Here is a 72,089-nt window from a genome sequence, read left to right as displayed (position 1 = left end):
AGAGTAAACAACATGAAGAAATGTGAAGGGGCCCATCTGTCAAAGTGTCCAATAATAAAGTTGTGGAAGCCTTTTCTGCAGCCAGTGGAAATACAGTTGTCCCTTCACATTTGCAGATTTGACTTTTGCAGATTTGATTATTTGCGTTTTTGATTAATATGTTCTTTCAAGGAATCTCTAAGTCCTCCAGTGCAATTCTTCTGGACGTTGACCACAGAGTTGTGCTGGAGGACCTAGACATTCCTAGCGAAAACCTCCAGCATGATTCTATGATCAACTTCTGGCAGATGTTCACCACAGAGTTACACTGGAGGTCCTGGAGATTCCTAGAGAGGTGTTTTCTTGGGTGGTTTTTTTATTTGTGGTTTTCCCATATTCACATGGATCCTTCACCCCTAACCCCTGCAAATGTGGAGGGACCAGTGTACAACTTTTATAAGGCCAATGTCGAGGGAAAAGGAACACCATGCAAACTGAATTTGTGAGGTAGCGGTTTGGGACTGCAACTCTGGAGATCAGGGTTCGGATCCTCACTTGAGCATAACTTTGGCCAAGTCACACTCTCTCAACCTGAGTTGATGGCCATGGCCAACCCCCTCTGAAGAAATCTGGCCATGAAAACCCCATGATAGGGTTGCCTTAGGGTCACCAAGAAAATCAGATAGGGAAGAATGGGGAGAAGGGGCCTGGGAAAGTTGACATGGTGGTGTTGTTGTGGTTCATGCTGCTGCTGCTGCTCATGGGGTCAGGTTCCTTCTCTCCAGAGCTGGGTGTTTCCAAGGCTTTGCCAGCCTGCCCTTGGGGGAATACCTCACTGGTGGGTGGGTTGGTGTGTGTATATGTGTGTTTCAGTAGGGAATAAATACCAAAAGCCTTACTCACTCCCTGCATACACACACACACACATACACACACACCCTTGCACTCACACTGGCTCCCTCCTTCCTTTGGAGGCAGCCTTTTCTTCTCTCCTCAGGGAAAGTCCCAGGGTGGTAAAATATTTGCTGATCCCAGCTGGAATTTTCCAGAAACTGACAAGAATTTGCAGTTCAAAGAGGGGAGATGGGACCAAGCTGGGTTTTTAGGGTTCATGGAAAGTTTTTACAATGGCTGAATTTTTTTTTAAAAAAAAAGGTTGATGGAATCAAGTTATAAATGTAACACACACACACTTGTCTTGAAGGGAATTCAGGGTTTGGTTCCTCAGAGTGGGGTTGCCATTGCCATCCTCTGAGGCTGAGAGAGTGTGACTTGCCCAAGGTCACCCAGTGGGTTTCCATGGCTGAGTGGAGATTTGAACTGTGGTCTCCCGTCATAGTTCAGTGCTCAAACCACTACACCACACTAGCTCCCACACATACATACAACTAATAAACATGCAAGATATATAACATATTACCATATACACGGACAGACGTCAACCTCAACCCCTTCCACCCACCTACCACCCCCTTTTAAAACTTGCTTACTTCCCCAGGTTAGGTGTTTTCCCATCCTCTCCCCACTCCCCTTCTTTTAAAAAATATCCTGTTCTGCTTTTCCCAGAACATATCTTCATAAATGATTCATTAATACTTTTTATAATGTTTTCTTATTTACACTTTACACAAATCCTATTATTATACATTAATATAATATGCCTTCATTAATGTACTTTTTATATAAACTGAAAATTACAATATAGCACTATTTTAGCTAGTTTAGGAGATATACTATTTAGAACCCTTACCTTTTCCTTACCAAGCCTTTCAATGAGATATCCTTCTTATTACTCCATTCCTTATTTCTCCACCAGTTTTTTCCTGGTATTTGTTTAGGGATCTATAGGGTTGTCATTTTTGTCCCATTTGGGGAGTGGCAAGACTCATAGAGTAGCACAGGGAAGGGAACTTGATTATTTTTGTTTTCTTACTGTTCAATTGTAAACCTGCCTTTGCACTTTCTTCCTTGACTTTCTTCAGTATTTGTTCCTAGTGTTTTCTATTTTCTGCTAGTACAGTAGACACTTATCTGCTGAGGTTTGGTTCCAGGAATCCCCATGAATAACAAAATTTGTATATGCTCAAGTCCCATTAAATACAATGGCATAGCAAAATGGTGTCCCGTATATAAAATGGGAAAATCAAGGTTTGATACTGGAAATTTATACTTTTTTTAATATTTTCAAGCTATGGATGCTTGAATCTCTGTATTAAAAATTCATGGATAAGGAGGGACAACTGTAATATCATGTCATCAGCATATCATAAATTGTTGGTGTTCCTTCTCCCAGGTTTCACACCTCTTCCTCTAAATCTAATCCTGCTGCTTTATATATGATATATTCCACATACAGGTTAAACATTGAGGGTGATAAAATGAAGCTTTGCCTGATCTCCTTGCCAATTCAAAACCATTCTATTTCTCGGTCCTCTATTCTGTCCTGACAGTGGCCTCAGTTCAGTTTTAAGAAAAATGCTTCTGGAGGTGGGATGGAAGTCTGGCATTGCAGGGATGGAAAGTAACCCTCAAAGGGTACATTTACACTGTATCAATAATGCAGTTTGATACCACTTTAATTGCCTTGGCTCCATCCTATAGAATCCTGGTAGTTGTAGTTTTGTGCTATACCAGTACTCTGGCACAAAGGACTAAAGACCTTATAAAACTACAAACCCCAGGATTCTGTAAGATGATACTACAGCACTTAAAGTGGTGTCGAACTGCATTATTTCATTTCTGCCAGTGAAATAATGAAGTCCATGTTGTAATCTTTTTCCTGGCTGGGGCAGCTGAATGGTTCTGTGACCAGCATGGGGTATGACTGGCTTCTCTCTATCCCTTGTTCAGTCCTCAACAGGAAGAAGCAAACACATAGTTCTTTACATTTTCTTGATATATGCTAATGGGACAGTGCTGGAGAGTTGGTTGTTGTTGAACTCCAGTTCCCATCAGTCCCAGACATCCTGGCCAGTGGTAAGGGATGATGGCAATTCTTTAGCATCTGAAGGACCATGGGTTCTCCACCCCTTCCATGGGAGAAGAAAGTGCAAGCTGGTACTGTAAATGGTTCCCCTTTCCAGAATGATGTTCCTTTGCCTGCTCAAATGCTCTTTTACCTGAGTGCCTTGAATACATTTATTGCAGCACAAAAGCGATGGAAGAAAGTAGAAGGATAAATATCTCTGGGAAGGAAGGGTCAATACATCAGAATGGGGTCTATTTTTCTAATACTGGAACCAGATAATCTACGGGGCTTGCAGTACTGAATGCAACAGTTATGGTATACAGTCACAATGAATTCACTGGCCCTTATGTAAGATACAGTGCCTTGCAGAGATATTCGTTCCCTTTTGACTTCTCCACATTTTTTGTGTTGCAATCTAGAACTAAGATGGATTCAATTGGCAGTGTGTTACCACTTGATGTACACAAAGATACTGAACACTGTGAACTATTTTTATTGTGGGCCAAAAATGAAGTAAACAAAAGCAAATAGGCACTTTTTGGTTGCATAAGTATTCCCCCCTGTCACAAGTCAATACTTGGTAGAAGCACGTTTAGCAGTAATTACAGATGTTAGTCTTCTTGGGTAAGTCTCTATCAGCTTTTTGCATCTGGTTCCTGCAATTTTTGCCCATTTTTCTTGGCAAAACTGCTTCAGCTCTGTTAGGTGAGACCGACACTGCAGCATTTTTCAAGTCTTGCCACAGATTCTCAGTTTAATTGAATTCAGTCTTTTCTAAGATATTTGTGTTCTTGTTTTTAAACTACTCCTCTTATTTTGGCTGTGCACTTGTTGCCGTACTGGAAGGCAAACCTCTGCCCCTGTCCCACGTTCCTTGTGGAATGAAACATTTTCCTCTAGAATTGCTCTGTATTCGGACTGATCCATCTTGCCTTCAATTATGACCCATTTCCCATCCCTGCTGAAGAAAACTACCCCCACAATATAGTGCTGCCACCAGCATACTTCAATGCGATGATGATGTTCTCAGGGCAATGGGCACTGTTGGCTTTACACTGTGCATAGTATTTTGAGGCAAATCTAGAAAGTTCAATGTTGGTCTCATCAGACAAATGTATTCAAGTCTCCCAAGTTCCTTTTTTGCAAATTCCATTGATATGGGGTGTTTCGGCAGCAACTTTCTTTTTTTCATTCTTCCATAAAATTTCCATAACGCCCAACTTTGTGAAGCATTCAGGTGATGTGAAGTCGAAGGCTTTCATGCCCATCATCCATAGTTTTTTGGGCTATGTGGCCATGTTCTAGAAGAGTTTATTCCTGATGTTTCGCCAGCATCTGTGGCTGGCATCTTCAGAGAATGCTAACCTGGAAGAGAGTGGGTGTATATATACTGTGTGACCCTGGGTGAGGAGGAGTGATTCCCATGTTAATTTGTGTATTGTTCTGTTGTTGATGGCCTCCTCAGGGTAGGAGGATATGCAAAAGAGGATTAGTGTCTGCTAACTGGTGATCATTGTTTGCTGGGAAAGCCTCTGACCCTGAGCGGTTTCTCATTTGCATTTGCTAAGTCCTGGTTTTGGTGTCCTTCAGGACTGGTAGTCAAACTTTATTTACTTTAAGGGGTTCTTCTTTCCTGTTGAAGTTGTCCAAGTGTTTGTGGATTTCAATTGCTTCCCTGTGCATTCTGACCTTATAGCTGTTGGCATGGTCCAGAATGTCAGTGTTTTCAAACAGCATTTTGTGCCCAGGATGGTTTGTAATGTGTTCTGCTACTGCTGATTTTTCTGGCTGACCCACTCTGCAGTGTCTCTCACGTTCCTTGATTTGTGTTTGCACACTGCGTTTGGTGGTCTCTATGTAGATTTGTCTGCAGCTGCATGGTATGCGGTAAACTCCTGCGGCTGTGAGAGGGTCTCTCCTGTCCTTTGCTGAGTGCAGCATTTGCTGGATTTTCTTGGTCAGTTTGTAAACCATTTGGAGGTTGTGTTTCTTCACCACTTTGCCTATTCTTTCTGTGACTCGTTTGATGTATGGTAGAAATATCTTCCCTTTGAGTGGTTGTTTGTCTTCACTCCTCTGGATTTTTCTGGGTCTGGCAGCCCTTCTGATGTCTGAGCTGGAATAACCATTCACCTGTAGATCTCGGTTTATGTGCTTCAGTTCATCTTCCAAGAAATGGGGTTTGCAAATGTATTTTGCCTGGTCTACCAGTGTTTTGATTGGGCTTCTTTTTTGTCCTGGGTGATTGTTGGAATTCTTGTACAGGTATCTGTCTGTATGTGTAGGTTTTCTGTATACTGTGTGACCCAAACGTTGGTTCAATTTGCGGATGACTAGGACATCCAAGAACTCAGGTGATATTTGGCCCATGGATGGTTTCTCCCACCTTAGAGGTAGGTCCCTCCAGTTCCTTCAGAGTCACCATTGGCCTCTTGGTTACTTCTCTGACAAATGCCCTTCTTATCCAGCCAATGACTTTTAATGGATGGTCTTTTTCTCCAAGCAGTAATGGCTGAACCCTATCCATTCCATTTTGTAAGAAACTATTTAACACAGCTAATTTAGAATATTTACCCAAGCTTGACAGGTGCTTCTCTGCAACTTTCTCTCATACTTCTTTTGATAGCTCCTTCGTCTTCATGATGCGGTTTGTTTAGATATGCTCTCCAACAAACTCTTGCACTGCTCAGAAATAGGTGCATTTAACCTGAGATCATGTGGCAGTGGAAGTGAACTGATGTTGATTTCAATCAACAATGCATGTGACTTCTGGAAACAGTGGGTAGCATCAGGGCTTATTTATGTGTGTCACAGCAAAGGACATGAAATACTTATGCAACCAACAAATCTGTTTTTGTTTACATTACTTTTGTGCCAAAATACACAATATTTTTCACCATCACAAAGTTGATTATCTTGTGCAAATCAAATGGTAACATTGTAAGTTAAATCTATTTGAATTCAAAATAATAACATGACAAAATATGGAAACATCAAAGGGAGGGTGACATAGCCTCCAACTGTCCTAATTTTCAGGGGCAGTCCCAATTCTCTGTCATTTTTCTTTTTCAGATGCTTTAAAATGTTCCAGTTTCTTTCACTTTCCCCCTTTGTCCTCAGCTTGCTCAACTGCTACACACTGAGTTCAGAGTGCAAAAGTAGTTTGCATTCAGTTAACTCAGCAGGGGGATAGGAGAGAAGGGGGAAAGAATCTTGCCTTTTCCAGTAGGCCCAACCAATAGCAAAGTGCTGCAGCCTTTCCTATCTTGTATATTCTTCCTCATTTTGCCATTTTGACCACACTCTGATGTGCACCACATGCATCCCACTTTCTAAATGTGAAATGTTGGAGGGTATGGGGTGAATAATTTTTCAACATACTGTAGATGTTATGTATCTATTTGTTGAAATATTTAAAGATAAAAACATAATGAATGCAAATAAGCCCACCTGTATGTTGATGAAATGCAATGGAAAAGAGTAGAAGGGCAATCTGTTCAAGTTTTTTGTATGTGTATTTTTAAGTGAGGGGGTTGATGGTATTCATTGTTGGGTGCCTTCAAGTCATTTTTGACTTATGACAACCCTAATGCAAACCTATCATGGGGATTTCTTGTGACTGTCAAGAGTTGTTCAGAGGAGGTTTGCCGTTGCTTTCCCCTGTGACTGAGAGTATATGAATGACTTGCTCAAAGTCACCCAGCAGGTTCACATGGCCAAGTGGGGAATCATACCCTGGTCCCCAGAGTTGTACTTCAACATTCAAACCACTATGCCACACTGGCTTTCTTTATCACCAGAAAAACAACAATATTGCAGTATGAATATGCTCAGGTGAGCATATGAAAGGAGGGGCTCTCTACCACTGCTCTCCCTCACAAGTTTATTGAATAGCTTTGGTGAGTGTTCCTTTGCTGGACAGTTGTCACAGGAGGCAAGTGCAGAGGGATTAATAGCTAGAACAAGGGGCAGGGCTGCTTTGGGAATGTGCATATCATCTGCGGTGGCCCAGGGAGATCACACGCTCCCAGCCAAAGCTTTTTGCTTTGAGCCTGCAAGCGGATGCTGAGTTCAAAGGGCTGAGGTGTGATTGATGTGTCAGGACAATTCTTCTCCCCCTTCTCCACCACACACACACACACACACACACACACACACACACACACCATCCTGGGGAATGAGTGGCTGCCTGTGTAGCATGCTGGTGGAACTGAGGGTTGCCAAGAGACTTTGGGAATTAAGGCAAAAGAGGCTGCACTGTTATGGCCTGCAACAGGGATCACAAGGATATGCTCTCTAGACCACATTCTCTCTCTCTCTCTCTCTCTGTGTGTGTGTGTGTGTGTGTTGTGGTGGTAGAGGAGAGGGGCAAACAACTTGCCTTGCCAGTATTTTCTGAGTTATGGAGACTGTAAGGCAAACCTAAGGCGAACCTGTCATGGGGCTTTCCTGGCCAAGATTTGTTTAGCAGAGGTTTGCCTTTCCCTGAGAATGGGAGCATGTGGCTTGCCTAAGCTAGGAAGAGATCACAAGGATTTTCTTGCTAGACCACATTTTCTAGAGAGGGACATAAGACATTTGTTTCCACAGTGGAGAACAATGACTTACTCCATCATTAGGCTTAGAAAGGCAGCAGATGCTGTTGGGCAGTGAAGGCAGTTCCCAGCTGTTGCTTTTGAACTCCTAACTCTTTCCTACTGCTGGAGGTCAGAACTTGTCCTGAGCCCTCGAAACTAGGATGCTACTCTTAAGCATTAGTTTGCAGTGGTGAAAGTAAATTTCAATTGCCCATCCAGTCAACTTCTGTACATGGGCATGAGAAAAGATACCAGCTTGTCGGTTGTCTCTGGTAACAAGATGTCTCAGGCTTGCCCTTTCTCCCAAGACCACTGGTATGCCCTCAGTTCTGCTGCTCATACTTAATAAAAGAACAAGACATATCCAAAAGCTGGTACTAGAAAAGTGGCAGGTTCTACCTGCGGCAGCAGCCTGCTAGGCTTGCTTCTGTGGATAAAGGGTGGGGAAGCAGCAAACACAGGGAAAGGCTCACTGAAAGGCAAGGACCATGGGTGGCTTGTAGACAGGCCTGCCTAAAAGAGGTTGGAATCTGTTTCTGCAAGGGAACAAGCAATGAGCAGTAGTACCTGGTGTTGTAAGGAGGTGCCAGGAAAACTAGAAATTTGAGCAGAGATTGGCAACATTGCTTTATTGGTGCTGGCTGGGGAATTCTGTGTGGAGATATAGCCCCTAAAATTATTTTTTCCCCAAGCACTGGACAAGTGGGAGAGATTATGTATCTTAATATTTCAGCTGCAGCAAACATTCAAGTTCAGAAAGAGTCTGTGTATAAACACAGAAATAGGTTGGAAAGGGGGAAAGAATAAGACTGCAGTGTCGTTGTCATCATCATCATCATCATCATCATCATCATCATCATCATCATCATCATTTTATTCATTTATATCCTGCCTTTCTCCTGATATACAGACTCAAATCCACAGCTTAAATCATAACAAAACCCTAGTGGACAGAATCATTTCCAAGGATTTCCTCTCCACCATCTCTCAGTCTTAAAGGGAAGGGGGGACAGACACATAATACACAGTGCCTGCACCTAGACATACAATTTATGACCAAATTATCCTGGCTGATTAGTCTGTGCCCAGTTTATACAGACCTACAAGCAGGGAGCCAAAGGCACTAAAAAACATTGGCCTGTTACAGACTGCCAAAATAAAGCTGCTTCGGGTCTCTTTGGGGGTATGCTGTTTAAATGATGCATGCATCCTAAGAATCCGGAAGCTGCACCAAAAGCTGCACTCCGGTGCTTAGGAATGGAGTGTGGCTTTGACGCAACCTCCGGACTCTTAGGACCCATGCATCATTTAAAAAGCATACCTCCAAAGAGACCCGAAGCAGCTTTATTTTGGCAGTCTGTAACAGGCCATTATGTCCAAGATCATTAAGGCTAAGCTGAAAAAACTTACAAAGAACTCCAGCAAGAACTACAGAGGAGGAGAATTTAGAGGCATTAAAAAAAACAACCCAGAAATAACAGCAGTTTGATTTTATAGTAAGGAAGAGTCTTACTGACTGCTCTAGTACTGCAGAGTTACTGTAGTTTGACACTGCTTTGTCATAGCACCATTCTATGGAATCCTGGGAGTTGTAGTTTGTTGTGCTCTCTGACAGAGACAGAGCTCTTTAACAGAGAAGGTTAAATATCTCACAAAACTACAAGTCTCAGAATTCCATAGCACTGAGTCATGGCAGTTAAAGCGGTATCAAACTGCATCAATTCTGTAATGTAGATGTAGCCTTATTTTCTTGACAAAGGCTCCATGTATTTACAGACTGCATTACAACTGTGTACTTAAGTGTGTTATATTCTTCATTTATATCTGAAAATAAAAGGTTTTTTTTAAAGTTAGCAGATGCAGCTTTCTCAGTCTAGAGAGGCAGGGATCTTTCCCAGAAAAAAAACGTTTACTGCGCACTGTGATAAAAAGACAGGAGTCCTGTGCTAAAGGAACAGAAGTTCCGTGAAAGGAAGGAAAGATGAAGGGATAGATGGACAACTCAGTTTCATTTCTTTCACAACTCCAGTATATGAATACTCTCCAACATTTCACAGATCAAAACAAGAACACAGGTATCCAAGCAGCACTGGGGTGTGGTCAGGATGGCAGAGGTTATTTAATGTGGGGGTGTCCCTAGGGGTGCATATCATACCTGGTGCCCACTGGTGGGACTGGGCTGTCTTCTGGATCTGGCTGATCTGCTGGCCAAATGATAAAGAGAGTCTCCTCCCCCTTCTGCCCAACAAGCAGCTGTGCCAGACCTGGAAAAGGTTGTTGAATAAAGGAGGGAGATACTAAGGGGGTGTTCCCACTTAATATTTGAAACGATTTAAAATACAACGTTTTTAATAAAACCGATTCAAAATAACCCTGGTGTTATCTCGCGTTCCGAAACGCGTTATTCTTCGTTCCCATCTGGTTATTTAAATCGAAGTTTTTACCTGCAAGCGTTCCTACTTGGCATGAAATCGGTGTTTAAATAAAGCGATTCTTCTCTTCCATACCTTATTTGGAGCTGTCAATCAATAGTACGTCAGACTGACGTAACGTTAACCCGGATTATTTGGAAGCGATTTAACTTTCGTCAGCGTTTCCATTTCATTGACCGTTTGTGAAATGATGTATTTTTGGTGGTTTTTTTTTAAATGAACCAATCAAGGCGCTTAAACGATCAAACGTCATAAGCGCTGTCAGCCTTATATACATTTTCCCTCCGAATTTAGTAGGAAACCCAAGCTCTTTCCAGAGGAACTATGGGATAGGTTTTGCATGACAGCATCCTATGTCTCCCAAGACAGCCAGGCAGAATCCCTTCACAGAGCCCAGAGATCAATGGGGGAGGCTTCTGGCAAAGCGAATTTAGGAAACCCAAGCTCTTTCCAGAGGAACTATGGGATAGGTTTTGCATGACAGCATCCCCTCTTCATGTCTCCCAAGACAGCCAGGGAGAATCCCTTCACAGAGCCCAGAGATCAATGGGGGAGGCTTCTGGCAAAGCAGGGAGGGAGCACTCTTCCCAAAGATTCTCTTTCCAGGGTTGGAGGAGAAGGCAGATTCCGTTTGAGAAAGAGAGGGAGAAAGGCTCTATTCCCCCCCCCCCATCGGAGCCCTTCCCTGTCTGGCGAGATCAGATGCCTCCTCGCGAGGGCCTTCCCTTCCCTGCCTGGCGAGATCAGAGCCCAAGCGGGAGCAGGGAATGCCTCTTGAGAGGAGCCTTCCCTTCCTGCCTCTCCTCCGTTAGAAATGGGCTCTCCCCACACAGAGGGGAGGTTGCAATCCACCGGGAGAAGCCTTGTAGTCCTTTGCAGATGCAGGCGCTTAAAGCCGTGAAGAGATTAAGCGCCTGTAAACCATTAAAATAAAAAATAAAAATAATCCTTATCTCTATTGAAAGACCACAGCGAACAAAGGGGTGAGGGAAGAAAAAATGGCGACAGCCACGACGGATGGGGACAGAAAGGGCAACTCCCCCAAGGACAGCCCCCACCGCAGTCCGCTCCTCCCATCCATCCAACCCGATTCAAAGGCTGTCGTTCCTATTTAAATACTCTGGTTCCTAACTCGAATCAATGGAAAAACGTAGGTCGGACCCTAGTGTTTTTTTAACACGTGTTAAATGAGGAAAATTCGATTTAAATTTTTATCCCACTCTACGATTCGATTTGTAGTGGGGACGATTGCGGGTTGCTCTAGAACCGTTCTAGGTTTAAATCGGATCCTAATATGAACGCCACTCCTTGGATTCGATTCAGAACGCGGGGTTTCCCCTAGTGGGAACATCCCCTAAAAATGATCTGCACTGTGTGTCAAACATACTAGGTATGCCACTGATTTAATGATGAAGTTCACACAAGGTTGGGGATATTGCAACAGACTGCTTTTGTCAGAGCCTGGGAAGAATAAGATTCTGTCTCTTTCTGTCTTCTCCCCACTGCTGACGACAAACCCTTATTCCACTTTGAACTTAGGTTTCAGCAGTGGAAGGAGAAGGAGAGAAAAAAGGGACATTTTAAAAAGAGCTGAAAAAGTGGAATGACAGAGGAGTAATTGGGACCTGCCAAATCAGACATTTGGAAGGTATATATACAGGCAGAATTAGGCCTTACTAGTATTGGCCTAAATCCTATTTTAGTTTTGGCAAGAGTAATCTCATTGAATCCTTTAGATTTTTCTATGTGTTGACTCACCTGTTAACAGTGAGTTGAATGGGTCTCCTCTAGTTGGGACACCATCAGGACACCAAGCTAGGAGTGTCATAAAAGTGCAGCATAATTGTTAGTTTATTAAAAATGTAGGCTTGCATTTTTATTGCAGCATAATAGGAGGGTGCTTGTGGCATTTTTTTGGTGTCTCATTCCAAAATAACTCGACAGGACCTGAGTATTATGTACTTTGATATCTATATGTGTATGGATGTGCATATGTGTGAAGCAAGGGACACCATTTGGTCTTAGGCAGCAAAATGTCTTTGGAAAAGCTGTGTGGGGAGCTGGACTTTTTAGGCCAGGAAGAGTCAATTCAACAGACCTATCTGTTCTTGAGCTGTCATTCCCTCTTTTAAAGAAACTGATCTATTAGTTCTTCCAGGTGCTACAAAATAGCAGTAAAAATGTCATTGGGTTACCTACCCAGCCACCTAACTATTTTGACCGAAGTCCCAGAGAAGCCCAGCTTAGACCTTTTCCCAGCTAGAAGGGCCTTCTGGATGATGACATCTCACCCCCCACACAACCCCATTCTCCATCCCTTGACTGACTTCCAGTTGAAAAGAAGCTGACAGCTCAGAATGTGGCAGGAAAATACTAACCACCACCACCAACCTGCAGCACCTTAGAGCCTTATGAAACACCATTGCAGGCAGTGCTGCCTTGACGAGGCCTGCGTGCCCTGCCCACTCTTTCCTTCCCTGTCTGGTGTTCCCTTTGTGTAGCCTCGGGGCCAACATTATAGGCAGGGTGGGGATTTATCAGACAGCACAAGATACCAATAGGATGATTCATCCCCACCCAGCCCATGTAGGGCAAAAGCGGGCAACTAGTCTTGCTTAGTAGGACACAGGCAGCCACTTGCCAGAGGTTTGGAAAATGACTATTTTAGATGGCAGCTCTCAGAATCCTGCAACCAGCATGTCCAGTGTGGGACTCTGGGAGGTGCTTTTCAGAGCCCTACTCCATGGGCTGAGATCCTACATGTGTGAGTAGCTCCACACCTACAACTTCCCCCTCCCCTCTTCTTGGCAGATGTCAAGCCCTCCCAGGGGCCCCTGCTGCTGTTGCTTATTAGTGGGGAAGGTAAGGGAGGCAATTCAGACCATGGAGAAACATCTAGTCTCAGTCCATAGTGTGTGTGTGTGTGTGTGTGTGTGTGTGTGTGTGTGTGTGTAGGAAATAAGGGGCACCTTTTCAAATGGAGTATACCCACAGTTTTCTCCCCCCAGGAGCTGAGATCTTCATGGTCTGAATCACTTCCTCCTCCCTCCACTGCAGTAAAAAGGTCCAGTAGGTTCCATATGGGGTCTTGACAGCTGCCAGGTGCACATCTGTTGACATTTCACAGATGAGAAACAGGAAACATATGGCCAAGCAACACTAGAGTGTGGTCAGGATTGCAAAGGTTGTGAATGATGAAGAATACACAATCTAGAACATTCTGCAGCAGTTTGCTTTTGCCTGAGTCTACTGGGAAGGGCAAGGTCCCATCGCTTCCTGTCCCCAACTTTTCCTCTCCCTACCTCCTGCTGAATTAATTGAATGCAAATTATTTTTGCATTTTGAACTCAGTTTGACACAATGGATCTGATGAAGGGGAAAAGTGTGAGGAGAGAGGAAATTGGAACATTTTAAAATAAGTTTTTAAAAAATGAGATGGCGTATTGATGGGAACTCTTCCTGCCAAAGTGGGACAGTTGTAGTACAAGGTCAAGAGAATAGCCCTCTGTCCCCATCCTAAAAGGGACTTATCCAAGTAAGCTGCATTTATATGAACATAAGTCACTAACAGTATGCTGGCCATTCACGGACTACAAATATTATGCAAGACCTGTCCATTATTTTTGACTCCAAGCTTTCCCATCAAGAGTGACTGTGACTATTCTTAGTAACTGACAGGCAGGGGGCTCCAATCTCAATCTTGGAAAGAAGGAACTTGGGCGGATATTCTGCACCTTTGTTTTTGCTTCATTTGTATGTGAGCAGTCTTCCCCTTCTGTTAATTGCAGATTTGCTCTCTTCTTGCTCTTTTGTAATAGGGAATTGTTTAAGTTTTCACTTTATGCCACCTTTGTTTCCTAAGAACAACCAGATTCTTGGGCAAGATTGTTGTTGTTAGCTGCCCTCGAGTCAGTTCCGACTCATGGTGAACCCATAAAATCCCTATCCTCCACTGCCTTGCCCAGATCCTGCATGCCCTTACCCACAACCCCCCTCATTGAGTCTATCCATCTGGTTTGTGGTCTTCCTCTCTTTCTTCCAGCCTCCACCTTTCCTAGCATTAGTGTTTTTTGCTAGTGTTCCATGCCTTCTTATTATGTGGCTAAAATACGATAGTCTCAATTTGATCATCTTTGCTTCCAAGCAGAGCCCTAGTCTGATCTGTTCAAGAATCCATTTGTTTGTCTTCTTGGCTGTCCATGGTATCCTAAGTACTCCAGCAGCACATTTCAAATGAGTTGATTTTCTTTCCGTCTCCTTCTTTTACTATCCTGCTCTCACATCCATACATGGTAACTGGAAATACAATGGCCTGAACGATTCTGACTTTAGTGCTCAGTTGTATGTCTTTAGTCTTTGTTATCTTTTCCAGTTCTTTCACAGCTGCCTTTCCCATTCCCAGTCGTCTTCTTATTTCTTGACTGCAGGATCCATTCTGGTCAATGTTTGATCCTAGATATGGGAATTGTTTAACTATTTCAATTTCCTCTTTGTCTAGATTGAATTTGTGTATTTCTTCTGTGGTCATTATTTTTGTTTTCTTTATGCTCAGCCAGAGGATATTTATGAAAATATTGGATTCAGGGTATAAGTGGATCTCTAATCTGTTAGAGATCCATTTATACCTTGAATCCAACAATTTTGTGAATATCTGCTGGCTCCTGTAATGATCAAGTGAATTCACAAGAAAAGTGACAAGGACTCTAAGAAAGTTATTTTGATGTACATGCTTGGAGACCATCATCTAATGACATGCATGAAGTGTTATTGCAGGTGTCAAAACATGGTTGATGAAACAAACAATTATTTAATACAGTAGTGAATCCAAAGAGATGTAAGAATGCAGGAAATTGCAGCTATAACTGTGATCACATGATTAACAGTGGCCAGTGTAGATGATAACAACCACATATCAATGAAGTCGAAGGCTTTCATGGCTGGCATCCATAGTTTTTTTGTGGTTTTTTCGGGCTATGCGGCCATGTTCTAGAAGAGTTTAGTCCTGATGTTTCACCAGCATCTGTAGCTGGCATAATAATAAAAATAAAAATAGTATTTATTTATATTCCAAAATATAAAATATTTTTCTCAAAATAAAGTAGATTAAAGGAATATCAAGATAAAATCACATACAATTTTAAAATACAATTAAACCCCCCAACCCAACCCTTCTCCCAATCATAAAATCATTAATCAATCCCTAAAAAGAAATTAAACATTCCAGGACCAATAAAGTAAAAAAAAAAAAGTTCTGTACTTTCTACATATCACCTCACTGTTTACAATCCCTCCCCCAACTGTCTGTATATATAACTCAGGATAATACATTGTGCATCTGATGGAGTGGACTGCATTATTTTATGGAAGCTTATGGCATAATAATGTATTTTTAAAAGATGCCAAAATACTTTCCATTACATTTGCCACAACAGACGGACACAGCTATCCCTCTGAGAACCTATGCTCTGCTATGCATTGATGTTAAATTTTTTACAGTCCTTCCATTCTCACTTGGATGTTCATTTTCAAAAGGTTGTGCTGAAGGATTACTGTTCCATGAAGCCTATATCACAGGATTCTGAAGATCTGAAAAGCTGGTCAACATCTCTATGAAGCTACTGGAAGAGAGAGCGAATCCAGGGATGTGGGTTAAAGTGCCTTTAATAGCCTAGGCTGATACACCAGCTGCAGCTCTATCTGGACAGTCACCAACAGCCTCTTGACAGTTGTCCATGCTTTGGCTTGATTATTGTAATGCACTGTATGTGAAATGCTCCTTTCAAAATGGTTCAGTAACTTTTATCAATCCTCGGTGGAGGTGCTAGGCTATTAACTGGGACTGATCAGTTTGACTACATGTAATATCAAGGCTTTTTCAGTTTTCAACCTATTTATGGTCCCAATGGAAGAGTTGCTATTCACTTTTAGTTCTCTAAAAAGCTTGGGGCACAACACCTACAGAAATGTTCCTCTCGTACATACCTTCCTGACTTTGTAGGTTATTTTCAGAGGCCCTCTTTCAGGGCTCCCCACTCTTGAAGTTAGGCAGTTGGCTTTGGCTGTGGTGCCTCATTCATAAGGTGTCCTGCCAAGGAGGTCCACCTGGCAAACAGAGAGTTCTCTTTTTGGTGACAGGCAAAAACATGACTTCCAGCAACCATGTGTGCATTAATTTGTCATGCTTCTAATAGATAACAGTCCATTAACTATGACCTATGCCATAACTTAATTTGCTGTCAACACTCCAGGCAATTTAGAATCTAGATTTTGATATTTAGACTAATCTGCAGCATACTAGAATGCTACATTTACATTTCTATTGCTTTTCTTTTGTTGATCTTTGTTGTTATTGAGTATGAAAGAATTTTATGGTACTGTGCAGATGAAAATACAGACCAAGATTTTGGAAGGGAGTTGTAGTAGCTACGATCTGTCTCCCAATCCAACTCCCTAAAACGGAGTTTAAAATCCAGAATGTTCTGCACACCAAAGGAGTTCTGGGGCGCTGGTAAGTGTGGTTCTGAAGGATAATGTGTCAAGCCCCTTCCCATCAGTAAGCTGAAGTGTAACAAGCAGCACCAGGGATCCCTGTGCAGTCCTGTCTTAACTGTTTGCCACAATATGGTTGGCTGGTGGAGGGGGGCTGGATGCATCATCCTTCAGCATTTTGCTCATGAATGAAGCAGAACTCCTTCAGTTAATGTGGCTGCCGGGTTTTAGGAGCATTTGTGATCACATCAATGGTGCCATGATTGTAAATGTAAATACCAAAAATTACAAGGTTATAAGTTTGCCTTATGACATTGTAAATACTGAACTGGATTCCACCAGTACTAATAACAAAAACAAATGCATATTTATTCCATATTGTGAAGGGTGCATAGTCACCCTTATGGACCACCCATCAGAACCCTCTGTACACCTCTCATGGTTAATGTAATGCAAATTGACTGCTGAGCTTGAACTGGGGATGGTCACTCCTGCATTCCCAGGCTCACACAGTATATATACACTCAATTTTTCCAGCCAAAGCATTCTCTGAAGATACCAGCCACAGATGCTGGCGAAACGTCAGAAAGAAACTCTGCAAGAACATGGCCACATAGCCCAAAAAATCCACAAAAAACTGGGGATGGTTTTCTTCAAGAAAGCTCACATCTTACCGGTGCGCTATTCTGTCATTTCTGTATAAATCAAAGTGCCCCCATGAGCTTCAGTGAGTTGCTGTTCAAAGGAAACACCTCACACTTCACCCAAAAAACCTCACGTTTCCAGCAGCCCAACCTCAAACACACACACACACACGCACAGAATATGTCCATCTCTGTTTCACTTTTATTCTCACAATATTAAAATAACTTAACCACAGTAACTGCTCAAAGTGCCAAAGTGGCACCTGCGTGGGACTCTAGAGACAGTGACTTCTCCACTCCCACACATCAACTGCTTTCTAAGAAATCTGTCTTTCAATAAATTCTGCATTTTAGAAAAATTCCTGAGTAACAGATTTATTCATGACAGCCCAGAATGGCCTGGGGTTCCTCTAATTTGCAACAGGGCAGCTTCTAGCCAGGTGTTTAAAAAGGGGAATTTGGTCTATTGAGTTGTCTGTCACTTAAGGAATTTCACAGTGGAATTTAAACATCATATTAAGGGTCTGCTGCTGAGTGAATTTCAGCATGAGGAACCTCCAGAGGTGGCTCATAGGCCTTGAAACCACAGGGAGAGATGTTAACTGTCAGGAGTGATCAGAGCAAATATCATAGATTTCAGTCAGCCCATCAGTACACAGTTTTTTGTGCTTTTGAGGTGCCAGGCCCACCTCTCTGGAATTGCTCATACACAGGTCAGGCAGGAGGACTGGAAGTGTGAAGGAGATGTGAAACACTATGGTGCTCCAGGCTGCCCAGTCTGTGCCTGCTGCTGGCACAAGGCTCTGTCCTGTAGTGCCACATGGTCAAAGTGGTGAAGTCATTGGCATGTTCAGTGGGGGAGGGGCGAAAGGGTGGACCATCACTTGCATACACTGACCCACTCTGTCAACCGGCACTCTTCGCAAGCCACGAAGCAGCACCAATGGAACTTGCAATTGCAGCGCTCACTGCGTGTCTGTCGCAGGATATTGTGTCCTCGCCCACAGCACAGGCTCTCACAGTTGTCCATGCCTGGGCTGGTCTTGTTGCAGAGCCGTCCCTGTGTCCCCATGGAGTCCAGCGTTGGTTCCCTCTCACAGAAATCTGGTGATTTCTCAAAGTAGATCAAGTCGCTGACACCAGCCCGACGCCGGTGGCGGCCATGGTTCTGCTCCATCTGTCCTGTGTTCCTGTTGTGGGGACGCATCATCATGGCCCCATAGAAGCGCTCCTTCAGCAGCGATCCTACTAACCGGAACTCAGGGGTTACCTGCCAACATGTCTTCAGCTGACAGCTGCCAGACGTGCCGTGGCACTTGCATTTCCTCCGCATGTTTTCCATCACCACCTGTCCAGGGCACACAGACAGATACTGGTTAATCAAAGTTGCCTGATAATAGAAGAGGCTGGCAAATACAGTGGTTTCCTTGTACCTGAGTTTGCAACTTGCTCTCAGTGGGCTACTTGGCTTTGCCATTCCTTGGCAATTAACAGGACTATGCTAGAATAAACTGGGCAATCTTGTCTAGATAAATGGGAGGAGGAGAAGTGTTACACAATTTTTAGATTTGTTTATTTGATTTATTGTCTCCCTGGGGCTCAAGGTGGCTCAGAAGAAGATTTTTAAAAAGTTATAAATAAAAACAAAAAAGTTATGATAGTAAAACACAATTAAACAAATTATAATATTAAACCGTATTTAACTCAAAAACTAAAAGCCTTGTCATTTTAAAAGAGTACAGCACCCACACATAAAATGCTCTTTGACAGCCAGTGAGGTCAGATGCCAAGAGCCTGTTTGAATGGAAAGGACTTAAGGACAATGAGGAGTAGGGATAGTTCTTGGAAAGTAGTTCCATAGATTGTGAGCTATCTCCAAGAAGACTCTAGTGGCTTGCTCATATTGCTGGGCAACAGAGAGTAACAGCAAAACTCAAACTCTGGCTGCAATCCAACATCCTCTTAGCATTGCTTAAAAATCCACATACAGAGATATTCTATGTTAGCACTCTTCAACCCCCATGCAGACATATGATGGAGTGCTGTTGTGCAATGCACAACCACTGCTGGTACAGCGGCCCCCTGGTATCCACTGGAGTTTGGTTCAAGGACCACCATCCCCGAGGACACCAAAATCCATGGACGCTCAAGTCCTATTAAATACAATTGATAGTAAAATGGTGTCCCTTACATAAAATGGCAAAATCAAGGTTTCTTTAAAAAAAATTTCACACCATGGGTGCTTGAATCCTATGTCTCCTCTGCCTGAATTTGTATACATGACAGTGATTGGTTTATGACTATAATATGATTGATTTGTGATGGCATTATGACTGGTTTATGGTGGCATTAAGATTGATTTATGACTGCATTATCATTTGTTTATGATGGTATAAGGATGGATTTATGATTGATTTATGACCCCTGTATTAATAATTAAAGTAGTGGTAACCCATATATTGGTGTCCAGCCCTCTTCTTTTGTTCTTGTGCAACATCCCAACTTCTAGGGTTGAACCTGAATGTAAGAGCTGGCAGCTCGCAGAATTGCCTACATCTCTACTCCAATGTGGCATGCTAATCCAGGTTGGAACAAATACCCATAGCCTAGGGGAATGAAAACTGCTCTGAGATGGGCTGATCCAGGACAGTTTGCAAAGATTTTGGGCCAGGGAGGCGAATGCTGCTGCATTAATGTACACCTGGATTTCAATCAGATCAGTAATCATCACCTATAATGGAGAGAGGAGGGGTCCTTGCTGTGCACATGGGGTGACAGTGCAAGTTGCCTTTGCCCTTCCCATGATTCAACATAAATAAATACAAATTGTTCCCAGTTGCTATGGTATTTGGTAAGCAGAGGGAGTGGGATAAGGCTAGTTTATGCAAGGCTGAGTGGGTGCAGCTGCTGTACTACTTGGTTGCATGCAGCAACGTGTGGACAAGGATTATATGGCTGCAAACCCTTCAGGTTGTTGTTTTCAGACTTGCAGAGTGAGCATAAACTTGTTTTTCCCAAAATGTTATGTGTCAGATTTAGAGAAGTAAAATGGGGTGTTTTTGTTTAAATAAAAAAGTAGCTTTAAAATTTTAAATATTCTTCTCTTCCCCAATTTCTGTTTTCATGGTGCCTGGCTATAAAACACACTATGGGATAAAAGTTCTTTCTACAACTACAAAGTCAAGACAAAGTGAAGAAACCAAAGTCATGATTTCTGAGAAAATAACTAGAGCTATAGGACTCAAAAAAAAATAAAAATAAAAAAAAAAAAATAAAAAAAAAAAGGGAGAGAGAGGGGGAGGAGAACTGCAATATGAAGAGCATACTGTAAAATCGTCCCCCTCCCCTAAGTAGAAAGATATATGTTTTTAACTTTTAATGTCAAATATCTTTATCACTGATTATATTGCCAAATACAGACAGACAGACAGACAGACAGTAAGTTTGATTTTTCTTTTGAATTCTGAATTCTGAATTTCTGATTCTATGAGAAGAAATATGTGTTTCCAAATCCTGCCTTTCATCAGGGGATTGCCTACTTGTGCTTGACATTTCTGTTGATCTGAAGCCACTAAATTTGTTTTGGAGTTGGATAGCAAGGTGGATTCACAAAGAGACAGCTCCTTGGATGAATAAAGCATTCATTAGAATTGCAACTGAATTTCCACATAAGCAGGATATTGTGCCTATTCTGTATGTACAACCCTGATCTTTCATCCACACCATTGCCTCTAGTGATAGTCTTCTTATTATATTCAGGGGTAGGCAATTTGGCCATGTAGCAAAGTAAAATAACATCCAAAACACACAGAACAGTGATACTTTTAGGGCACCAACCAAAATGCACAAGATACATGTTGCAAGTTTTCAAAGCTTCATATGGATTTGCCTGATGAAGAAGCCAATGCTTTGAAAACATGCAACATGGATTAGTTGAGGATATGGTGCATGTCATACATATTATATCATGTTTGTTTTTTGTTTTTTAAAATATTACACTCTTGCCATGAGAAGGTGGATCACTAAGTTAATAGAGAAAGGAGATCAACAAATAGGAGCCAAAACAAAGGAAAAATTGAAAGTACATACAAGAAGCATAAGAAAAGTGTAGCCAGTGAATAGAACTGGGGAAAAGATTTATATGATGTGAGTGGCCTGTGGAAAAATATCTCCTTCTCTGTTGGGAAGAAAAACCTACGTGTGGCTTGGATGTAGATGCCTCAGCCTCAGCCTAGGTTTTTTTTTTTTTAACTTTCTCACTGTAAGAGACTGAACATGATTTTTTTCCATCCACTTGTTACTATGTGCACCATGTGTATGACCTTTCTGTGCCAGAAAAAAAAAAACCACCTTCTGGTGCCAAAATTCATCAGAAACATTCCTAAACAGGACAGGTGGGCAAAATGTGGCTCCATGCAGCACTCTAGATCCACTTTCAGGCCCCCCCAGGGTTAAATACCCCCCATTTTTAAATTTTTTTTTTGCTCCATACAGCTTCTAGGAGGGCATGTGAGGCAATTTTGCCACATTTTTCATCCTCCCTGGGGCATTTTGGGCCCATAAAAGACTTTGTTTAAAGTAGGAAGTGACCCAGAAGATATTTCTGAGTCACTTCTTGTTATAAAAAAACTGCCCTAGACATAATATGGCTTGAGGGACAAAAATGTGACAAAAATTCCCCTGTACCCCCTAGAGAGATTGAAGGCATTTTTGAGGGCAAAATAAAGTTTGGTACTTTTTACCGTTTGAGGGTGCAGTTATGGGCTGCGACCCTTCCAAATTTCCTGGAGTGCTAGTGTGGTCCCCTGCGTGCCCCGCCCCTCCGAGGTGCACTCCTGGGACAGGAAATGTGTGGTCTTCCAGGTGTTGTTGGAATTTGTATGATGTGTCATGGTACTTTAAAGGTAACTGCTCTCTTGCCTTACGTGTATTTTACAGGTACTGAGAAGAGAAAGTCTTTAAAAAGAATACACACACCACAAGAACAAACAAAACAAAAGGGAAGGAAAGCCATGAGTTTTTCTACCCATAAAAATGGATAAGGGAAGAAGATTCCTAGACATGGCTCCCTGCATGGGATTATTTTAAGTAGATAATGTAAATCTCTACCTGGGATAGCTTAATGTTTAATTTATCCTAACTCCATTATGTGAGCATTTGATGGGCTGCAAAAGCTTTCTTTCGAGCTTCCATAGTCATATACTCTAAATAGTTTCTTCCCAAGAAAAAGTCTGTGTGTGATGTCAATGGGCCAGGGTTAACTGTGTGGAGACAGGTCAGCAGGGGGTGTATGGCCCTCCACATGTTGCTGGACTTTAGCTCCTATCATTTGTTATGTTGGTTGCAGCTCATGGGACTTGGAGTCCCACAACATCTGGAGGGCCATATAAGCTACCCAGCCCTGTTGGAAGGATTGCTCCTTGCTTAGGCCTAGCATAGCCTTCGGGTATCCACAGACAATTTTTGTAATGGTAGACCTTGTCCAACTAATGATCTCCTAGTGGGAACACAAGTTTGTCCCTTTCCTCTCTAGGACCCAAAAAGGAAAAGGCTCTTGACCACCTGAATTTTTATATGAATGGAGGCCCCAGAACAGTGGAAGAGTGTCCTGTTAGCCAAATGTCCTAATCCTATCTAGTTGGTATGTTCCACCTAGCAGAGTATGGATAGCCTATTCTGAATTGGTGGGGAAGAACTGGGGGCCAATCAGACTACCTTTTACCCTGGATCAGGAACCGAATTATGTACATGAAGTTCATATTCTCCCTGAATCTCCCACAAGCGAATTTGAGTTTTGCATACCTGTTCCTTAGCAAATGCTCCTTAGTGCGGGTCTTTTGGAAGTGGAATAAAAGCTGTAAGTTTTGGAAAAAAACGGGTCGGGCAAATATGAACTTGTCCCTGATCATGATCGGGTCAAGTTCAGGGGCATTCAGGGTTAAAATACCCTGAGTGAGGTAGTGAGCACTTGCTTCCAGAGGGATTTGGGTGGGGGGATTGAATCTGCCCAGTTCCATCCAGCGCAAAAAGGTGAGTCTGAATGGGGCCTGAATTTAACCAAGTACCGTATATACTTGACTATAAGTCGACCACATATATAAGTCAAGGACAAGTTTGGGGGCCAAAATTATGGATTTTGATATGACCTATGGATAAGCCAAGGGTAAAACTTAGGGACATGTAATGAAGGATGTTAAGAATGAAGCAAAGGAAAACAATGCCAAAGAACTTACAAAATTCCAGCAGGCATAACTATTTGTACTCATATTAAAGGATGGATGGATGAGAGAGTACAGGGGGTCAGTGCTTCCAGGGCAGATTAAACTATTGCCTTTCACCAGGGTTATAGATAGATAGATAGATAGATAGATAGTACAGTACTTACATTGACTCGTGAATAAGTCAATTCGAGTTTTTGGGTCAAATTTTAAGCCTAAATTTCTAGACTTCTACATGAGTATATACAGTAAATTGACAACACCAAGCCCAGACACCACGCTCAAGGTTGCAGTACAATCTTTGGGCTAGATTAGAGAAATAATGAGGCTCTATAGTCTTGTGCATGCTGCATGACATACAGAGGCTCAGCTACAACTGTAAGATTTCTGTTTTCCCTACAGCTATTCAAAACACAGCAGGAAATCAGTGGCAACCCTAAGTTTACTTACTTAGACCCATTCTTTGAACAACAGATGAGAATCAATAATGAGAGCATAGATTTGGGGAATCTAGTTGTAAAATTCAGGCCTGGAAAATTACTTTTAAAAATAAATTTGTTTCTGTTACACATTACGTTTGTACAATGTCCAAAAAGCAGCTGCTTACATTACTTGTTGCACTGCTCCTTGCTTTTCTGTTAGTTTCTTCTAGAGGGGAAAAACTCATGGGATTGATCAGAGAATAGAATAAGTTTTCTGTCAATAGGCCTCAAGAAGTAGCTTTGGAAAGTAACTGGAAAACACTAATTGTTACAGTACACCAACAAAGTAGCTTCATTCCTGTTATAATACTTTTAAAATATAACTTCATTGCACTCCCTCCTTACCCTCAAATGTAACTCTGTTGCTCATCACTCATTGCCACAAACTCTGGCAACCGTCTGCCCAGACAAGTCACCATTGTCAACCTAATGTGGACCATACTGTAAACTACATTCCAGAGGAAAGCAATGACAAGCCACTTCTAAGTGTTCCTTGCCTAAGAAAATCCTATGAAATTCAGGGAGTCACCATAAAATGACATGCAACTTGTACACATATACACACACATACATGGTTCACTGAACTGCATAAGACAAATGGAGTAAGTATTGCAAAATGCTTAATACACTGAACTTGTAACAGCCTGTATTTATGGCAGTCTTTTCTGTTTGCAAACAAATAATTGTTAATGTCAGGGTGTGAGAGGGAGGTGTTGAATGCACTGTGGACTAGAGCCAAAAGAGGAGCAGACATGATTTTATTTAGCAAATTAAATTTGAGCCACTAATCCTTAAAATGTATATCGTTGGAATAGCTTGGGACCCACCAAGCTGAATCCACACTAGCAGCTTGCCAGGTGCTTAACCACCACCTTGTTCTTGCAGTCCCAGTGGTAAATGTCAAGCTCCTGGCAGGACACAGAATAGTGCTTGCTCTGGCAGGTTCCAAAATGTGCAGGCTTGTTTCATGTATCTATTTGCAGACTGTTCCTGTATACAGGTGTATTGCTACATGGCTCCTCTGCATGTTAGATAAGTAAGAGAGCCAGTGTGACATAGTACAGTACTTTGAGCACAGGTCTACCGCTCTGGAGACGAGGGTTTGAATCTCAACTTGGCCATGGAAAACCACTGGGTGAACTTACACAAGTCACTTTCTTTCAGCCTCAGCCTAGGCAAGGGCAACCACCCCAACAAATCTTGCCAAGAAAACCCCATGATATGCTCATCTTAGGGTCTCTGTAAATTGAAAACGACTTAAAAGTGAAAATGAATATTTATGTATCTTCTCCATTATCAGTTGTGTTTGACTCTTATCCAAAAGACAGCTGCTCTTCCTGTACCCGAAGCCACACTTCCATAAGATGCAATTTTAAATGTGATGAGACTGAGCTAGATTGACTTCGGGCCACATATGCTTAGCACAGAAAACACATCCATGGTCTTCTACTCTTATTCCAGATGATGACTGGAGGTACTTGCTAATTAACCCCCCCCCCCCCGCCATGCTTATTATGTGTTAGTTCAGGGTTGGTTGGTTGGTTTTTATAGTGCAGTTGGACACAAAATGTGTAGTTGGACCCAAAATGGTACAAATAGAAAGTGATCAATATGGAATTGAAATAATGGGGGTCAATAAGACACAAATGCAGTGGAGATAGAGAGATAGGCTGGAATTTTGTGACAGCATGAATATGCAAAACCCCTTTCAGAAGTTGTAAAAGCACTCAGGGGTAATTGTCCGGCTAAAGTAGTGGTGGAGGGGGGGAGGTTGTGAGGTCTCAGTTTTGGCAGCTCCTGGCTGCAGGAATAAATGGATAATTTTGTTACTGAACAAATGCAGATTCATAAATTAATAATCAGTGCATGGTAGATAGGGAGCCAGTGAGGTATAGTGGTTTATGTGTTGAATAGGGCTCTGGGAGACCAAGGTTAAAATCCCTGCTCAATTGTGGAAAGCCAGTAGGTGAGCTTGAGCAAGTCATGGACTCTGACCCTCAAAGGAAGGCCATGGTAACCCCCTTCTGAAAAATCTTACTAAGAAAACCCTATGATACGTTCACTTTAGAGTCTCCTTAAGTCAGAAATGATTTGAAGATACACAACAACAACAACAACAACAACAACAACAACAGCGGCAACAATGGCAAATAAGAATGACTGATTCCTACAGAGAACTCACCACTTATATAAAGTGTAAGCAAGGAGCAAAGAAAAGCACATCTTTTATTTAGCTTCTTATTGTGGAGGTGTCTCATGGAACTGTTGGTCCAGTTGGAAAATATTCCTAAATTGCTCAGTCCACCAACTATCTGTGGCTTACATTTTCTTTAAAATACTCTGGGTTTAAATATGTAGAAGTAGCATATATGTAGGGCATTTTGAACTACACCACTTCATATTGGAGATGAAGTTGTAATCTTCACCTTCACTGAAAAATCAATCATCTCAAAAGCAGATTGACTAGATGCTCCATGGCAGAGTATAGGATCCCCCAAGTGGTATGGCTACCATGAGTGTTGGGGATTCTGGGAATTGTAGCCCCAAAGTGAAACTTTGCCATGCCTGAGCGGTGTAGCCCAACATTTTGCATGCCAGTAGCAAAATTAAGGGATGTCTGTAACTCTCAGAAGCTCCCAAGGGGCAGCTGATTGGTGCCACAGCATGCTGCACAACACAGATTACTGGGATGATTGGGAATATCTATTTGGATGCTGCTCTCTCATCTCACAGCTGAGAGCTTTCCTAGGGCCACTGCTTGCCAGCTGCCACAGCTGAACAGCATGGATTAACACAGCTGCAACACGCATGACATCTGTTGAACAAGCTCTTTGTACCTTTTGTAAAGGCATGGGAAGGGGGTTGGCAAGTGCATGATGCCAGTATAGAGAGCAAGCAGGCAGCACTTCTCTGCCCAGATACTATCCAGCTGCTTGCCCAGATTCCATAGTGAGATCAGATCAGACACACACATACACCGGCACACACAGAGTCTGCAAGCCAGAATCATCCCCTGCAGTGCAGGAACACTGTAATAAAGGAAATTAGCACCAAATTACAGAGCACTAATAGGCAACTGCCATTATCCCCTTTGCAACCCACCTAGTGGTTTTGAAACCATTTCCTGTGTGCTTCTATGGGGACTGCCTGCCTACTCCCTTGCCTAGGGAATGGAGATTCCAGCCTGCCAAAGGCACTCTTCCCAAAAGCAGCAGACAGGAGGACAGTGCAGTTCACTCTCAGAGAAATCCCCCAGAGTCACATGTCTTGAAGCAGAGCTACATTACAGAATTCCAGCAATGGAGACAAAATGTTATATTGGTGTGGAAGGGATGCAACAAAGATTGTGCCCACCTACCAGGCAAGAAGTCTGTCTCCCTCTCCTCTCCTCTCCTCTCCTCTCCCCGCTAGCTCAACTCCCACTCACCCCTTCTCGCAGTCCATTATACCCTGTGCTTTAAAGTCCACCTGTTCAAAGGATGCCTAATCTCACAAAGAACAGCTGTGCGGTATAATTCTGTTTCATGTTTACATGGATGACATTACTTCCAAGTAAATGCATACATAGGACTGCAGCTGAAGTGAATTAAGACAAAAAACCACATGGGAAGAGTCTTTTCTTCAGAATCCACTGCATTTCTGTCACCAAGCCCTGATATCTGCAAGAGGATGCAAGATTTACATTGTGTTCTTGGAAAAAATCCACAAAAGCAAGCCAGAACTTGGTTTCTGCATCCCTAAAATCCATCCCTTTAAGGACCCATTGGGGGCACCCGGAAGAAATTTTGTCTTGGAGTACAGAAGGCGAGGGGAGTGAATAAATAAAAATTACAAGAAAAAACATTCCTGGTAAATGTTAGGAAAACCTTCCTGACTTTAAGAGTTGTTCACCATGGAATGGACTACCTCAGACTACTGTGCTCTCCTTTTTTGGAGGTCTTTAAACTGAGATTAATGACCAACTTTTGGGAATGCTATAGCTGTGTATTCCTGCATGGCAGGGGGCTGGACTAAAGGACTCTTGCAGTCTTCTCCAGCTCTCTGATTTTAAGGGGGAAAGCATTTAGAATTGACATAGTAAGTAAATAGTGAGCACTCTCCTACATTACAATTGTTCTTCCACTAGTTCTAAGAAATCCTATTACAACGGCCTTATAGTGGCCTGAATTCTTTTAAGGACATATGCATCTGTAAGTGGCACTTATGCAGGTAGATGTACATTCTTGGCCATGGTTCAGATTGATATTCCCTTCCTCCTTTTGCAGATCCCAATGCCCTGCCCCTGACCTCCTGAAAAAACCCTGAAGCCACCCCACATTGCCATTCCATGCTTTGTGGTGAACAGGTGGGATTGGAGAAGTCTCTGGCTATGTCCTTATGGCCAGACATGAAATGGTGACGTGAGTGCTGAGATCTGCCAGAATCCTCTCAGGTTAGTGCAGTTGTAATCACTTCACATCTGTCTATGGGGACATAACCAGATGCTTCTCAGATCCTGCCTGCTCACCATGAAGCACAGAATGGCTATGCAAGGCAGTTTCAGGAGCTTTTCAGTAAGTCTTGAGGTGGTGGGGAGGCTATATGTCTCTGCGTAGTTTAGATCTGCATATGGATATTTACACTACACTGAGAGGATTTTAAATTGCAGCCAATGAGTGTTAATTTCTCATATTCAAGGCAATTATTAAATTATTAAAAATAATCTGCTTTTGATAAGTACCTCATCCCTTTTTCTCAAAAATGTTCTTACTCCCAAGCCTGTCACAATAACAAACCTCTGTTCCCACATTCAGATTTGGGTGAGTGTGCGTCTCAGCAGTATGCCTTCATGGACTGCCTATGTCAATGACCTTCAGCGATTCTTACTAGGCGTCCTACTTCATGGAGGACTTTCCTCTGTTATAAGGGAGATCAAAAGACTGTTCTTTGGTTGAGGATCTTTGTTTGAATGGTCACTGAGGCCACTTCTGGCTTAAATATAAAGCACTCTAAGAAGGCAGGACAGAGACTTTGCACTCATCATAACACTCAGCCATGACAATGAGTCCAAGGTTACTACATGCACATACTGTACCTGCCTGGCCACCACTGTTAGATCAATGGTCCTTTGACAGGGTCTTTTATGGTAATAACTCTGTATAAACTAGATATGATTGTGGCAGCTTCAGACTAATGTTTTCTGCATACAGGTTGAACAGGTAGGTTGACAAAATGCATCCTTGCCTAACCCCTTTGCCAATTGGGAACCATTCTGTTTCTCCATATTCTGTTCTAACAATAGCCTCTTGTCCTCAGGACAGATTTATCATCAGGACTATCAACTGTAGTGTCACCCTCATGTCTTGAAGAGTGTTCCACAGTTTTTATGATCTAAGCAGTCAAATGCTTTGCTAAAGTCTGTAAAGCACATGCTATTTTTTTCCTGGAATTCCTTCTGTGGTAGTGTGATTCCTAGTCCCTCTTCTTTTTCTGAACCACATTTGCATCTCTGGATTTCTCTCTCCATATATGTAATAAATAAATAATAAAACTTTTATTTTTTACCCCACTTTTTGTTAAAACAGTCAAAGCAGCTTACAATATTAAAAGAATACACCATATATACAAAATATCCCCCCTTTAAAAAGATTTAAACAGTTTAAGGTTAAAATTACATGAACAATTAAAACAATAGTGGTAGGCAGAGTCATCAGATATATGTGGGGGTTGCTACATAGCCAAGTATTTTATTCTGGGAAGGCCTGCCGGAAGAGATCTGTCTTAACAGCTTTCTTGAAGCTATTTAGATTAGTGATTTGATGGATCTCATCTGGCTGGTCATTCTATAGCCTGGGTATGATTGCAGAAAAAGCCCTCTGGGAGGTCGCAGTCAATCTGGTCCTTATAGGCTGCAGTAAGTTCCTCCCAGAGGACCTGAGAGCATGGGGTGGATTGTATGGAAGTAGGTGATCCTTTAAATAAGTTGGGCCCAAGCCATGTAGGGCTTTAAAGTGATAACCAACACCTTGTACTGTGCCAGCGGAGTGACTTTAATATTGGTGTTATATGATCGCTCCTTGATGATCCAGTGATCAACCTGGCTGCCATATTCTGTACCAATTGCAGTTTTCGAACTAGGCACAAGGGTAGCCCCATACAGAGCACATTACAAAAATCAAGTCTTGAGGTCACCAGTGCATGTACTACAGCTTCAAGGTCCCCCGGTTCCAGAAAAGTGCGCAGCTGGAGTATCAGCCGAAGCTGATGTGGTGCATAGAATACCTGGCTGACCAATCAGAAGGCAACTGAGGCCCAACCAATAGAATGTGGGCTGGGACTTGTGAAAATTCCATGCTGATAGAGGAGAGAGTGAGTTGGGATTTGACAATTGAGGGAACAGTTAAGTCCAAGAGAGGACTGTGTTCCAGGAGTTCCTGAGGGAATAGTCAGTTAGGGTTTAATTTGAGATTAAGAGGCTCTTGCTATGTCCAGAGAGGGACAGTTATATTTAAAGTGCAGAAGTGAGGGACATATAGGGATAGAGTCCAGTGTTGAGGGACTCCTTATGCACACAGAACCTCAAGAGTGGGAGTTGCTGTGGGGTCATATCCTGAGAGATATTTAGCCTTGGTGGCTGGTACGGGTTTAGGAAAAGAACCTAAAGATAAGGACAATGTGAGGGTCCTGGAGTTAAGTTTGTTAATTACAGGAGAGAGTGTGGAGAAGTTAACTAAATCTGTAACTAAATGAAATTAAAAAACCCCACAAGTGCCTGAATCAATGTTTATCTGCTATCTATTCAAGTAACAACTGTTTAAAGCAACTGTTTTAATAAAGTTCAGTTTTTATTTTAATTAAATGCTTGTCTTTATTTTAAATACATCCATGTTACCATTATAAGGCCTTTTGAAACAGAGTCTTTAAAAGGTCTGTCTTTTTAGAGTGGCACATCACATATTTTGGTGGCAGCGGTGGGATCAAAGAACTCCAATAGTATCTGACTGAAGGATTGGCAGAGAGTTCTCTTCACAGCTGATAACCATTGTTCCATCTAATCTAGCAGGACTAGTATAATGTGACTGGAAAACCAGTATGCAAAGGGCTCTTATAGTTCCTTTGAGACTAACTGAAAGTGAGAAATTTGTAGCATGAGCTTTCGTAGACTTGAGTCTTCCTCCTCATACTGTTTGGAGAAGGGAAGCATGGAATTGTAAATGAAACTATGTTCCTTAAAAAAAAAAAAAGCAGGTAAAATTTCCAAAGTCTATGTGCAATAAGGAATATGTAAAAGGTAGATTGTAGTCACAGAGAGAGAGGGAGAGAGAGAAATGCCTGTTCCCCATAATGTCCAGAGCCAGATACAAAACAATGCAGAGTGGTCTGGCTCTAAAGGATTAAGCAGACAATAAACCTACAGGCATCTTGAAAGTACATATATACACACAGGGCTGTTTCCCTCTTGTCAAAAAGCCGTGGGGGGTCAAGTTCAGGGCAGGTTTGTTTACAGGAGGAAGGCTTAACCTGCATTAGAGTCATTAACCTGGATTAGATCCCCTACATTAACACTGCAAGAGGCTTTGAACTGCTAATTTTACCATTCATTCTCAGACTATGATATAAAAGCGGGAGGGAGGGAGAAACACTTCATGTCTGTAATCACTACTGTTGGTGTGAGGAATTAATAAATGGGAAAAGGTGAGAGAATTTCAGCTTGGACATTTTGAAAAGTCGGTTCTAAATTCAGACACTTCTTTAAGAAAAGTCAGTTAAAAACACATAGAATCGTAAAGTTGGAAGAGACCACAAGGGCCATCCAGTCCAACCCCCTGCCATACAGGAAATCCCAATCAAAGCATCCCCGACAGATGGCCATCCAGCCTCTGTTTAAAGACCTCCAAAGAAGGAGACTCCACTACACTCCAAGGGAGTGCATTCCACTGTCTAATAGCCCTTACTGTCAGGAAGTTCCTCCTAATGTTGAGGTGGAATCTCTTTTCCTGCAGTTTGCATCCATTGCTCCGGGTCCTGTTCTCTGGAGCTACAGAAAACAAGCTTGCTTCCTCCTCAATATGATATCGCTTCAAATATTTAAACAGGGCTATCATATCACCTCTTAACCTTCTTTTCTCCAGGCTAAACATCCCCAGGTCCCTAAGTCTTTCTTCATAGGGCATGGTTTCCAGAACCTTCACCATTTTAGTCCCCCTCCTTTGGACACGCTCTAGTTTCTCAATGTCTTTTTTGAATTGTGGTGCCCAGAACTGGATGCAATATTCCAGGTGGGGCTTGACCAAAGCAGAATACAGTGGAACTATTACTTTCCTTGATCTAGACACTATACTTTTATTGATGCAGCCTAAAATTGCATTGTAATGGTACTGAGGATTAAAACTCAACATGCTGGACTAAATCTCTTGCCTCAAGTCACTTATACATCCCAAATGCTTTATTGTTGCTCTCTCTCATCCAAGACCCTTTGTTGTGCAGCTAATGGGTGGTTCTGGGTACCCTTTCATCTTCAAATCTCTCTGATCTGGCAAAGGTAAGAGAGGCAATTATGGCCCCATGAAGTCCAGCCCCTGTAAACACATGGGAAGAGAGATGTTCCACCAGTGAGCTGGGCGTTTTCCCTGAGGCATATTCAAGCCTCAAGACTACAATATGCTTTTTCCTGACCAAGTACAGCTCAGCAAGGAAACTAGGATGTTGTCACTGCCTAGTGCATTGCAGGAACAACAGAAGCAATCCAAGAGGTGTTAACTTGAGCTGATTTTGCATAAGATATAGTGATAATGATGAGTTCTAGATCAAATCTGATAGAACCCCCCACAATATTCTGGCAAAAAAGTTAGCAAAATGTGGGCTAGAAAATGCAACTGTTAGATGCATTTGCAATTGGCTGAACAGTCAAATCCAAAGGGTGCTCAGCAGTGGCTCCTCTTCATCTGGGGAGAAGTGACCAGTGGGGTGTCACAGGGTTTGGTCCTGGGCCCAGTATTGTTCAATATCTTATCAATGACCTGGATGATAAAACAGAGGGCATGCTTATACAATTTTCAGATGACACCAAATTAGGAGGAATAGCTAATATTCCAGAAGACAGGATCAAAGTTCAAAATGACCTCAGTAGACTAGAAAGATGGGTTAAAACTAAGAAAATGAATTTCAGCATAGAGAAATGTTAAGGTACTGCACTTAGGGCAAAAAAGGGAAATGCATAGACACAGGATGGGGGACACCTGGCTTGACAACAGTACATGTGAAAGGGATCTATGAGTCGTAGTAGACCACAAGGTGAACATGAGGTAGCAGTGTGATGCTGCAGCTAAAAAAGCCAATGCAATTCTAGGCTGCATCAATAGAAGTATAGTGTCTAGAACTAGGGAAGTAATAGTACCACTCTATTCTGCTTTGATCAGACTTCATCTGGAATACCACATCCAGTTCTGGGCGCCACAATTCAGAAATGATGCTGGAGCATGTCCAAAGGAGGGTGGCTAAAATGGTGAAACATCTGGAAACCATGTCCTATGAGGAGAGGCATAGGGAACTGGATATGTTTGCCTGGAGAAGAGAAGGTTAAGAGATGATATGATAGCCCTGTTTAAATATTTGAAGGCATGTCATATTGAGGATGGAGCAAGCTTGTTTTCTGCTGCCCCAGGGACTAGGACACAGAGCAATGGATGCAAATTACAGGAAAAGGGATTCCACCTCAACATTAGGAAGAACTTCCCAACAGTAAGAGCTGTTCAATAGTGGAACACACTCCCTCAGAGTGTGGTGGAGTCTCTCTTTGGAGGTATTTAAACAGAGGCTGGAGGGCCATCTGTTGGGTCTGCTTTGATTGTTTAGTCCTGCATGGCAGGGGGTTCAACTGGATGGCCCTTAAGGTCCCTTCCAACTTTATGATTCAATTCTATTCTAAATTCAATGTAACATACAAATACTTCAGCTACTTTTCCTTCCTATAACTGCCACTGTTGAAAAACTAAAATAAGGCAGCCTAGAGGAACCAGATCTGGGAAGCTAAGCAAGATCAGTCCTGGTTAGTACTTGGATGGGAGACTCCCAGTGAATACCAGGTGCTCTAGGCTACATTTCAGAGGAAGGAACTGGCAAAACCACCGGTGACAATTCCTTGTGTAAATTGTACCTTATAAAATTCATGAGATAGGAGGTTTGAAGGCACTTACACACAAATGTGCCTTCAAGTCATCTGTTGACTATTAGTTACCCTATGAACATCACAAGGTTTTCTTAGGCTAGGAATACTCAGAAGTGGTTTACCATTGCCTTTCCTCTCAATATAGCCTAGAGCATCTACTATTCCCTGTTGGCTGTCTAAGCACTAACTGGGCCTGACTTTCTTAGCTTCCAAGAACACATGTAGTAAAGCAAATTGATCAGCCAAAGGGTATATGTGGTTATGGGGATAAACAATCCAAGATCATGGCAAACTATGTTATCAATTGTAAATTTTAGGCATATTAAAGATATGCCTAGGCATATTTCAATGATACAGACAGAAAAGTAAGAGAGAAAATGATCATGCTGGGTGAAAGATTCATCAAGAAAGAAGCTATTTTGTCCTGAACCAAGTCACTGTGTTATGTAATTTGTCCATGTTAAACAGTATTCTATTTGCACTTGCTGAAGGAACTGGTGCACAACGCTATAATCAGAACACTATTTCCCTTAAGTTACCCAAAATATTTGCATTTTTATGTAGTCTTGTTCTCTAAAGTTTGGAATGCACTATACCACTGTTCAAACATCTGCACTGGCTTCCTGCTGTCTTCCCGGCATGATTCAAAGTGGTGGTCTTGACCTATAAAAATGAAAGTGAAAATGTGCCCAGTGTGTATTTCTGCTCTTGCACAGAGTATTTCAGCTAGAGAGCTTCTCTTGTGTCTCTCACGAGATTCCATAAGATGGAGCCATGGCAGAGAAAGTGGAGTCAGAGTACTATAGACTTTATCCACACACCACAATTTATTGCAGTTTGATACCACTTTAACTGCTATATTTCTGTCTTATGGAATCCTGATTTTTGTAGTTTGTTGCGGGATGTAGAATTGACTGACCCACAGCCATAGGCTGCCCTGGCAAAGAATGCTATATCCCTGAAATCCCAGAATTCCATAGGGAAGAGCCATGCCAGTGAAAATCTTATCAAAATGCTATAATTGGGCACGGTGTCTACACTTATAATTGGGTAGTGTAAAAGAACCAGTGTGGTGTCATAGTTTGAGCCTGGGATTAAGACTCTGGTGACCAGGCTTTGAATTCCATCTTGACCATCTAAACCCACTGGATAGCCTTGGGGAAGTCACACTCTCTCAGGCTCAGAGGATGGCAATGGCAACCCCCCCCCCCCCAAAAAAAAAAATTGCCAAGAAACTCCATGATAGAGTCACCTTAGGGTTGCCATAAGGTGGAAATGACTTAAAGGTACATAATAACAACATACTATTTCAGGTAATCATTTACTGGGATGCAAATGAATCTTGTAGCACCTTTGAGACTGTAGTCCGAAACACACTGCAGAAATAATTCAGTTTGAGGCTGCTTTAACTGCCTTGGCTCAGTGCTAGGGAATCCTGGGAACTGGAGTTTATTGTGGCCCTAGAGCTCTCTGATAAAGAAGACTGAGGCCCATTACAGACTGCCCAAAAGGGGCGGTCTTGGGCCGCTGCCGGTTGCAGCGTAGAGGAGTCGCAGCAGCCAAACTGCACGACTCCTCCACGCTGCAAAGAAGGAGCACGAAAGTCGCGCTCCTTCCGACAACCCGGAAGAGACGCCGCAAGTGCCAAAGCGCGCACTCGCGGTGTCACTTCCGGGCCACGACGTGTGGACGCAGAGTGTCTGTTACATCAAAATGGTGGCGGCCGTGTGGAACGGCCACCGCCATTTGTTACGGACTCTGTCCGTAACAGGGTAAGGGGCGTCTGGAAGAGACGCCCCTTTTTCAAAATGGGACGTCCTAAGGACGTCCCTTATGGCGGTATGTAACGCACCTCAATGTCTCACAAACACTACAGTTCCCCAAATTCCCTAGCATTGAGCCCGGGCAGTTAAAGCAGTCTCAAAGTGGATTATTTGTGCCATGTGGCTTGGACCTAACTGAACAAAAAAGAAGTTGGTAGCATGAGCTTTCATAGACTTAAAGTACTTCCTCAGATGCATGTTTGGAATGGCATTCCAAACATAAGCATGAATGCATTTTCATCCCTGCAACTTCAGTGAGACATAACAGCTCAGTTCAATGTATTTTTACTCAGTTATTAAAATAATGACAGCCAGTGTGGTGTAGTGGTTTGAGCATTGGGCTATGACTCTGGAGACCAGGTTTTGAATCCCTGCTTGGCCAGGGAAACCCACTGGGTAACCTTAAATAAGTCATACTCTCTCAGCATCAGAGGAAGGCAATGACAAATGCACTCTGAATAAATCCTACCAAGAAAACCCCAGGACAGTAATCTCAGGGTTGCCATTAACTGAAAATGACTTAAAGATGCATAACAACAACAACAACAAAACCCTAAAATCACACATGAACTTTGATGATAACAGAAACATGAAGTGATTCAGAAAGAGGCTATGGAAGGAGAAGAAGCAAGCTGTATCTTTTGCATTCATAAAAGGCCTAAACCCACTGAATCATTGAAAATTCAATCTTGCTTCACTACCTCGATTAGTCTTCATTCCTCCAGTGTCCTTGAGAATACTGGAATGGAGATCTCTCTGGGACAGCAGTGTAAGCTGACCAAAGAAAGGATCAGGCCAAGGAAACATGCACAGCTAAGTGAAATCTTGGAATACACACACACACCTTCCCTGTCTGCAAAGACTTCCCCATTCTCCTCAAGAAAGGAAGCAAGTCTATGCAAGTCCTCCTTTTTTTCTGATTGCATGTTACAAGAAAAAACAGTGCATCAGATATATGTTCTTCTATAAGGTTGAGATGACTGAGCAATTTTTGACAGACTTGAATTTCACTGAAGATGTTCATTGCCATTTCCTCCCTTTAGCAATTATCTTCTCACATCTACCTTTTGTTGCTATAAAACCACTTTCTAGTTGCAAGTGATAAATTAGTAATTGTAACTCCACAGGGTTTTCTTGCAGAACTATTAGTTGTGGGGAGTGAAGAGGCTGGAACTTAGCTCAGATGAGGAACAGCCATTAACCCAAAGCTGTATTTTTTCAAGCAAACTTAAATCAATTGAATGATGCCCTTGACTGGATGAGGGCTTTCTCCAACACACAACAGAACTCTTCTTCCAGAAGAGAGTTACTGTGTGAACTGACCTACATCTCAGAACACACCATGGCTAGCTTTGTCATTAGGCAAAGGGAGGTAACTACTTCAGTCAGCAGACACTGTGGGACAGCAGTGGCCGTCTTCCTCAGCCATCCCCCTCAGTGCATCCTCTAAAATAGCTTTCTGTATTCAGGTGTTGTTGAGTACCTTACCCCACTGCCAGTGTTCGAATAAAATTCAATTGTCACCCCAGGAAGCAAAATGTTGACTTTAGGATATATACCGGTACTATCAATGAACAAAAAGTTTTATTTAGCTCCTTTTGAGCAGAGTTATTCTCAGAATTCTCCATTGCTGAAAAGCAGAAGGGGAGTGATCTTTACAAGTATAGATCCACCCTCTATAGCCTTAGGGCCATCTCCATCATTTTTCTGTGTTGGCAGCAGACATGAGAGACTGCACAGAGCAGAGGGAAATTTTAAAGATCACCTCCTCATCTGTTGTACCAGTGGCAATGTTCTGATGGATCTAAAGCAGTGGTTGACAACCTGTGGGTCGGGACCCCTTTGGGGGTCGAATGACCCTTTCATGGGGGTTGCCAAAGACCATTGGAAAACACCTATTTAATTACAGTTATGAAGTAGCAATGAAAATAATTTCATGGGTTTGGGTCACCACAACATGAGGAACTGTATTAAAGGGTCGCTACATTAGGAAGGTTGGGAACCACTGATCTAAAGCCTTCCACAGATGGAAGGAGCCCTTCTGTCCATGGAAGGCAGATGCTGAATCCAGGCCACTGAGTATGGTGGCCTCTGAAAGGATAGGAAGTATTGCAGAATACACATTTGTGGGGCAGAATTGACTTCATCAGTTGCCTTTCAGATAGCAGAGCTACAACTATATAATATCTTCAGTTTGATTATCCCTTCCTGATATGTGAATGGTTCAGGAACTTTAATGATTGTAAACTACTTTTGTATATTCACAAGATGTTTGTGCAGTCACGGTGATCATTATTATGGTTAACAACATTTGATATTGCCCACTAATAATAAGTTCTCTGATTAGAGAGACAAAATTTTAAGTGCATGCAACAAAGTGCCTGAATATGACAACAGCTGGAACTTTTTAAATAGCTGTTTTTATCAACATAGAGTTGAAGGAAGTGATTGTGAAAGTCAGACATGTGCAGGTGTCAGCTTCCACTCTCACAAGGGCAAACGGGTTTCTCTAGGGTTGAATTTGCTTCCTTGGGCTAATCAGTGATCCCCAAACTATGTCCTTTAAGAGATTTTGGACTTCAACTCCCAGAAGCCTCAGCCATGTTGGCCAAAAGTCTGGGATTCTGGGAGCTGAAGTCCAAAATCCTTTAAAGAGTATAGTTTGGGGACCACTGTTCTAGGAATTACGCTATACAGTCAGCCCTTCTTATACACGGATTTTTTATACATGGATTTAAGCATCCACGGTTTGAAAATGTTCCAAAAAAGTATAAATTTACCTTGATTTTCCATTTTGTATAAGGGACACAATTTTGCTATGTCATTATATTTAATGGGACTTGAGCATACACGGATTTTGTTATACACGGGGGATCTTGGAACCAAACCCCAGCGTATAACAAGGGTCCACTGTATTTTTAGACCCTATGCGCATCTCTTATAAAAAGCAGAGATCCAGCAAGCCACATCAAAACTACCTCACTGGATTAGCAGATCTCATCTAGTTCAGCTTTCACCTACACAGAGTGAGCAGTCAAATGACACAGGAAGCTCACAGGCTCAGAATGACAGAATACCTCTCCTTTGCCTGCCGCTCCCATCATGAAGGTTTGAAGGGTGACTGGCATTCCTTTAATATCTAAAGAAAAGTGGCTTTTGCCAGTGAATGATATGGTTAAATCAAGAGAATGCCTGAGGGAGATCCATATTAACTGATTATGCACATGGAGTCATTTGACCAAGGTGTTTCTGGGCTTCCCTGAACAGAATCATGGTTGTGAAATATTATTGTTTCCTGTCGAGAATTCTGACAAAAAAGCAGGACACAAGGCTTTGAAATGTGGGTCTAGGCATGTACCTGTGGTACATGAGAAATGTGGTCTAGGCACAAATCCCTCTTCTTCCTCACAGCCATGTGGGGTTTTCTTTCTGCAAGTGGACCACCATTTGCTTGTACTTTCCACACTTCTGCATTACCACAATTGTGACTTTGAGCAGTTCTGCAAAGATGAGATGAAATGTCATCACATTGACACCACTTCTCCTGAGAAGCAGGCTACGCTTATAGTATGGTCTCAGAGACTGCTTTAGGTAGGGACTGGCCACTGGCAGAAGACAAGCCCAGCATCCCCTGGGTGACAGAGGTCTGCACCAGACTGCCCCAAATGTTGGTGAGCTGCCTTTCATTGTTTTCACATGCAAAGTGACAACTGCAAGATACCAGCAGAGAGCATCCCTTAGTAATTGCAGCCTAGCACAAACTCTCTTGGGGCAATGGGCTGGATGAGATACTGAGCTGGCACTCACAATCTCTTTATTTCCTGCCTCCCTGGCACCCAACAGAAACTTCCAAGTATTTATTTGCAAGGTGAAAGCCTTGACTTTCCCCATTCCCCTGACTCTACTTTCAGCTCACCTGCCTGCCAACACGGTTGTTGTGCAGCCTCATGCGGGAGTGGATATCTCGATGGATCTCCCGGGAATCTAGGAAGTCCTTGGAAAACTTCTCCCCATAGTCCACATCAGGGCTGCAGCCTCCCCATTCCCAAGAGTCTTGTAGGCCAGGGGCTTCAGCCGGCATGTGTTCCAAATGTACTCCGTGCATCATCCCCTTGCCTCGGTTCATGGCCTCAAGCTGGAGACGATGCAGCTTGACTCGGAAAGCCTCCTCATCCCCTCGACGCTTCTGGTCGCAGCCACAGGACTGCAGCTTGCCCAGGGAGCAGGCATTAGAGACAGCATGCACTACACCTGCAGCTGCAATGGCATAGGCAAAAGCGCTTTCCCGGAAACCTGCAAGAAAGAGCGTATGCTGCATTTAACGTTGTCACCTCTCCTCCCACTGAATTGATGGAGTGCAAACTATTTTTGCACTTTGACCTCAGTTTGCAGCAACTGAAGTAAGGTGTACACTAAGTGGGGGGAGAGGGAAGACAAGAGAGAAGCTGGAACATTTTAAAAGCATCTGAAAAACCAGGAACTTAAGAACTTTGAAATATCTAAAATTTGCCTTGGCTGGTGATACTTTTTCTTCAGCATGGCTTTACCTTAATTTGGTCTTTCAGTCACTCTCTGGTCTTTCTGCATCAGAGGCCAGGGCCTTTTCATGTGACCCACCTATATTCACCAGTAGATTTGGTATAAACCTAGTTTATTTTGACAGGCAGTTGGTGCTCCATGGATTATGTGTGTGTTCCTTCAAGTCGCTTGTTTCATGACAACACCATGAATTTCATAGGGTTTTCTTAGGTAAGGAAACCTCAGAGGTAGTTTTGCCAGTTCTTTCCTCTGAAATATAGCCCACAGCACCTGATATTCCTCGGTGATCTCCCATCCAAGTATTAACCAGGATGGACCATATTTAGCTTCCCAGACTGGACAGCATCTGGTTCTTTTACAGTACCTAGGCTAGCACTGCTTAAAATTTGTAAATGTGTAATACTTTTATTACTGTTCTCCATTTTTATTTTAACCTATCAGGAGTGGGGGGCTAGGTCTGAAAAGTAGGAGAAAAATGCCATGTCTCTCCTAGGGAATCCTGAGGTCTGCAGTTTTGCCAGGTGCTTAGAATTCCCAGCTCACAGAAAACAAAAACAAACAGCTTCATTTATATATCGCTTCATACTGAACTAAAGTGTCTAAGCGGTTTACAACTGTAAGCTAACTGCCCCCAACAAGCTGGGTACTCATTTTAGTGACCATGGAAGGATGCAAGCCTGAGTCAAACTTGAGCCCCTGGCTGGTATTGAACTCACCACCTTAGGGTTTTGAGTGAGTGGCTGCAGTACAGGCATTTAACCACTGCCCCACTAGGGCTCCCTAAAACTACAGCACTAAAGCACTCAAAAAGAGAATTCCCAGTTTCTCACCAAACTCCATATTCCAACATTCCACAGAATGAAGCCAAAACAAAGTGATTTTGAGTAATCCTAGTCTGCCTGAAGCTATTGGACCAGTGATGTCTGCCTTGACAGGACTGTGCATCTTTGAGTGTTTTTACCATGTTAGATGAAACAGGTAACAACAACAACAACAATAAGGTGTTTTGTGGATTTGAACTTGAAAGGTGCAGAGCTGTGGCTTCCAGGGTGACTCACCAAACATTTGGCCTTTTCCCCACGTGCTCAGGCAGGAGTGTCACGGAAGAAGGGAAGAACACACAGCTTAGATTTTGATTGGTATTTCCCCTGAATTTCCCCAGACTCCTGATGTCTTATGCTACTTGTGATAGCTTATGTCTGTAAGAGTCACTAGTCCAGGCTTGGACCAGTTTTTACTAATCCACCAGCCTACAAACTCCAGTGACCCCATAAGAGACGATCAAATTTATTCTAGTTTAGAAACATATATTGCTTAACCATCTTTAGGAGAGCTCTACTCACCATAAGTGACCTAACAGCAAACCTAGCCTGTGTTTTCAGTATAGGTTTTAGCAGATATTGCTGTGCTGTGTTTTATTCCTTCCATTGCAAGTAGGATAGGACAGAGGTAAAGAGGTGAGCCACAATCCTCTTCTCAGCAGGCATATAGAGAGAAATACCTAGAAGGAGCTGATCACGAAGCACAGGAAGGAATGCCACTTGTCTGACAGGACTATATATTCATAGGCCTTAAATGATCAGATAAGGAAATTTGGAAATGCATAAATATATATAAAGCTGCCTGTTTGTCTGAAAACAAAGGATATCAATCTTCTTATCAGCCAGAAGAGGAGGGGAAGTCAGAAGGCCGCCTCTTTCTTATCCAGACAACATACTTTGTATTTTTAAGGGCCAAACAACATGTGACATAGGCAATCCTTGGTCAGATGTCCTAGAATGACTATTTTTATTTGGTTAAAAGCAGGATTATTTTGTGTGTGTGTGTAGACAGGCCACAACACCATGGCAAGACCACAACCTTTCATTCAGCTCCACCAAACCCATTTGGCTGCAGGAGGTGAGAAAGGTATTTGACTGAACCTACTTCTTTCCCCCTCCATGATTAAGTTGGAGTGAGAAGTTGGAGTGAAGTTAAGTTGAAGAAAATGCATGGACTTGCCCACATTCCACAGTCCCATCACACAATGCAACTGCTTTTAGTTTTAAGACAAACTGGGATGGCAAATAATGGATCATATCTAGGTTTTGCCTTGAGAAAGAGAAATGATGTGTTGGAACTCAGGCTATTTGTTTTAGAAAGGGGCATCCAATACCCCAACCGTATCACCTATGCTATATCACACAATAGTGGTTGCCAAACTTACTATACTTCAAGAAGAGTGAATCAACTTGTTTCTCAGAATGTAGAGGATTCTCAGTTCACGCATACCACACATTCAGTTCATGCATGAATACACCCAGACAGGTTTGCCTCTTGCACAAATTTTAATTTGGGCCAAAGAGGGCACTAGCATGATGGATCTTTGGGTAGAAAAACAGGGTACAAAAAAGGAAGGACGATTCCTTTCTACAATGCAGTTGTCATTCTGAAGTATAGGAGATTAATAGAGCAAAGACAGCATGTAGCAAAACATGCCTCTTCATACACAAACCTTGTATTGAGCTTGCAATGGGAGTTTATAAAAGCTGCACATGAATGAATGGGGCAAACAGAGGACAGGTGATTCACATTCATTTGAAAGCATTTACAGAGTGATCAACCATCTGAAACTGGACCCAGAGCTGTTCATCACCATATGTGCAAGGTTCTTCTCAGTGGTTCAGTGCCACTGGTTGAGGAAGCATGCCTGTATGTATTTTATGCTTTGCATGGGCACATAGGTATACACAAGATATTTGAGTCTATAAGAATGTGAGGCAATGCCAGTAGCCAAAAATGGGCTGTCTTTGTAGTGCACTGTCTTGTCCAGAAGAGGTGCCACAGCCCCATGGCAGAGTACATATTCTACATCCAGAAAATTCCAGGTTCAAGTTCTGGCAGCTCCAGCTAAAAAATGCTGTGAAAGCTTTCTCTGCCCAAGACCTTGTTGGAGAACAACTGCCAAAGCAGTGTAGGATAGACCCAGTTCAGAATATGGATGTATTTCAGCCACACCTCCCCTGAATATAATCTACTTTACATCTATGTCACCTCCAACTGATACCCCTACATGTAACCTCTCCCTTCATATAAGACTTCCTACCAAGGTGTGCATCAACACTGTAGAAATAATGCAGTTTGACAAAATTTTAAATGCAGTAGCTCCATTTTGTGGGATTCTGGGATTTGTAGCTTTGCAAGGTCTTTGGCCTTCTCTGCTAAACAGTGCTGGTGACAAAACTACAAATCCCAGGGTTCTGTAGGATGGAGCCATGACAGTTACAGTGGAGCCAAGCTGCATTGTTGCTACAATGTAGCTGCACCCCCAGTCATTCAGTCTCTTTTTTTCTGAAAGAGCTTACTTGAAGTCTTCTGCTGACTGATAGTAGTAGTTCCATACATAAATTGAAGAGAAGAAAAGACTTTATACACAAAAAATGAGGACAATCATTTGCCCAATATGCCCATCCAATCTGATATGCATAGATGTGCCTGCACAATCTGGTGTCCAATTGCTTGGTAGCTCTGATGGGCAACTTCAAGGTCCATGACCCCCTTCTAATGATCCTTTAAACTGCACTTGGACTGGCCCTTCAACAGGAGACTATGCTCTGTAAGGAAGGGTAAACGGTCATACTTAGGATCACTTAGTGTTTACTGGCAGAGTGCAGCAGCTAACTATTGAGTCTAAGGCTGCATTTCCACTGCAGAAATAATGCAGTTTGACACTGCTTTAACTGCCATGGCTAAATGTTATGCAGTTCTAAGATTTGTAGTTTGTTTTGGCACCAGAGCTTTTTGATAAAGAAGACTAAATGGCTCACAATTCCATAGCAATCAGCCACAGCAGTTAAAGTGGAGTCAAGTGGCACTATTTCTTCAGGGCAGACGCAGCCTGAGACTACTGGGAAGAAAAACCATGCTGGGAGTTTATTTATTTATTTAATATATTTATTTGGTTAATTGTTCTAACATGCCAATCTTCATTTTAAATGGTGGGCCACAACAAACTATAAAAACGATACAACGTATGTCACAACACACAATTAAAACAGCACAGATTCATAAACAAGATTTCAGTGACCATCACACGCTTTAGCTCATCAAATGTTTATACATGACAATATTCTGCTTCTAGGAAACCTTCCAGTCTCACCCATGATGAGCAGTCTGAAAGAGGGGTAAAAGATGGGAACTCTTAGGCACCTTAGAGTCTCACCCACTGCAAAGCTCACCAGCTATAATTAGAGCACATTTCTGTTTTTGGCTTTGTTTATGCTCTACAAGATACACTGGAGTCACGCGAGCTTCCACAAGCGAAGAAGCTGCAGGCAGAAATCACCACAGCTCAGCACTGTTTCAATGCATAGAGGGGAATTCCAGCAGTGAGTTTATCAATGAGGGAAGAAGACAAACCCTACTCAAAACTCTCTTGCCAGGGAAGGTTTTGTGTTACAAGTGTAAGGCATATGCATGCGTGCACCCATGACAAAATATGAATATGCGACAAAGTTGGTGTGCTTATCAAGTATGCAAGTAAATTTCAGAGATATAAGATCTGATTAAAGGTAATATTGTTCAAATGTACAAGAGAAAAATAAGGAGAGAGGGGAAAAGATGGCTTTTATAATACTTTGTTGTTACATGCCTTCAAATCATTTCCAACTTATGGCAACTCTAAGGCAAAGCTATTATGGGGTTTTCTTGGCAAAGTTTGTTCAGAGGAGGTTACCATTGCCTTACTGTGAGGCTGAGAGCATGTGATTTGTCCAAGGTCATCCATCAGTTTCATGGCCAAGCTGGGAATCAAGTCATAGACCACTAATGCAAGCATTAGAGCAAGACAGCAAATTTCAATTTTCATGCACTTAATTTAATGTAAATGTGCAATGACCAACACCTCCTCTATTTGGGAGAGGTATTTATTCTTCAACACATAAGATGCCTAAGAATGTCTATTCACATCCCCTCTTTCCAATGGCTCATCCTTGAAGAGTTAGAAAGGACTCAAAGGTCTTGTAGTACAACTTTCTTGTTCCAAAGCAAATATTGCCATGGATAACTTGCCAAAGAATGCTATGGTTGTTTTTGCTGAAGTAGTAATCCCATGAAATCTCAACTTTCTAAGACAGATGCAGTGGAACAAGGAGGGAACTTCAGGAATCAGTTAGCAGAATTGGTCTTCCTTTTTGTTTAATGGGCCAACATGGCATTTCTGTCTTCAGCCTCTTTTGACAGGTGCTTTCCTCACAGCTGAACACGGAAGAAGCAACTTGAAGGTCAGAAATGAGCCATAGGCTGCTTTCACTCTAGGAGGTTAATATGGAATCACCATGTTTCATTCACTCACATTTTACCACGGGTCTAAACAGTGTCACCCCTAATCTCTGGAATTATCCCAGTGGGTATTCCATCATTCCCTCAGATCTGAGAAAGTGTGGTGTTTCTTTAAATAAATGGAAGAGCAGCGCAAGCCTTTATATGTACAGAACCCCTTCATGCTACTCTTCTGTCTTTGTGCTATCCTTCTATGAGATGTAGTTTTGATGTAGATAGTGATCACAGCATCATAAAGTTGGAAGAGACCACAAGGGCCATCCTGTCCAACCCCCTACCATGTAGGAAGACACCATCAAAGCACTCCCAGAGATGGCTATCCAGCCTCTGTTTAAAAACTTCCAAATAAGGAGACTCCATCACACTCCAACAAGTGTTCCCTTGTCAACCAGCTTTTACTGTCAAGAAGTTCCTCTTAATATTTAGGTGGAATCTCTTTTTCTGTAAATTCAGTCCATTGCTCTTTGTCCTAGTCTCTGCAGCAGCAGAAAACAAACGTGCCCCATATGCAATATGATATCCTTTCAAATATTTAAACATGGCTATCATGTCACTTCTTACCTTTCTTTTTCCCAGGCTAAACACACCTAGCTCCCTAAGCCACTCTTCATAGACCATGGTTTCCAGACCTCTCATCATTTTGGTCACCCTTTTCTGGTCATGCTCCAGGCTGTTAATGTTTTTGAATTGTGGTACCCAGAACTGGACGCAGTATTCCAGGAGAGGCGTGAGCTAAGCAGAATAGAGTGGTACTATTACTTCCTTCAGTCTAGACAGGCTGGATGAGGCCCGCAGAGGCCTTTCGGCCGGCCGCTGCCTGCCCTTGCTGCCGCCGCCACCGATCGCAGCTTTTCCCGGCTCCCAGGTGCCGCCATTTTGTTTTTCAAAATGGCGGCGAGGTCGCATGAGACTTTGGCGCCATTTTGAAAAACAAAATGGCGGCGGCCGAAAGGCGAAGTCTCGAGCGACCACAAGAAAGGTCGCACGAGACTTCGCTGAGGCCCGCTGCGGCTGCTGGAGCCCTCAAACAGGGCTCCGACGGCGGCAGCGGGCCTCTGGGAGGCTCGTTGCCATCACCGGGGCCCTCCAGGGGCCCCGGCGATGGCAAAAGGGCCTCCCAGAGGCCCGCTGCCGCCGCCGGAACCCCCTTGGAGGGCCCCAGCGACAGCAAAAGGGCCGGCAAAGAGGGGGAGACCTCCAACGCCGGTGGCCCCCACCGGCTTTTTTGCTGGTCTCTGACGGGGCCAGCAAAGAGGGGGAGGCCTCCAGCGCTGGCAGCCCCCTCTGGCTCTTTCCTGGCCTCTGACAGGGCCTGGGGCCCCTTCAGGGGCCGGCAAAGAGGAGGAGGCCTGGCCCCCGGGGGGTGGAAGCTCCGCCCCCGACATGCGGCTCCACCCCCGGAGGGTGGAAGCTCCACTCCCAGCACGCAGCCCCACCCCCGGAGGGCAGAAGCTCCACCCCCCGGCTTCGGCCCCTCAGTTGTCTGAGGGACAGCAACCCGGCCCCCGGCTCAAAAAGGTTGCCTACCTCTGGTCTAGACTCTATACTCCTATTGATACAGCCTAGAATCACACTAGTGTTTATCACACTGAGGTTTTTGCAGCTCAGATCCGGGGTGACTCCTGGTTCAGCTATGCGAATTCACATTATAACGCACATGTTTTATCACACCTGGTTGCCCTTCCAATGCCCTTCTGAATCGAAGGGGAATCGAATCCAAGGCAAGTCACATGATGCGGATTCATGCAAAGCGGAGTGAGTGCACATTGTATTACCACACCGGTGCATACCATGCGGATTCAACTATTCAAATTGGGACCCTTGCACATGCTCAGTGGGGGTCTGAACGCATCCTGAACCTTTGCACTTCCGGGGTTAAGAAGGGAGCCTGGTTCCACTTTCACGTGAATGCTAGTCTCACGTGAATGACAGCTTCACGTTTCTTCCTCCCTACTATTTTCCCATTCCTGGCAACCAAATTCAAATGGGTCCTCCGTATCAGAGCCCCCATCCATTTCAGCTACATCTATATCTATCTTCCTGTGATTCTCCTCATTCATTTCAGCGACATCTTTATATATCCTTCATGTCAGAGCCCCCATCCATTTATTATTTTTATTAAGGTATTATTATTATTATTATTATTATTATTATTATTATTATTATTATTATTATTAACTGCAAAATAATCAGTGTAGAAGCTGCAGGTTTACTTGGAAGTAAATCCTTTGGATCTGAAGGAGACCCATTTTGGGGGATTGCAGAAATGATCCGGTTTCCCTTATTCTCCATGCTCCCTAAAATACCACCTCCCTGAATCCAATCCACTGTCCTTCCCTTTTTAACAGCTGCCTTCTCATAGGTTGCATCCGCACTGGGGAGATAATCCGGTTTTACTCCACTTTCACTGTCCTGGCTCAGTGCTATGGAATTCTGGGAACTGTAGTGTCCTGAGACATTGAGCCTTCTCTGCCAGAGAGGTCTGGTGCCTCAGCAAACTAATTTATTATTATTATTATTATTATTATTATTATTATTATTATTATTAAATATATTATTGTTGTTGTTGTTACTATTATTTTAAAAACAATTTTTTGTTTGTTTAATTATAATTATTATAATTATTCACCATGCTCCCTAAAGTACCACCTCCCTGAATCCAATCCACTCTTCTTCCCTTTGTAACAGTTGCCTTCTTTTAGGTTCCATCCGCACTTGGGAAATAATCTGGTTTGACTCCACTTTCACTGTCCTGGCTCAGTGCTATGGAATTCTGGGAGTTGGAGTTTGTTGTGGGGTCCTTGGTTCAAGTCTATGAAATTCTGGGAACTGGAGTTTGTTGCTCCCCCCAGCCTCCGATGGCCCCCTCCGTTGCTCCCATCTCTCTCCCCCAGCCTCCTGTTTCATTCCCTCCATCCCTGTCATCTACCCTGCCGAGCAATGGAAGCAATTGGGGCAAAATTGCAGCACAGCATCATGGGAAATTTGCCTCTTTGGAGGTTTGGGGTGTGTACAGGGATGGAAGCAAAGTTGCATTCCACACCAGATCAATTTGGAATGAAATTGAAGTGAGCTTGAATGTGAATTCTGTGAATTCACTTTTTACCGAATTCACCAAAATGAGGAATCACTTTGGATTTGCTGCGGAAGTGCCACGGAAGGAGCTCCCATAGAAAGGAATCGTGTCTGATAAAACATTCATGTTATAACGTGAATTCGCATCGTTGGACCTGCAGTCATGTCAGATCTGAGCTGCAAAAACCTCTGTGTGATAAACACCACTGTCTTTTTGTGTTGCTGACTCATGTTCAGCTTGTGGTCTATTATGTCTCCTAGACCACTTTCATATGCACTGTTATGGAGCCTGGTGTCACCCATCCTATATCTGTACATTTCATTTTTTTCTGTAGTACCTTACATTTCATCCTGTTGAAATTCATTTTGTTAGTTTTGGCCCAGCTTTATAACCTGTTAAGATAATTTAGAATCCTAATCCTGTCCTCTAGGGTATTGGCTAGACTTCCTAATTTGGTGTCATTTCCAGATTTGATAAGCATGCCCTTTATTCCATCATCAAAGTCATTGATGAAGATATTGAACAACATGGGACCCAGGACAAAACCCTGTGGCACCCCATTGTAGGCAAGTGAACCACTGACACACAATTCATTATGGCATTGTGGCTGTTGTACTGTTTGCCTACTAAAACTGGAATGCTTTCCAAATATTTTTATTCTCTCTCTCTCTCTCTCTCTCCCACCTCCTCTATTCCTCAGATTTATGGAGTCCAGGTTCATGCACAAATATTCTCAAAGAAATATTTAATCATTCATTGTTGTCTGTTCCACAGTCTTTAAGATCTGAATTGCCACTCTCCTTTTCTTTTCTTTTTTTAACTAAATGATCTGAAGGCAGATGGCACAGTTCTCTGCTGAACCTAAGCAGGTCTGGTCCTGTAAGCTGCCAGGAGAGGAGACTGCCTAGGAGGAACCACTGTTAAGCCTCTCTGGCTTGAGGGAAAATGAGGTGGGGGGAAATATGTAGCATCAGCCCCCTGTAAGGAAAGAAACTTTCCAGGAGTTTAACTGTGGAAAGGGGAGAGAAAAACGAGAGCAGAGCCTTCTGAGAAAAGAATCATGTACCCCCACCCGTGAAAATTTCCTTCAGTCTCCAAATTTCTACAACTGCAGACTGAAACACTGAAAACCCTTCATATATAGGATTCTTCTATTTATTGTATTCATATTTTCTTGGTGACTTTGCCTGCCTCTCTTCTTTGGATTCCTAAACTATACAGTCACCCTTCCGTTTTTGCGGACTTTGAATCCGCATCCCTCACTCATTTGCAGTTGGCAAACGGAAGGGGACAAAATGGGGTGCGTATCCATGGCATGCACTGCCATTCAAGCCATTGGGGCTTGAATACTGGTGATTTTCTGTTTTTGCAGGGGGGGTCCAGAACGGATCTCCCATGAAAATGGAGGGGCTACTGTGTTTCTAAATCCTCAACTGAAGTTTTAAGTTACTCCAATGCACAAAATTTGCGGGCGGAAGGAAAATATCATTTTGGGGCACAGAATTCTTATGCTGTGGGAGGTTACAATATCCTCATTCTGTTCTCCTGTAGCTATATTCATAGGCCTCTTCATCTTAGACATGCAAATAATGATGTTTGATTATTTGACTACAGTTTTCATTGTCAGGAAAAGAAAGTGCAGCTAGTAAGAGGTGTGAACGGACGGATGATGTTTAAGATGGCAATTAGAGTCTTCTGAAGACAGTGTGGCAGAAGTGATGATCAAAGTGGACATTAGCAGGAAAAACAGCAAAAACACAAACAGAAAAGAATATCAAAGCAAATGTGGAGTCAGGGAAGTTAGGTATTCTGGCAATGAAGAAAAGGTGAAAACAACTTTATGTTGAAACCACAGGGAAGCTAACTGAAGGGTGGTGATCTTTATTAGCTTCTTGGGAAATATTTATTGTGAGGCATATGGAATTTTTTTTAAAGTGTGCAACTCATTCTGCTGTTATTGCTGCTAAACAGTGATACAGTAACAATTACATGATACCAAACAATTTTAAAGGCTTAATCTCAGGGCAAAAGAAAGTGTTGCATTAGGAGATCTGTGATCGGAAGGCTTATGGTTTGTTTTTACATCAGTGGTAACTATGGAAGGAGCTGCACAATTTGTTTCAGTGCTGCAGTACTGGAAATGAAGAGTTTACACTAGAGTATGAACTAAGTGGCCTTCTAGATCTTTTTGAATGAAAAGATCCAGAAAAATAGCCAATAGTGATGAATGATGAGAGATGGGATCAAACAATTTCTGGAACACTACATGATCACACCTTCCAAAATTTCACAGATGAAAAACAGAACAAATGAGACCAAGCAACATCAGAGTATGGTAAAGATGGCAAAAAATTTAAGGAGAAAGAACAAGCTAAAAGAAGCTGCAGCAGTTTGCTTTTGCCTGAATACACATGTAAGAGCAAGATTCTGCTCCCTCCTCTCCTGTCCTCCCACTGAGTTAATGGGGTACAAACTAGTTTTGCACTTTGAACTCAGGTTGCAACAATTAAAGTAAGTAGAAGACAAAAGGAGAAAGTGGAGGAGAAAGAAACTGGAACATTTTAAAAGCAGCTGAAAAAGTAGAACAACATTAATTGGGGGGATTAATTGGGATGGTCCCTACCAAACTGGGACAGTTGGAAGGTATGCATAATTTCCACCCTTGTTTTACCTCTTCTATTTTTTCCAGTTTAAAGCTCAACCCTTCCTGTCCACAAGAAGCTGTTCTTTGCTCCATGGAAGAAAATATAAAAGATCCATCTAATTACAAATTTCGTAGTATCTCGTTTACTTTGACATTCAGCTCTCCAACACAGTAGAGAAAGACGAACCCTCTACTCAATCCCATTCCTCACTGATCATCTCATTCAGAAATGAACAGCATGTAGCTCTCCAGAAATTGTTGGACCACTAATCTCATCAGTCCTAGCCAGAATAACCAATGGTAAGTAATGTTGGGAGTTGCAGTCTGATAGCATCTGAAAGGGCACACTTTACCCACTCCTGATATATAACACATGAGTTCTTCCTTTCCTGTATCTCTCAATAGTAACAGCTGAACTACAAACCAGAATATAAAGGAAAAGTACATAGGTGTTTATGGTAAGGGCCCTTTAGCATAGAGCTCATTTGCCCTAGAATAGGATGATTCAGGACACACCATATTCTGAATTTACACAAGGCTGATTGATTCATTGATTTCATATCTCATTTTTCTCCCAGGAATTCAGTGACTGGGATTAAATAGGTCCATTGTTAATTTGCTACATATTATGTTTTGCCAGTTTCTTTGGACCCTTTCACACTACATGATCATAGCACTGTGGTTCCACTAACAGCTATGTCTGCCTCCTATGGAATGCTAGGACTTGTAGTTTGGTCAGAGGCACCAGAGGAGCTCCCTGTTTGAGGAGTCTAAAGGCTTCTCCCTAAATTCCCAATCTCAGGATTCCTTGGGTTGGAACAATGGCATTTAAAATGGAATCATAACATAGTGGTGTGAAAGGCTCTTAGATATCTTGTCATCTGCCTTGTGTCAAATAAAATTGACCAAATATGATTAAATATTAACAATTAGGCAGATTTAAAGGCTAATTCTGAGATCCTGCTGTGCTGGCTGGCCACAGTGCCTCTGCTACATTGATGTAATTCAATCTACGATTCTATGATGTTACACCACAATGACATAAATGTGATCAGAGATGAGAAGTAACAAATTATCAATTATTGGTGGGTTGAGTGGTATTAACCAAAGCATAATGGAGCAACATTTCAAAAGTACTATAACAAGTAATGATAAACTGTTTTGCTATAACAAGTAATTCATCTAGTTATTTTTCCAAGTTTTTTTGGAAGGAAATTTTGAAGGAGCTTTTCAAGTTTTATCCCATTCTTTTAGACAATCATAGTATTTGAAGGGTAAGTGAAGTAGGCATGTTGCTGGGGGTATGTGCAGGTGGAAAGAAGAAAAGTAATGCAGCATCAAATGGAGCAAAACCACATCATACAGATTGTTAAATACTGTACTTGAAGGACAACACTACCAAATTGTTTGTGTATTCCTGCATGGCAGGGGGGTTGGACTGGATGACTCTCGTGGTCTCTTCCAACTCTATGATTCTATGAAACCTGGCCATTTCCAAGTGTGTTAAGTACAGACCACACCCACCCCAGCCAGCAATCTGATTGTAGGACTTCTACACATCTAGAAAAGGCCAGGTTTAAAGAGGCAACTTAAATTCCCCAAATAGCATTTTTGAAAGCTCCAACAACAAAATGTGCCACTTGGGGGCAATGGAATCAACCAAAGCTTTATCTGTCTTTCTCTCTTAGGCACTATGGTTTCTGACAGTAACAACGGTTAACAGAACTCCAACTTGATATGCTAAAAATCCTCTCTGCCTATTATAACACAAACAAATTATTTTTTTGATCTTACTGTATTTCATAAAATGTGTAGAACTTTCTCTAAAGATGTTGCAATCTCTGAATGTGACCCTACTTATACCCAACAGCAAATCTGAAAGCTAAGCAATAGTGCTGAAAGAATAGATAGTACTTTTGACAAAAACATGCAGAGTTTATCTGACAGCCCAGCAGTCATAACATTGCATAATATGAGTGTCACTACTGTTCCCAGACATAAGTTTTGCTCATCAGTCTGTGCTGAGGGCAAGAATTCCATCCACGACAACTTCACAGAACCCGTCCAAAGCATAAAGCATAAGCAAACTATCAAGAAAAATCTACAGCATCTCTTGTATTGGAGACCCTTGTGATCAGTGACACTGAAACTGTTTTTAAGGTGTACATGTATGTGGAGAGGGTCTTAACATTAGCAAGCAGTTATTTATTTTTCCTACTAGTAGGTACTTACAAGGGGAAGGTAAATTACATTCCTTTCCATTATCAAATGTGAAAATTTGTACAAGCACAATGTGTACTCAGAAGTTCTCTCCATGTGCTGAATGTGCACATGAGATGAATGTGCACAGGGCTCAAGGACAATAGCTGTCTTATTATTTCTTAGTGCTACTGGCCTATGGCTTATAAACATATCTAGCCACGTTTCCCCTGTGACAAGCCTGGCAAAGATCTTTTGCCCTAAACAGGCAGTGACAGGAAATCACAGCCTTTAAAAAGCCCCTTGGGGCATTTTGATGGGAAAATTGATGGTGAGGGGGTAGGGGACCCTCAAGGCTATAAAACTGGGTAGGAAAGAACCAGAGAGTGGCTGCCAGTCAATGTTGCTAATACCAGAGGAACAACCAATCAACAATTAGCTTTACAGATTTTATTGGGACTATAACACAGGTAAACAATTACAGATATATCATTACAATGTTCTGTTGAAAGTCAGGAGTCACATTCTGGCAAGTAGATAAAATGGCTGATCAATATATGTCACTCCAGAATGAGCCATTTGATGTTGGTGGTGCAATACTATTGTCTTTGTTGCAAATTAAAAATATTGAGCTAGGGGTCTGACTCAGTATAAGGCATTTTATCACTTGTTATGTTACAGTCATAATGTAACTTGCAGTAGTTACGCCTTGGGAATTAAAATAAATTAACTACAAGTACCTCATTATTTGCAACCAGTTATATCCAAGTCCTGGTAGTACTATTTCTTGCATAACTGCCACTAAAACTCACAGACAAGCAATGCCTGCTGCAATTCCTGGTTCTATTCAATCCTCAGAGGCACAGAAGCTATATCCCTTAATTCACCTGGCCAGGAGTCATACTTAGAAGCATAATCTTTTCCTCCTTGATAAGGCTTTTCCTTTGCTTACCCTGGTTTGTTCCTGCAACCCCAGCTGTAGCAATGGAGAGGAGGTTCCTGGTGAATGTTTGGGCCTGGATCCCTGAAGTAGTGGACTCTGAGAAATGATCCCTGGTGATATTTCTTTGCTGTTCTGGGTCTGTTGTTGCTTTGGCTGGCTGTCCAATCAAAGTGCTCCCTTTCATCAGGTTTCCTATCACCAGAGATGACATTTGTGTGTCTTCCAACATCCAGTACAATGAAAGGGAATTTGTGATCCTCTAAATGTTATTTGTTGGGCTGTGCTGCCACTGGCTAGGGCAGATGGGTGTTGGGCAAGTCACACATTCTTATTCTCAGGAGAAGGCAATGACAAACCTCCTCTGATCAAATTATGCCAAGAAATCCCCATGATAGGTTTGCCTTAGGGTCACCATAAGTCTGAAACTACTTGAAGTAAGGGCTGTTTGACAGTGGAAGAAACTCCCTCGGAGTGTAATGGAATCTCCTTCCTTAGAGGTTTTTAAACAGAGGCTGGATGGCCATCTGTCGGGGATGCTTTTGAGATTTCCTGTATGGCAGGGGGTTGGACTGGATGGCCCTTGCAGTCCCTTCCAACTGAGATTCTATGATGGCACACAACAACATCAATGGCAGATTATAACTCCATGGTGGGACCAACTTTTGAGTCAGCATAAAACTCTTTATAAGCTCCACTCTTCCTCTGCTATAGTAACTTCACCCATTTTGGCTCCATATTTTGCCTTTTGTACTGCAAATGCAATGGTAATGTCATTGTTGGCAGAAATCCACAATGCAGGCGTAACATTGTATTTGGCTGGCACGGTGGAATTTATCCCTGCCCAGTGGCTGTGATTCAAGTATAGGATCACACTGTACATGCCCTTCACAGGATGCAGCCGCCCAGCTGCCACCATCCTGTTTCCCACAGAGCCTAACTTTATGACAGGTTGCCCCAGGAACTGTACCAACCACAAAATAGCAACATGAACTGGAGCAGCCTGCTGGGAACAAGTAGGCAATAGAAGGCTCAGTAAGTCTGTTTTATCAGGGAAATATGTTGACAAGAAATGCTCATGCTTGTGGCCTTAACATAAAAACAGATGCACCTATTTTCTTGTTGTTAACTACTGGCAAATGAAACACTGCTGGAGGGTTCCAGAGACCCACAAACAGAGAGGAGAAGCACTCTACACACCCACCATAGCAGCAATCCTGCATAACAGATGCAATTGTGTGACATCTTGAAGCATACAACATTTAAATCTTACTTTTTGTTCTTCTTGCATCTGAGCAAGTAGACCAAGTCTACAAACATTTTTGCTTCTAGATCTACTTTCACATAATTAGCATCAAAGGTGCAACAAGATTCCTTTGCATACTTTCTGTTCGTCTGCAACTTATGGTTATGGCCCATCTCTGGCTAACTGTCTAACCAGGTGTGTTCCTCCAGATACCTCAGCTAGCCACAGTGTGTCCTAGCTCAGTGCTCCCCAGAGAGGTCAAGTCTTCCTCTCTGGCCTTGTCAAACCAGGGGTGATGTCCTTTCTGGGTTGGAAGGAGAGCTTGCCTTGGCCCCTGTGTGCTGTTGCCTACATTGCTTCCCTTATTCTACTCCTCCCAGGACCATGCAGCAGCAGCAGCAGCAGCCGCCAGCCAGTTGAAACTTGTCTCCCATTCCCTCTCCTCTGCCCCTCCTCCCTCTTTCCCTAATTAAACTGCAGGTGAACCCGCCAGGGACTGGCAACAGGCCAGACTTTCAGCTCTTGCCTGCAGATCACAACTTGCCTCCCTCCATCTTCCAAAGCAGCAGCACCCCCAGCTTCCCTCCCCAACCTATCTCACTAGCTGCAGGGGACTGTATTGTGGAGACAGAGACGAGAGCCTGCTCTTCTTTGGATGTGTCATCCAAAGAACATTGTCCATTAGTTATTCTTAACACTAAAAATGTTCATTTCCCCCTGCATCACAACAAACCTGCAATATGGATCACCCTCTCCTCTCCATTGTACAGATAGACATTGGGAGAAACAGTAAGGCCCACAAGGTCACAACATAGGCCCATGTCTTCACAGAGGTTTGGCAACAGAGCAAACAAATAAATAAGCCAGCCAGCCTGAGCATGGTAAACATGTTCTGATTAAATAATGAGGCTTTCACTGAAGCATTTTCAGGAGCTCCTAATCTTGCCCGATACAAGGTGCTCTCTCTCACATGACAGCATTGACAAACAACCATGTTCTTAGATAACGGAATTATAATAATGCAGCACCTTTGAGACTAACTGAAAGATAGAAGTTGGTTGCATGAGTTTCCCAACTTTCCCTTGACTTGAGCCAACTTCCTCAGATGCTTGAAGTGGAGGGGAAAGCCAAGGGATAGACCCATATATCAACCTGTGTGTGAGAATGTCTATAGGAATGCAAAACTTTGTTGGTGTGGAGATGAGGTGACAAGTTTAGTTTTAACAATGGTTGTGGTGGGGAGACAAGGCAAGGATGTTGCCTAAAGCCAATGTTAGTAAATAACCATATGAGTGAATATTGGGATGTAGTCTGGTTCTTGGCCAGATGTGTTGAACTGGTCAAGAGGGCCCCTATGAGACTGGGTGGTTAGCTGTTATTATAATGTGTGTAGTAGGTCAGGAAACCACTGTTTCTGTTCAACCCACTACTGTTGGACTGTAGTTTGTTGATACACTTCAATTTTACTGTTCCTCTTTCCAGTCTTCCTTTGTAGTCTTATTGTTCAAGGACTCCTGTTCTGAGGTCCGAGATTCTGCAACTTTCTTTCTTTCTTTCTTTCTTTCTTTCTTTCTTTCTTTCTTTCTTTCTTTCTTTCCTTCCATATTCCCATTCCTAATGTCTGCTTTATGGCATTTCTATGGACATTCTCATACAGAGACTGTTATATAGGTCCTGGGTTTTCCACTCCACCACATGCATCTGAGGAAGTAGGCTCAAGTCTGCAAAAGTTCATGCTACCAACTTTTCCCTTTCAATTAGTCTGAAAGGTGCTACAAGATCCTTTTGCATACTGATTTTCCAGATTAACACAGTTATGTCTTTGAAGTTAAAACAGAAGCTGTATATGCTTTGGTTGGCCTTATAAGGCCAGTAGCTGGAACCAAGTCAACCAACCAGAGTTTTGAGAAAGTACTTTCCTTGGGCTACAGCTCCTAGAACATATCTCCTCCAGCAGCATGGCCACTGGACCTTGTGGTTAGGAGATTCTGACAACTGCAATCCTAACAAGTCAGTTTTCTAGGCTTTGAAACAGACAGAAAAAGTGTTCTGATCTCCCTGTTGATAAGCAAATACATAATACAGTCAGCTCTTCTTATACATGGATTTAAGCATACACGGTTTGAAAATGTTTAAAAAAAGTACAAATTTTAAATACCAAACCTTGATTTTCCATTTTTTATAAGGGACACCATTTTGCTATATCATTATATTTTATGGGACTTGAGCATCCACGGATTTTGTTATCCATGGGGGATCTTGGAACCAAACTCCAGCATATAACAAGGGTCCACTGTAATCCAATACATATACAAATACATAATAATCCAAGTCCAGTCCAAGAATTGATTCTTTGATTCAGGACTTCAAGACAGGTCACAAAAAGTTATTCTGTATTATCTACAAGCTGAGAACAACTTTCAGATAATTTGGGCATTCTGTGTATACTCATCTATAGGTTGACCTCATGTATAAGTCAAGAGTAGGTTTTGGGGCCAAAATTATGGTCTTGATATGACTCATGGATAAGTTGAATGTAAAGCAAAAGATCTAAAGGATGAAGCAAAGGCTGTAACAAAGGATCTAAAGAATGAAGCAAAGGAAAACAGAACTTTCAAAATTCAAGCAGACATAATTGTTTGTGCTCATACTAAAGGCTGGCTGGATGAGGGGGGGGGGGCTGTCAGTCCTTCCAGGACAGATTAAGCTCTTGCCTTTCACCAGGGGATGGTTCTTTTTTATATAAGACTTCAAGTACAGTACTTACATGGGCGGGTTACACACCGCCATTTAGTACGTATTCTATACGTACTAGGGTTAGGAAGTACGTATAGAATACGTACAAGATGGCAGCGCCCTGTTCATACGGATGCCGCCATCTTTACGTATCGGACGCTGTGCGTCCGGACGTCGCGCGGCATCTATGACGTCGCGAGTCCGCCCCAGGCACCTTGCGACGTCATAGAGGCACCGCAAGAAGAAGCTCCAAAACGGAGCTTCTTTTTTGCTCCGTGTGGGAGCTGCGCGGTGTGGCTGCTGCGGCTCCCTCACAGAGCAAATGGCGCCGGCGGGAGACCGCCTCAAAGCGGCGGTCTATAACCCGCCATGGACTCTTGGATAAGTCAACTCAGGTTTTTTGGACAATTTTTTGACTAAAATTTCTGGACTTTTAAAGGAGTATACTATACAGAATATTCTTGAACTATATGTGAAGTAAAATAACATGCTAATATCAACTGGTACCAACCATGACATAGACCAACAAACAGCTAGCTAATCTTTTCATTTGTTCCTTTTCTGATCTCTGTTTTCTCTTTGCTATCACATTATTTTCTAACTACCTCACTCCCTCTGCCTCACCTTGGTTGCATCTGCACTGCAAAATTTATGCAGTTTGACACCTCTTTAACTGCTTGGGTAAATGCTATGCAATTCTGGGATTTGTAGTTTTGTGAGATATTTAGCTCGCTCTACCAGAGAGCTCTGGTGCTGAAATAAATTACAAATTCCAGGATTCCATAGGATGGAACCATAGTAGTTATAGTAGTGTCATGCGACATTAATTCTGCAGTGTCACAGCAGCCCCAAACATTTTCCCATAAAAATGAAAAAAGCATTCCCACTTGAGGCTTTTAGGGATAGTTCTGGTGACACATATATTTAGCATGGCTGTTTAAGGTGTCTTGATGTTTATTGGTTATTTTAATAAATGTAATGTTTTATTTTTACATTTATCTTCATACTGTTACCTGCCTTGTGCTATTGTTTTTAGTGAAAAAGCAGGATGAAATCATACTGAATAAGTATAATAAATTGATACATAAAAATGGAACAGAAGTAAGTGATTTGCACAATATGAAGCCACATAAACCTGCAGCTCACCTGGAAGAGGGTGAGATGAGAGTGAAAGGTAGAGAAAACAGGACGTTTGTAGAGGAAGGGAAACTGAAAATAAACTATTCACATTAAAACCAAACAAAAAAGAGATGGACACAAGCATGTACCATCTCCATACACGGTGGCTTTCCATGCAACACTGAAGTAGCAATAGGTTTTGCACAAGTTATTTGTGCTTTCCTTTTCTATGCTTCTGTTATCTTGGGTGAAATGTAAAAGTATGCCTCTTCCACCTCAGACTTTTCTACCTTACTGCCGTCTGGATGCTTTCTAATACAACTCTCATCATCCTTATGCAAAGGGATCTTGCAGCACCTATGCGAAACAGCAGTCTACATTCGCCCGTTTTAACTCCAGAGCCCCCAAACCGTGCACCGTCCCTCCGGAGTAAAAAGAACCCGGTGTTTCTGGGTTCTTTTTGCAGTGCTGGAGTGACGTCGTGCGTGCACCACTGGTGCACTCATGATGTAAGTGATGTGTGCGGACGCTGTGTGTGGCTTATGTCAAAATGGCGGTGCCCATATGGATGGGACACTGCCATTACTCCGCTGCTGCACCATGCTAGTGTTAGGGACTGTGTGGTTTGTGCACAGTCCCTAACCCTAGTATCGGCACCAGCATGGCGCATTCGGCCTGTCTGTTCCAGGCCTTTCAGACTAACTGAGCAAAAGATGTTGTGGCATAAACTTTTATAGACTTAATCATAGACCAAGTCTATGAAAGATGTATCTGAGGAAGCAGACCAAGTCTATGAAAGCTTATGCTACAACATATTTTGCTCAGCTATTCTCAAAGGTGCTACAAGCTCCCTTTGCATATTGATAGCCCAGACTAACATGGCTAGGGGTTTATCCATGCTGCAGAATTAAAGCAGTGTGGCACCACATTTAACCATGATGTCTCTGTCCTACAGAATCCTGGGATTTGTAGTTTGGCAAGGTATTCAGTCTGGCTTGCCAGAGAGTTCTGGTGCCTCACTACTATTGAACAAATTCTATGGAGTGTATTTGATTATGGTCAAGTTTGAACTATCATATCCACCTGCAAGTATCAAAACAGGAACCAATAGGTAATCATTGCTAAAAAGTAAGTTTTTTAAAATGTGAAAAGATGGATCTGATTTTACACACATACAAATACTATTTCACTATAACTCTATTTCTTAAGAGAGGGAGAGCGGGCGGGCGGAGGAGGAGGAGGAGGAGAAAGGAAGGAGCCATTTTTGTTCCAATATATCTTTGAATAAAAAAGAAACCTATTCTGAGGTGGAAATAAAATGTTGCAACTGGTGCTGGCAACTGCCAGATAGACTGGGACAACAGAAATCATAATGTCATTTGTATATTTTAACGAACTCCAAGAACTATTGCAGTGTATGCCACAACTTCCCAGCTCCTTTGTCCCATCTGGAAGAGTCCTTTATGTAGCATTAATCATTGCAATAAACTCCCGTGATGCTGATAGGGAAACAAAAAACATGGTATTCTTAAAAATATACATTGTACAATTGAATAACTTGAAAGAACCATAATGTGTACCTGGGGAAGAAGAATAAAATAGATGACTTCACCTCGCTTCTACACCTAAGTATTCAAAAATTTATTCTTTTTCTATTCCATCTATGCCTGTGCCAGACCACTGTCCTGTTAGGAGTTTCACAGCAACACATTACACAGTGCAACAAGAGGCCTATATTAAGAGGCATATTGGGGGACATTTCTTTGTTGTATTAAAAATGTTTTGAAGCTCTGATTCAAGGCATTATGGCATGTACTTCCAGGTTGCCAAAGCTCTGAAAATGGTAACTCTCTTGGGAGGAACTTCTCATATTTCTCTGGGAGCACATGGCCCCAAGTTGCTTACAGGCTGTGAGGCAAGGTGCACCTAGACATTATGAAGTGCATTCCCATGCTACAACTTTGTTTGTATGTACCTTTTCCAGGTTTTTCCATTAATTACATCCAAATTATTGGGACTGTGGTGGCCATCCAATTTAGTTTCCCCTCAAGAGTGCCAGACTTGATAGAAGTTGGGTCTCCTGTAACCAGCTCCCAGGCCTTTAGAGATGGTTGGGTTCCCCCCCTCTCACTTGTTCAGAAGAGGAGATGATGAGGCGTAAAAGATCAGGGACTAGTGGGGGTAGGGAAGGAAGGAGTGATCTACAAATTATTTAAAGTGAGAAGCACGCATGGTTGAACTGATGGAAGCAGATGTGGGAAAAGGCATGAAAGATTCAAGGGATCTGTCACTTTAAGTTACTAAGAACCAACTCGGTAAGCACAATAAATCTCCAAGTAATACTAACCAAGATAAAGTTCACCTCCACCCTAGAAACAGCATTAGTGCAAGTGACAAGGTACTCATGTGTCCCTCCCATCACTCTGCACATGCACATCTCTGTTGTGGTTCAAGCATTGCAAAGGGTGTGCCAATGGACCACTGTTGTGCTTTTGAAATATATAACAGCTGTAAGCAGGTGTGAAACTCTTGTTCTGTTATTCAGGCAAACACTACAGAAAAGGCCAAGGCTTCATCCGTTTTTATGGTCCCAATCTCCCAAAACAATGGCATTGGAAGCTCAAAGTGGTGGTCTGTGGACTAGTGTTGGTCTGAAAACTATTGGCTACTGGTTTATAGGGAGATTCCAAGGAAAAAATAGGGTTGTAGTCAATGGGAACAAATATGATAGCAGTGCCTGGCACATTGGGAAAAACTGCCCAACATTCCCTCACATTGAGATATCTCAAGAAGTGGTGCTCAGAGGACTGTGATGCTGGATAGGTGAGGGACAAGCAGGACATATGGCATTGGTTTGATTTAACAAGAGCACAGGGGCAGGGCAGACATGTTTAGCACTACAGATTTTAAATTTACAGTCCTAGGCACATTTACTTGGAAATGAATTTATCAGTGTGACTTTGGTGCAGCTTCTGAACTCTTAGGATGCATGTATCATTTAAACAGCATACCTCCAAAGTGACCTGAAGCAGCTTTATTTTGGCCTGTCTGTATGGGCCCCATGGTTTCCAGGATCCTAAGTCATGACAACAGTGAAAAAAATGATATCAGAACAATAAAGAATATTTATACTGTGTTAGGTTTACTTTATAATGTTCAGAATTAGACAAAAGTCTAAGATCTAATTCTTGGTATTAATGGTTGAGCACTGAGAGTGTTTTGGTGTCCCAAATCAGTTGTTGGGACCTATCCTTGTCTCACATGCTTTTGGCATGTGGCTTTCATGGGAAAAGAAATTCAGTACAATATTTAAGTGTGACCAGCACCACAAGCCCTCAAACTGGACTAGATCAGAGGCCTTCTATTTGAGATAAAAGAAGGAATTTGCAGTCAAGCATGACACTTCCTTTTAATTTTGTATGGAGCTGGGATTGTTGTATGATGCACATTGGGTACTGGACTGTTTTTCAGTTGGCCTCTGAAAGAATTAGTTTTTGATAAGCAGCACAAGTCTAATTGAATAGTAGGTCAATCAACACTAATGGCTTGTTTTTAATGTTGCCTGTAATGTGTATGCAAGCATTAACAATACTGCAGCAGATTTACAAAACGGAAAACACTCAATGCTGGAAATGTGACAAACCAGGTGCCTCTTTTATTCATACAGTATTTGGTGGAAATGCCAGGCAGACAAAAATACTGGGACAAGATCCATAATCTAGTAATGGAAATCCTACAAATAAAATTTTCTAAGAATGCTTTTCTATTTTGCTGAATATGACATGCACTCTAGAATCTAAAATTGAAAACAAACACGAATCTTATTATATATGGTATCCATGGCAAGGATCCTATACACAAAGTATTGGAAACAAAAACAGCTTCCATCAACAGAAGAATGGATTATTAAGTTAAGAGATGCAATGAACATGGATATCTTAACAGTGGTGATGAGAGAGCTATCAACTACAAAGGCAGAAGAAGAATGTAGTTGTTTCAGGACATATGAAGGGAAAATAGGAACTGGACAATTAGCCCAAAAATCTCTATAATTTTGGTATGGATCATCTTCTTATATTATTGACCTTTCCCTATAAGTTAAAATTAAATAAACCAAGATGTTTATCCAAAATTTAAGGCAAATCTAAGGTAAAGTAATTTTGTTTCTAAGCCCAGAAAAGACTGGAGTTAAGGAAAAGCTAACTATTAACATTCTGGAGATAAGAATTTTGGGCAAATTTCAGTTTTTTCATTTTTCATTATGGTGAACCAAATGATTTAGAAAGTTAAACTATAGAACACTAATAGGATCACTAAGCTAAGCATCTACATTTTTAGTGTAGTATTTGGGAAAAAAGATGCTAGAAGATGAACGTAGTGATTTGTAAGAATGTTTGATTTTTTTTTTGATGGAGTGTTCCTTTAAAATGTTTGCTCTCATGGGGAAAAAACCAATTCTGCAGAAGGCACAGAGCTAATGTTTGAATTGTTTTTGCTGGAGAATATGGCAAAGGACCTGTGCTAAGTGAAAATCTCACATGATATGAAAAGGTAAATCCATGATTCAATGTTTTTAGTAGCAAAAAAAAAAAAAAAAAAAAGGCAAGCAGTTTTACAGGTGTATGTCTCTTGTTGTCCCTAAATATCAAAGAAAGCAAACAAGGAGATAAGCACAGCCATTTGTGGAAAAACTTCTGAAGACAAGTACAAGCTCTCCCCACTGAGAGCTAAGCCAAGAGTCTACAAGGTGACAAAACTGGGTGCTACATATTTTGATGAACATTTCTGAGGCTAAATTGACATACAACAGGAAAAGAAGACGCTCAATAGAACTGCACAAACAACAGAGGGCAGTTTAATTTTTTTTTGTTATTTGCACATCCGGAGAGACACCCAATTCCTTTCAAACTTAAGTACTCAGGCTATGAACCATCCCCTATGGCAATGCTTTGTTACAGTTAGTTATGAAATGTTTCCTTAGGGTTTTCCATTTGATAACCATCTGAGGTTCCTGTCTTTCCACATCTATCGTCAACGCAATGTCTTCAGGCCAGAAGGATTGCTAGAATGATGTATGCTTCTAGGTTCACATAATGTATCTCATCTTCTCTGTGCAGATCTAGGACATTACCACACGAGCCCCATTTTTGCCATAATCATACTTATTAAAGAAAACAGAATTCTACCTATTTGTGAGCAGCCATTATGGTGGGTCTTCTCAATCACATGATTAAGGCTGCTTCCGCCATCGCCCTCTCTTCCTGTCTCCCCCTTAAACCTACCTCCTTGCCCTATGTCACAATGAATAATACATAGAGCTACTTTTTTCATCACTGTAATGAATAATGACAACAAATCACATTTTTGAAAAAATCACTGATGAGTAATAGAAATAAATTATCTTTGAAAAGTAGAATCATAGAGTTTGAAGAGACCACAAGGACCACCCAGTCCAGTCCTGCCATGCAGGAACACAGAATCAAGGCACTCCCAACAGATGGCCATGCAGCCTGTTTGAAAGCCTCCAAAGAAGGAGACTCCATGCATTCTGAGGTAGTGTATTCCACTGTTGAACAGCTCTTACTGTCAGGACGTTCTTCCTAATGTTGTGCTGGATTCTCTTTTCCTGCAATTTGAATCCAGTAGATTGTGTTCTAGCTTCTGGAGCAGCAGAAAACAAGCTTGCTCCACCCTCAATATGATATCCCTTCAAATATTTAAACATGACTATCATGACACTTCTTAACTTTCTCTTCTCCAGGCTAAACATACCCAGCTCCCTAAGCTGCTCCTCATAGAGCATGATTTCCAGACCTTTCTGCATTTTGGTCTCCCTCCTCTGGACATGCTCCAGCTTGTCAAGTAAAGTTCCTAGTTCTGTTTAAAACCAGTGGCAGCTGACAATGTTCATGCCAATAGGATGGTGAATTTGCACTGGGTTTTGGGGATAGATCTGGCACTTTGATTAACTTGCCTAATCTGAAACCTCACAAGGATTCACCATTCTACTGACATGGAAGTCCCCACTCCTCACTGTTTAAAACACATTTATGGACCTCAGTATTCTAGTAACTCACACAAGACGCAGAGACGTAGCCAGGATTTTAGGAAGGGGGGGGGGTCCAGACTAAGTGCCACCATTATATTGGGGCTTGGGTGCAGTGGCGCAGCAGCATGTACAATTCATTTTTCTAACGGAAAAGGGGGGTCCAGACCCCAAGACCCCCCCCCCCTTGGCTACGTCCCTACAAGACTGAAATCAACCTAGATTTCAATGGGATCAACTGCTGTGGGATGGGATTTCCATTTCTTTTAGTTTGTAGATTTAATTCAAGTATACTTTTAATTGGCTGCCATTTAAAAAATATTTTTGTTATATTATTTATGGATATTAGTTATTATTAGTTGCTGGATATTGATGGATGTTGCTCTGGTTAATTTGTAATGGGAAGGTGGATATAATTGTTATAAATACATAAGTAAATAAACTCTGCAGAAGCCTCTGTATCTCAGGTAATTAAAATGCTTAAAACTCCGAGAAACAGGATCAGATTTATGGGGGGGGGGGGGATCCAACCCCATCAATTTTTTTTTTTAAAAATTGATTTTATTTTATCTGTAGTCAACCATGCATTTGCTAAGATATGGTAATGTTGCTTCCTCAGGGATTCAACAGAGCCTCTGGAAGCAAGAGGAGAGGGGCTCTTACCTCTGCTGAAGATTATGCTTTCGTAGGGAATCTTGTTCTTGGTCTCCAGGCTGGAGCAATTCCAGCGCTGGTCACGGAACTGGTGCTGACATTCGTGGATGGCAATCTGGATGCCTTGAATGGCAGAAGCTGTCACATCGGGATTCCGCACACAGACCTCCAGTTGTCGCCGTGTCAGACCAGGTAAAGTCAGGCAGACTGTGTTGGCATTAAGTACAGGCTCCAGTGGCAACCTGAGGCCCAGGATCTCGTTTGAGAAGGAGCTGGGAAGAAAACAGAGGGACAATCAGCAAAGCCAACATCCTAAACACATTCCAGAAGAAAAAAGATTTTTAAAAAGCACAAACTGAAAGCAAATGCCAAATTCTAGGTATGATGCCTACTGCTGTAATTGTGACTGGTACTGGCTCTGTAAGCTGTTCACCATAATGAATATTTTTCAGTAACAGAAACTTACAGTCTCTTTTAATGACTGCTTCTAGATCTTGATTGTTCTTAAAGGTAATTAATTCCAAACTGAACGTAAAGAAATACATTTGGTTTGATTTTGATATGTGAAACAGCTTCTGCACTGGCTGCAAAGATTCCATGTTGCCTACTATATTTCTTTAGGTGAAGAACTAAGAAAATATTATACTGAATGATCATGTTTTATACGCAGTTGTTTTCCATGAACACACATTTCCTTTTACTTTTAAGTACAGGTATTTACAAAGCTTAGCCTAAATCCTCACAAGCCTCTGTGCAGTTTGCGGGACAAATGATATAAAATGTATACATTTGAAACTACACATAAAATTGCGTACATTTCAACCAATGGATTTTAAAAGTGTGTATTTTGGAAAAGTACATACAACAATGCTTCATTCAAAAATGCTTGAAGAATGGTTGTGTGCCTTCAAGTTGTTTCTGACTTATGGTGACCCTACGGTGACCCTCTCATGGGATTTTCTAGGGCTGAGAGTGTGTGAACTACCCAACATCACCCATTGGGTTTCCATGGCCAAGCAGAGAATCAAACTCTAGTGTCCAGAATCATAGCTAAATGCTCAAACCACTGCACAATACTGATTCTCATTTGAAAAATATTTACATACAGAACTAACAAATGCTTCAAAATGTGTACCTTTGAAAAGTGAAGACAAAAATACACACATAAGATATATATATATATATATATATATATATATTCAAACATGTACACATCAATACATAGAAATTTTAATACAAACCAGAAAAAAAGGCAACCCAATGTGGAAACAAAACAGAACCTAACAGTTGAAAAATGAGAAACTCAGAAAAATCAGTCTTGACACGTTTGCCCAGGTCCATCAATTATACACCCAATGACCCTAAAACTGACTTTTTGAAGAGGCACCACAGTAGTGGATTCTGCCATTTTTTAAAATTTACATAATAGAAAATATCTCTGCACACTGCTCCTAATCCCAAAGCCATAAATATTCTGTGGAGCAGATAGCTACTGCATAGTTTTGTCCTGTGTTTGCCCTCAAATGATATGTGTCACAAAGTAGACAGCACAGGTGATCAGCTCACTAATTCAAAGAAGAATGTTATATGCAAAATCTGTTTCTGCTCAGGATAGAGGACCCATGACGGAGAAGGACTGCTGTCTCCAATGAAATCATTATCTCCTGATTCCAATTGTAATCTAAAGATCTTTTCCAATTTTTAGAAGGCATATGAAAGCCTTGGAGTACAACTTTTGATATTAATGAGAACGGAACATTCAAATTAACAACATTTGTATGACAACATGCCAAAAGTAGGTATGGGGAGATAAACTAGATAGTAAGATAGCTTGAATAAATACAGTCAGCCACCCAGTTCCATGGATATCTGATCCATGGATTCAAGCATCCACGGGTTGAAAATATTTTTAAAATATATGAATTCCAAAAAGCAAACTTTGATTTTGCCATTTTATATAAGGAACATCATCATATTATGGCACTGTGTATAATGGGACTTGAGCAGCCATGGACTGTGGTGTCTGAATTTCAAAGAGCTTTAAAGACCAATCTCTTCTGGCAGGTTTAGCCAGATTATTTTTAATAGATTGTTTTTAAATTCTAAATTTGTCTGTCTTCTTGGCTGTCCATGGAACCCTCAGCACTCTTCTCCAGCACCACATCTCCACTGAATGGATTTTCCTCCTATCTTCTTTATTAATTGTCCAGGTCTCACATCCCTACATGGTAATAGGAAATACAATGATGTTTAGCCAGATTATTTTTAATAGATTGTTTTTAAATTCTAAATTTTAAATGAATGTTAAATGTGGATTGTTTTAATGTGTGTACATCTTATGTGTCCCTTTAAAATGATGTGTATTTTAGCTGATATGGTATATCTGTTACTTGTTGTTGTTCCCCGTCTTGATCCAGGCAGGTAAGAAATAAGGAGGAGGAGGCAAGGAGGCCAGGCTCCTTGGGTTTCTGGGTTGTTTAATGTGACTTGCGATTCCAGCAGGAACTAGGTCTCTGTTTTGATTCTCAACAGTTCAGAGAGATCTTGTAAGATTGTTTCTCTGTTGTTGAGGGAAGACAAGGTAGAAAACAAACTGCTGCCAAGTTCACACATTATGCTAAACCAGCATGGATCAAAGTGTGGAGTTTATTTAGCTGCTTCTGCTGAAAGCAATAACAACTGGGCAGAGGGAGCCAGTATGCTGTTGTTAAGGTTTGGTGGGAATCCTGGCTTGCTGTGACATCTAAATGAACCAAAAGCCCCACTGTAGAGCCAATGCCCAAAGCAAGAAAGCCCCATTCATCCATTGGGCAGTGAGACATATAAAAATTAATCATTATGGTGCTTACCCTGTTGTCCCATGAAACAATCAAGCCTGGACAGCATACACAAGAAAATATCATAACCACATACTTTTCCAATCATTCCATCTTCACAATATGAATTATTAGAATAGAAAAACTTGCCCAGAATGGTTTTGTTTGCATTTTCTCCAGGAGGATAACCTTTGTTGTTTTTGTTGTTAACCACCCTCGAGTCGATTTCAACCCATGGCGACCCTATGGGTGAGGCATCTCCAAGACTCCCTGTCCTCCACTTTTCTGCTTAGCTTCAGCAAAGTCATACCCATGACCTTAATATGTTTCATACATCTAGCATGTGATCTTCCTCTCTTTCTACTTCCCTTCACCTTTCCTAGCATTATTGTTTTTTCTAATGAATCATGCCTTCTCAGGATGTGTCTGAAGTATGATAGAGGCTGTTTTGTCATCTTGGCTTCCATGGAAATTTCTGGCTCGATCTGCTCCCATTTGTCTGTCTTCTTGGCTGTCCATGGAACCCTCAGCACTCTTCTCCAGCACCACATCTCCACTGAATGGATTTTCCTCCTATCTTCTTTATTAATTGTCCAGCTCTCACATCCCTACATGGTAATAGGGAATACAATGATTTGTATGATTCTAACTTTTGTACTCAGCTGTATAACCTACTAAAAGATAATTAATCTCAGCCTCTTTAGGGCCAAACTATACACTGTATGGAAATTTGAGTGAAAATGGAACACCCCACTGAATACACTGATCTCTTTTGATGTCAGAAATTATGTAGCTTATCGCTCACCTTTTAAAACCTGCTCCAGCCTCCCGGGTTGGAACCGGGGTGCAGGATGGAGGTGGGAATTAAATCGCTGTCAAACCACTGGCTGTCATCAGCCTGGGTCCAAGCTGGGTCCCAGCCACATTTCGCCAGCACTTTTTAGAAGTTAGAAGCTTTTCAACTTCTAAAAAGTGCTGGCAGAGTGTGGCTGGGACCCAGCTGGGACCTGGGTTGATGGCAGCCAGCGGTTCGGCAGCAATTTAGTGAGCAATAATGCCTGCCTCCATTCCATGTTCTAGCTCCAGCCTGGGAAGCTGGAGCCAGTTTAAAAAAGTGAGCGATAAGCTCGTCAGTCAGGTCAGCCCAGTTAATACACGAATGGGAGACCACCAGGAGGGATTACCAGGAATTTCCAGGAAGAGCAAGAGAGGAAGTCTGGCGCAAATCCTGGAGATCTGTTGCAGCCAGTCAGAGCAGGCAACACTGGCCTGGATGAAGCAATGGTCTAACTCAGTATAAGCCCTCATAGGCCAGCAGCCTATGTATTGTAGATGAGGACAAAAACCCTTTGAGGAGGGAGCAATTGGGAAGACAGTGAAGAAACAATGGGTAGGATGCCCTCAGTTCTTGCCTCCTCATTTCTCTGCTCCAAATTGCCCCTCTGAGTAGTTTATCTTCTCTCTTCATAGGGTTTTCAGTGTATGTCTCCCCATACGAAAAGCCGCAAAGGAGAAAAGGTCACTTGAGTGCATTTTGCATTTGGGAAATGGTTGAGAAAAATAGGGGGCACACCTCCCTCACTCAAAGAAGCTTCTCCCCATCCAAAAGTGCTATCAAGCTGTCATTATATACATTTGCATCTAATGCAAATTGGAGTTCTCCTTGTGGGTGGCCATCATCTCTCCTTCTGGGTGGCCTATACAGTAGCAATACTCTCAGCTATTCTGAAATATATCACAATTAGTAGCATTGTATGCAGTGCCTGAATGCAGTATGTGTAACCTTACAGAGAAGAAAACCAGATGAAAAACATTTTAGCCAGTCTTATCTAGAGAAAAAGTACCTCAGTTTCCAATATGGCCGCACAAGGGAGGGGCAGATCTTATAGAACAATCTTACTTAGAAATCATTCCTACTCAGAAGAACCTACTTCCAGGTCTGCATGTATGGGATTACAAACGTAGCTGTTTAGCAGAAGTCTGTCCCATGTAATATTCCATTTTGATTTGTAATTACAGTTGGTCCTCCTTATCCATGGATTCAGGATCCTGGAACCAAACCCCAATGGATAACAAGGAACCACTGTACAGTATTGCTAATGCTTCTTATGAAGTGGATGGGGAGAGAACAAAAGTTAAAACTGAAGAGGGGAAAATATGTTGTCTTACTCCAACAGGCCATTCATGAAATACATAACTAAAACCTTATTTCAAATAATAAGGTTACATTGCTGTTGTTGCGTGCCTCCAAGTCATTTCCAGCTTATGGTGGCCCGATCACAGGGTTTTCTTGGCAAGACTTTTTCAGAGGGGGTTTATCTGTGCCTTCCTCTGAATCTGTGAGAGTGTAATTTGTCCAAGGTCACCCAGTGAGCTTCCATGTCCAAGATGGGATTTGAACCCTGACCAAACTCTTTGATCAAAGGCAAAAGAGCAATGGATTGTATTTCCTGAGTTGTAGCCCAATGCTCAAATCACTACATCATGCTGGTTCTCTCAAGGTCACATAGCTCTATTTTAAAAGATTGGGTGTATCCACACTGCACAATGATAGCAGTTTGAGATCACTTTGACTGCTATGATCCCATCTTATAGAATTTTGGGGTTTATAGTTTGTTGACATACAAAGGATTCTGTTCTGGAGAGCTCTAGTGCCTGTTCATTGCTGTTGCTTGCTTTCAAGTCATTTCTGATATGGTGACCCTAATGAAACCTAATTGCCTTCATAAACTGGAGTCCCAGAGATTCCACAGAATGGAGTCATGACAGTTAAAGTGGTATCAAAGTGCTATAACTCTGTAGTATGGATACACACTCTTTTGGCTGTTCTAGGGAGAGACTCCTCCATAACATTATTCTTAACAGCAGTAACAGCAAAGGCCCCAAACATTAACAGAATGGGAAAGCACAAGGGGATATTGACATCTACTTTTTGCATTTTCAGATATTGACAAATCACCACAAATGATTGTTGCCTAACTGTTTTTGCTAGCAGT

At 42.1% G+C, this 72,089-nt stretch overlaps 1 protein-coding gene across 1 annotated transcript; it reads right to left on the bottom strand.

The window, feature by feature from the left end:
* Positions 1 to 17,969: 17,969 nt before the first annotated feature.
* Positions 17,970 to 66,557, bottom strand: WNT10A (Wnt family member 10A; the record flags this gene model as incomplete). Its single annotated transcript, XM_042458712.1, has 3 exons — positions 17,970 to 18,437; positions 39,676 to 40,052; positions 66,287 to 66,557. Coding segments are annotated over 3 exons (1,116 nt in total), but the record flags the coding sequence as incomplete, so codon positions are not given.
* Positions 66,558 to 72,089: the final 5,532 nt, after the last annotated feature.

Source organism: Sceloporus undulatus, chromosome 1 (genome assembly GCF_019175285.1).
Source record: "Sceloporus undulatus isolate JIND9_A2432 ecotype Alabama chromosome 1, SceUnd_v1.1, whole genome shotgun sequence".
In the NCBI taxonomy this organism is placed as follows: domain Eukaryota; kingdom Metazoa; phylum Chordata; class Lepidosauria; order Squamata; family Phrynosomatidae; genus Sceloporus; species Sceloporus undulatus.
The sequence above is the reverse complement of the archived record's forward strand: the minus strand, read 5'-3'. Positions and strand labels throughout refer to the sequence as shown.